Here is a 72,089-nt window from a genome sequence, read left to right on the forward strand (position 1 = left end):
GTGGCCGGTGCACTCAACCGCCAGGCGGTTACAGATCTGATCAGATATATATGTATGAGGATGAAAGTGATTACTCCAATCTTGGAGTAGATTCAAGAGGCTCAGGCCGAGGCTATGAAGGAAGAGCACTTGAAGAGTGACTGCATAGTGGGTCAGGTGGCTTCCTTCGATTATGATACTCAGGGGTTATTGACTCTTCATTGGAGGGTGTGGGTTCCATACTGGGGTGGTGCGCGGCAGGTTTTGATGGAAGAGGCACACAAATCGATATTCTTCATTCATACTTGGGCAACAAAGGTGTATAGATATCTCTGTCTTGATTATTGATGGCCCTGTAGGTAGTGGGATGTAGCTTGACATGTAGAGAGGTGCCTGACTTGCAGGAAATTCAAGGTCGAGCATCAACGGCCTCATAGAAAAATGCAGCCGTTTGACATTCCCGTTTGGAAATGGAAAGAGATTACCATGGATTTCATTACGAAGTTGCCTCAGACAACACACAGAGTGGATTCGATTTGGGTCATCAGCCAAGACGTAGGGTTTCGGTTTTAGTGGTTTCAGATAGGGATGTCCGGTTTACTTCTAGCTTTTGGAAGAGGTTTCATGAAGAGTTGGGTACTCATATGCACTTCGTCACAACTTTCCACCCATAGACTGACAGACAGAGTGAGCGGACTATCCAGACCTTGGACGATATATTGCGGGCGTGTGCATTGGATTTTGGTAGGAGTTAGGATACATATCTCGCTTTGGCAGAGTTTTTTTATAACAATAGTTATCATGTCAACATCGATCGACCTCCTTGTAACATCCCAAAATTCAAGCCCAAAAATTTCATTTTTAATTAAGTATTTCACAACTCAGTTTACCAAACGTTTCCCATGCCATGTCATTGTAAAAAGAAACATAACAAAGTGTCTGAAAAACATATCGTCAAAAGTAAAATAAATCAGAGTACATTCCTAGAAAACTCTATGCGGAACCCATGTGTGTGTGTGTGATGCACTGCTACACCGTCGGCTCCTTCCCCTTGGACGAAGAGGTACCTGAAACCAAAACTGAAACTGTAAGCACAAAGCTTAGTGAGTTCCCCCATCATACCACATACCATACAATCACATAGCATACATACTACCGGGCAATTCTGGGGCGCCCATCCTACCCATGTCAAGCCATTCTGGGGTGCTGACCTACCCATGTCAAGCCATTCAGGGGTGCTGACCTACCCATGTCAATACATTCAGGGGTGCTGACCTACCCATGTCAAGCCATTCATGGGTGCTGACCTACCAATGTCAAGCTATTCTGGGGCACTAACCTACCCTCCGGTCTATCTCAACCGAACACGGGGACTATTTCACCCCTACTACTAACACATAATATCATATCATAATCATGCTGTCAGACATATCTAGGGTGTCCGACCTACCCATTGGTCCTAGCGACCAAATCGGGGACTAGTCCCTTACTAATGATACTATCTCACATAACATAGTAACTAGCAAACTAGCATACCCCCATAGCTAGCAATCTAGCAAACTAGCATACTCACATATCTAGCAATCTAGCATACTCGCATATCCAACAATAACAGACCAGACAATTATCACAAAGATAATCATCCCAACTAACAATTACTAGTAGGCCGGCCTTGGTGCCTTAGACCCACTTCTACTGGAAGGTAACTCACCTTGTAAGGCTGACTGCTGAAAAGCTGATCGATAGATGTCTGACTACTGCTCCGGTGATCCTCCGGCTATAAATCCATCAAAACACTTAATCAGACACCGATAACTACTCTTAGGGTAAAATGACTATTTTACCCCTAACCAAGTCAAAGTCAAAGTCAACTTCCTATTGACCCGACTCGCCGAGTTGGGCCGCCAACTCGTCGAGTCCCTATCCTCTCATCTGTCCTTCTTCACGCCTCTACTCGTCGAGTTTGGCAATGACTCTTTCTGCCTTGTAACCCTTTAAAGACCTTGGATCTGAAGTCTTAGCCCCCAACCATGCTTGCACTCATGATTGGTCACCAAGAATGGCTCCTAAAAGCCTTAAATCACCCCCAAAAGGGATCTAAAACATGAAGGAGCAAGGTATCAGCTTTATACCTCTAAAGAACTGCAGAGGGTGCACAAACTCAAACTCCTCTGGCCTCCTCTTGATTCCTCAAGCCTTTCTCTTCCTTCTTATGTCCAAAATCACCAAAAACCACCACAAAGGCCTTAGATCTTTACACAAATGATTAGGGTTTGATATGAAGAGTTCTGAGAGCAATAGGGACGAAGGGAGGCTGAATGAGATGCTTAAATAGGGTGCAATCTCTTAGATTAGGGTTTTGTCCAAACAACGGCTTCTCATCGAGTCGGTTTGCCGACTCGTCGAGTAGGTTACTAAACTCCCGTGTCCAAAGTCGATTCTACTCGATGAGTTGGACCTTCAACTCGCCGAGTCCTAGGCCAAAATGTTATAAATTCTTGAATGAAAATACGTACCAGGAACCAGGTGCTACACTCCTTTTGAGATGCTCTATGGGAGGAAATGCAGGACCCCGCTGTGCTGAGGTGAAGTCGGTCAGCGAGTCATGGGGAGTACTGAAGTGGTATTCAAGACTATCGAGTTGATTCAATAGGTTTGGAGTAGACTCTAGACATCATAGAGTCGGTAGAAGATCTATACCGACAATCGGACCTAGAGTTCCAGGTTGGGAATATGGTGCTCTTGAATGTGTCACCTTAGAAAGGTGTCATCCGATTCAGGAAGAGGGGAAAGTTGGTCCCCATGTACATCGAACTTTTTAGGGTATTGGCCCGGGTGGGCCGGGTTGCTTAACGCTTGGATCTACCAGAGGAGCTTAGTAAGATCCATAGCATGTTTAATGTCTCTTAGCTGCGGAAATGTTTGGCTGATGATTCCATAGTGATTCCATTAGAGGATATTCAGGTGGAAGATCGCCTGAATTATATCGAGAGACCGGTGACGAGTCTTGATCCAAAGATGAAAACCTTGAGGAACAAGGTTGTTCAGTTGGTGAAAGTTCAGTGGCAGCACCGCAAGGGTTCATAATGGATATGGTAACTGGAAGACGAGATGAGGGAGCATTACCCTGAATTGTTTGATGCGGCGGACTTCAAGGATAAAGTCTGATTCAAGTGGGGGAGAATTGTAACATCTTGAACCCCGAGGTACTAAATTTATTCATTTATTTCATTTTGGGGGTCCTCACAACGTCAGACACAAGGTCTCATGATGTGAACACGAATTAATGAACCCAAACACTAATTTTCGGGTATTTATATAAGGGAATGAGAGGCTACGGTTACCCATCCTTGGCCTCTCTCACCCTTTAAGCCTCTGGAAACCCTAGATTTCGATTCACCTTGAAATATTTGGTCTTTTTGCTTGTGGAAAGGAAGGAAAAGGAGAGAATAAGAATCATCTTGGGAAGAAAGTTGCTTGGGATAATCATCTTCATTAGTTCTCATCTAGTTGGGACCTTTGTAAATATCAAGACTCAAGCATTACTTCATTTCATGGCTAGATCTAGGCTTTGGTCCCATTTTTCTTATGTTTTGGCTTGATTGGAGTGAAGTAGATCCATAAAGTTAGCAACTTTATGGAATTAAATGGCCGGTTGAGTCTTATATCTTTCAGTTCTGGATGTTGGTTTAGTATTAGAGGCTTGCATGTGAGTTTGAGACCAATTTGCTACTTTTAACCCACAAGGATGGAGAGACATGCATGATGCATGCATGCCCATAAAGCAAGCATTTTACGGACAATTAGGGTCCCCTTTAGCTTCTGGAAGGGTTGGAATTGACGACTGAATGAATTAAGAACATTGAAAAGGTGGTTTTGGCTTCAGACCGTTCTCATGATGTGAGACATAAGGTCTCACAATGTGAGCATGAGTCACCATCCCCGCTGAGTCGTCTCAGTCAGGATTGAGTCCCGGAATCAAAACGGACACCTCTCATGCATGACCAAGGATTGGTCGCGACGTGAGACACTGCTTTGGGCTTTTTGGGACTTAATGGGCCACTAGTTTTTTTGACTTTTAGCCTTTTTTTGCTGAGGCACATTTAGAGCTTTAGGTGTCATTTAGGAATTTGAGCCTTCTTAGATTAGGCCTATGTCGGGTTTTGGACCCAATTAGGAAGTTGGGCCATTTTAGGCTTTAGTGTTATTGGTTTGGTCCTTACATTTTGGGCCAGGGGAGGAAAGGGTAAAATGGACTTTTACCCTGAGGGATGTACATCGGACTAGGATTTCAGTTATGGGTTGTGGACCAATTATCAATTGGATATTATTTGATGGTGTCAGCGCGGAGATTTTTCTGGATCAACAGTCTGAGATTTTTTGAGAGATTTAGTAGCTTGAGGTGAGTTTTCTCACTGTGTTTGGAGGGTCGAAGGCACCAATGCTGGCCCATGGTTTGTTATGAGTAGGATACTCGTTGTCTGCGTGACTCTGCATGTATGATATCTGATATGTATACCGGGTGGGGCCTGATGAATATATTGCATGTTATTTATTTTTGTGATTCTTGCACGTATTATGAGTTTATATGTATACAGGTGAGGCCCGATGCCAAGCAGGGCCTGATGACTGACTTGTATGCTATTTATCTTTGTGATTCTTGCATGTGTTTATATGTTTGTATGTATACTGAGTGGGGCCCGATGCCAGGTGAGGCCTGATGAATGTGATGTGGCGGAGCCCATCTCATATTATTGATAGATGTGTTCCGAGCGAGGCTTGATGTCAGGCAGGGCCCAATGACGGGCGGGACCTATTATATGTTTGATATGTATGGTATGTGGTATTTGAACGAACTCACTAAGTTTTGTGCTTACGGTTTTCAATTAATGTTTCAGGGACCTTTAGATCCAAAGGGAAGAGCTCGGGGTGATCGCATCGCACACACCACATTGTTCCCCATTTTATTTGACTCTAATGTATCTGCATATCTTGGCTACACTTTGATCCTATCATGGTTTTATAAATCATGTTTGGGTTGATGCTTTTATCATAATTAAAATGAAAAATTTGGTCTTAATTTGGGACGTTACAACCAACCTTGCCTTGTATCATTTTGTGCCATCAATCTCATCTTTAACCTGAAACACCCATTTGTTTTAGCGTGCTTTCTTTCATGTTGGGATCTTTTTGAAGGACTAAGTATGGTTCTTGTCAAGTGAGCTCAACTCTTCTTCCATAGCCTTTTTTCCACTGTATGTAATCATTCATCCTTAAGGCCTATAGATAAGACTCAAGTTCATCATTCTCGGTCAACAACAAGTAATTAACTGAAGGGGAATACCTAACAGCAGGTCTACATACTCTAGTAGATCTACAGATAATTATAGTAATGGTCACTATTTCATCTGCAACCTCATCCTCTAAACTACTATCCTCTGATACATTTGAGCTCCCACTACTTCCTGAACATTCACATATCTCTAGAGTATTGATAGGTTTTACAACGTTATCATCTAAGATTTCTTCTATTTCAACATGATCTTTCTTTTTTGGTTGTTTTTCATTGCTAGAGCTCTTGTCAAGTTCATCCTTGTATAAATCACTCTCATTGAACACTACGTCCCGACTTCTTATATTCTTCTTATTCTCGTTATCCCAAAAGCGGTACCCCATATCATCCAACATGTAACCTATAAAAATGCATTTTCTTGCCTTCGCCTCTAGCTTGTCTCTCTCCGAGTCATTAACTTTGACATAAGAGACACAAGAGAATACCTTCAATTGTTTAAGCAAAATCTCCCGACCATGCCATTCCTCTTCTAGAATCTTGAACCTTATGACGACTAAGGGTCCTCTGTTGATTATATATGCAACTGTGTTGACCGAATCTTCCAAGAACATTTTTGGTAAACATGCATGTAGTCTCATGCTTTTATCCCTCTCATTTGATGTTCAGTTCATCCTATCAACTACTCCATTCTGCTTAGATGTCTTCAAAACAGTCTTCTATATTCTGATTCCCTAGTCAGCACAATAATCAACAAATTGTTTACTACTGTATTCGCCCCCATTGTCAGATCTGTAACACCTGATTTTCAAGATTGATTCATTTTCTATAATAGCTTTCCATTTCTTGAATGTAATGAAAACTTCAGACTTATGCTTCAAGAAATAAACCAAAATTTCCTTGTGTAGTCGTCAATGAATGTAACGTAATATCGAGATCCTCTCACTAAAGAAACTAAAGTGGCACCATAAACATCTGAATGAACTAACTCTAACTTCCTGGACTTGGGCGGATGGCCTATCTTTGTGAAAGTAACCTTCTTTTGTTTACTCGGAACACATGGCTCACAGAAATTTGTTGTCACAGTCTTCAAATATGGTATTCTTCCTCTCGAGGCTAGCATCTTCATTCCCTTCTCACTCATATGTCCAAGTCTTTGGTGCCATATAGTGGATGCCCCAACTTCTTCAACAACATGTGCTTCAGCATTAGAAAATTCCACTATATAATGTGAGCCCTGCTTCTGACCTCTAGCAACAACTAATTTTCCCTTTGTCACTTTCCCCTATTGATCACTAAATGTAACATGGTGACCTTCATCATCAAGCTGCCCCACTGATATTAAAATCGTCTTAAATTCTAGAATGAACTTGACGTTCTTCAAGGTCCACTTCATACCTAAGGTGTCTTGAGGACCACATCCCCAACTCCAGTAATGTCCATGCCCTTATTATCTTCTAATTTGATGTTCCCTTTGTACTGCTTGAAATTATGCATTACTTCTTCTGAATGACTAGCATGAAACGACAAACCAGAATCCATGATCTAGGATTTTGTTGAGTTTTCGACACAACAAATGAGCGCATCATCTTTAGAATCTGCTGTCATAGTCACTTCCTTGTTGCCTTTATCCGAGGAAGGCTGTGGGCACTGATTTCATAAATAAACCTTCTCTTTGCAGTTCTAACATGAAATATCCTTTCTGTTCTTCAACCGACCTCTCTTTCTTGACTTCGATATTCCTCTACCCCTGCCTCCTCTGTTAGGCCCTCTTCATCTGTCTTCAATACTTAGACGACTACTAGAAGCTTCTTCGGCACTTCGTCTGTGCACATCTTCACCAAGGATTAAGGCATAAATACCTTTGAATGCTAGCTTAGCACCACCAACTGAACTACTAACTGATGTCACTATTCCATACCAACTTTCAGGTAGTGAAGATAATAATAGCAGTGTCATGACTTCATGTTTAAATCAAATATCAACCGAAATCAACCTTGAGATGATTGAATTGAATTCTTAACATGATCAGTCACCGAGCTACCCGCCTTCATTTTTAGATTCACCAACTGTCAGATCAAGAAAACTTTATTTGACATCGAGGGTTTTTCATACATGTTAGACAATGCCTTGAGCAGACCAAACATTGTTCATTCATTGACAATGTTGTAAGCAACATTCTTTACCTATGACAACCTAAATACACCAAGAGCATGCCGATCTAATAAATCCCATTCCTCCTGTTCCAATATTTCCGATTTCCTTTCGAACAATGGTAGGTGTAACTTCTTCTAGTAGAGATAATATTCAATTTTTATTTTCTAGAAACCGAAATCTTGACCAACGGATTTATGGATATTAACTTTCCCATCTTCAACCAAAGCTTTGATACCAGTTTGTTGGGTATTAAACAAAACAAGTTAAACAACTTTAGAAAAATGATAAATGATTTCTTTAACACTCGCGGAATGAAAACTACTGCAAATTTTAATCGAAAAATGAACACAATATTTAAAGTGGTTCGGTCTAATATGACATGCATCTACTGGAAAACGATATATATATATATATATATATATATATATATATATATATATATATATATATATATATATATATATATATGTGTGTGTGTGTGTGTGTATGTGTGTGTGTGTAGAGAGAGAGAGGGGATTTTATTATCACCAAGAAAATTACAATCATACAAGGCTAAACTGCACTTGTAATTTGATAACTCCCTGTGACATCCCCAAATTCAGGACCATTTTAAAAATTATATTTATGCTTATTTTAAAACAGAGTATTTCTTTTGTTGCGGAATTGGTCCCAAAAATATTATTTCAATGTGTGATAATCTTAACATTATACATTTCCTAAGAAACGTTTGATATTGATATTTTTTCAAAACTTGGGATATCATAAGTGATACAAAACATAAGCATAAACAGATCGTACATTAATTTACACTAATGATCTACATCTCCTTTAGTCTCTCAATGTAATGTATATTCACATCGATAACTGTAATACAAATTAACTAAGTGGGTCAGGTGGGGAAACCTGATGAGTATATGTAAAGCCCGTAGATTTGGGCTAGTCAATTTAAAGACAATAAGCGTCAAAAATGAATTTTTGATGAAAGATTAATTATAATGAATAATCTTAAGAAAGTTATAGTATATGTCTCAAGGGTTTCGTACATATAAATAACGTTGAATTCCGAGTTATAACGAAGAAGTTATGACCTGCCGAAGTTTCGCGACAAAACTGGCACGACGATGTCTGACGTAAAAAGTGAATTTGCGATAAAATACTTTTTAGCCTCAGAAATCTAACCAAAAGTCGTAGTATACATTAAACCTAGAGAGTGCATAAAAAGAATATCCTAATCTGACTTCGTATGAGGAAGTTATGATTTTTCTAAGATTTAGCATAGAACTGCACAACTTGGAATTCAAATTTTTGATCGACCGATTTTCAGCCTACACAATCCTAACGAGAATTGAAGATCTCGTTAATAAGAACTCAATGATATAAAGACAGACTAAAACAGACGTCAGATGACAAAGTTATGAATTTTTAACGGACTTTAACTGTTTAGGCCTGTTAAAATATAACTTTAAAAATAAAGTCAAATTAGCCAACGAAGTTATTGAGTACATCGCCACGTACGCGTGGATAAAATGAACATAAAAAACAGAGCTCGTATGCGAAATTTAGGGAATTTAGAAGTCGGAAGTAGGCTGATGCGAAGAGGGTGACGTGGAAAAATCTGGACCCTTGCTTGCTCTCCACAATCTCGCATTCATAGGTGACACTTGCCCGTCGTACGTGTAGCGTAGCCCTCATACACACAATGTACTAGGTACGCGCAATGTAGCTTCAAGGAACCCCCATCGTACTGCGCATGCCAGCTCCTATAAATAGCATGCGAGGTCCTCCCATATTGCTTACACCTTAGCCTTTCTTTCTCTCTCTCTCTCTCTCAAACATCTCTCTAAACCCCTCCTAATCCCTAGTAATTCCTAAGTGCTAAGAGGCGGGTCCTGAAGCGCCAGAAGGCTCCGAGAAGAATACCTTTTGGCTCGGAAGTTTTGCCCCCGCAGAGCCTGGTTCCTAACCAAACCTCCTAGTTACTGAGTTATGGTTACCCTACTTTAATTATAGCTTATGTTTAAGTTCAATATCGTTATTATGAACTTATAAACAATATATATATATATATATATATATATATATATATATATATATATATATATAGTATACAAAGTTTTATTATAATATCTTTTAACTATTAGCGGTACGGAGAATCTGGTTTGAAGAGCCGCATGGGGTTGTTGGATTTCAGAAATGCTATAATGCCAAAATGGTCCTACCCTCCGGTGTTTCATGTCCGACCTTGTTTGTACACAGTAGTTAAAAAGTATTGTTTAACACTTATAAAACAATGTCGCTCGTAAACAGTCACTATAAATGTTAGACTAAAATCTAGAGGTAATGATACTAGGTTTCATCGACGGAAAATAGAGTTGTTAGAAGCGAAGTGCTGCCCAAATTACGAATCGTCACTTTAACAAGTGAGTGCATAGTCCCTTTCATGAACATGATTTTAATATAAGTATTGATTAAAGTATTAAATATATGTGTGTGTGCGAAATATTTGATATTGACTAAAATACATGTTAACAGGATATCTGACGATATATGATCATTTAGGATACATAGCAAACCTAAATTAACTAAGAGAAATATTGGGTAGTATCTTCATACGAGTACGAGTAATTGTTATTAATCCAGAAGCATGGATTAGACATAGTCAATTGTCCGTAGTCCGAGAGTATTGAATGGGCATAGTTATTGATCCGAGAGTATGGATTAGACATACCTAATCCAGGAGTATGGATTAGGCAAAGAGGTTAATTTTAGATCCAAGAGTATAGATCATGTCATTGTGAGGATCGACGGGGTGGGGTAAAAATTGCTTATATGAGGTGAAATTATATATATTGTGAGTCCTAAAACATATATATATATATATATATATATATATATATATATATATATATATATATATAACATTGTGAGATTGAAATCCCTATGTACTCACCACGTTTCCCAACCTGACCCACTCAGTTTATTTGTATCGCAAGTATCGCTACGAAGCTACATTACACTGAGAGATTAAAGGAGATGTAAATCACTAGTGTAAATGAGTTTAAGGTCTGTTTATGCTTATGCTTCTGTATTGACGATGACATCCCAAAGTTTTAATATAAACAAAAATGCATTTCTTCGGAAATTCTTTGATAAAATATTTATCATGTTTTCTAGGAACAAATTCCACAACATTATTCTTTAAAATGAATACTCTGATTTTCAAATAAGCATAAATATAATTATTAAAATTACCATGAATTTGGGGATATCACAGTTGGTATCAGAGCATTTGTTTAAGCGAACTAAGAATAAAGATTTATTTCTTGACTTAAACTAAGAATGCTAAGTGATGATCGTGAGGAGTGTGTCTAATATATTTTAGGTAGTACCCTGAATAAACACAAGCACTAGCTTATTTAGGGAAAATGCCTAAAATGCTTTTATGTGCTAAACGATTTGTGATGCTTTATGATGCTATCGTTTAATCAGATCTATTGTCGACCATATCTAGAAACTTGATATGTTCATATTTCTAAACATTTGATTACGGTATTAGAACTGGTATGTAACTTTTTGAAATGATAAGGAGATTTATAGGTCAATCGTAAATAAAGCATTTCCTATCTTAATTCTCGTCACTACATACCGAACGTCTGATTTGGTTTATAGATCGACATGGTGAGGACTCAAAGTGGATTCAGATATGCTAATGAAAATGCTAATGTTAATCAGTGACCTATGATTGAGCGTGCACCAAAGGTAGCAGCTGCACTCGAGCCAATCACGATGGCAGGAGTCCAAACAATGATTTGGGCTATGATAGTTGAACAAAGGGAGGAAATGAGGCTAATGTTTCTTAATAGGGATGATCCTATTGTGCCTATTGTACAACCCAAACTAAATGAAGAACTGTCAGAGGAGGGAAATTACAACCATTTTGTGAGTCAATTTGGACCCCGAGTGGTCAGGGGGAACGACCCGGACAGAAGGATTGACATAGATGGGCACATGTATAAGAAATTCTTGGGTACCAAACCACCAAGTCTTTCTGGAAGCCCAAAGCCACTGGAAATTATGGATTGGATCTCCGAGATGGAAATGGTATTTGAAAGATGCAACTGCAACGATAAGTAAAAGACCGTGTTTACAGTCAGACAACTAAAGACTAGAGTTTTAAGTTGGTGGAAGTTGTTGGTAGATACAATGCCATGGAGAGAAGCCATGTGGATGTCTTGGGAAGTATTCAGGGAGCAATTGAAAATGCAATACTGCTCAGAGATATATCTGATCGACCTAAACAATGAGTTTCAGAACCTGAAGAAAAGGAAAATGAGTCTTGACACTACAAATAAAATGTCATTTAGTGTCACACAAAAAGTGCCACTAAATACCTAAAAAAGTGCCACTAAAGATCTTTCAAAGAATTAGCGACATAATTACAAAGTGCCACTAGAAGCGCTCCCACTAAATCCCTTTAGTGTCACTTTTCGGTTTTGCCGCTGCATTTTTTTAGGTCTTTAGTGGCAATCTTTTATTTGTCACAGTAGACAAAACGTGTTTTGTGGGACATATTTTGTGCCGGTAATTACTTATGTGGTTCTAGAGTTTATGCCACTTTTAGTGGCACTTATTATGTGCCACAGTACATGAAATTATTTTATAACATTTTGTGTCATAAATATCCATACAATTCTAGAATTAATGTTTCCTTATACAGACATATTTTCTGATATAATATAAAATATAAAAACTAATTATATTGTATTCCATGGAAAATAAGAAAAGCTCCATTGAATCAAATGTCTACTTACAAATACATCAAAATGTAGAACAAAGTACACATTAAATATAAAAAAAACCTTGAAACTTCATTATAGTGGAACTTATTCCCCAAACTTCATGCTAGTTTGTATCACCTCATGTTAGCTTTTTTCTGGAATCAATACTTCTAACTTCCTGTACAAAAAAAAAAAAAAATAAAGACAATTCAAAAGACATTTAAATAAGTAACTACTCACATGGAGGGGCTGATGTACGAACTTGTGATTGAAAGGACATCCCATTATTTTTTACAACAATCAGGTTATGAAACAAGTTTCTACTTTTTCTTCTTTGGCAATTGCTTCCTGGAAAACGCCTATCTCTTCTTTGAACTCTTCCTATATAGAATTTACATTCAAGATTTAATTTTTATTTTTCACTTTATGTCAACTACAAAAAAAAACTAACCTTTCATCTGGCTTATTTTCTACATCCTCTTCTAGCACCGATTCTTGTAGTCAAACCAAGTAATTTGGTCAATAAAACCAATCAGTCTTCACAGTGAAATTCAAATCAAGATGAAGCAGATGTATTAGGTACCCTCTTTAGTCACGTTAGTTTAGATAGAGGTACTTTGGGAAATCAACAAATAAAGAGCTTGTTATTACTACATGAGAGTTAGGGGCATTTTAGGCATTTTATATTATTTAATTTGTTAGGACAGATAGTTTAACTAGTCTTCACAATGAAATTCAAATCAAGGTGAACTAGATGATACATACATCTTCATCAATGTCACTGTCGAAAACTTTTGCAGCCACTTTTTCTTCTACATAGTTTGTATCATCTTATGCATGAAAAGAAAGAAACAAAATCATGTAAACAATTTGTATAACCTAAAGGACACTTACAAGTTTCTTGTGGTGTTAATTACATCTTTAAGAGGATATTGGTTCCAGATCTCATCATCCTCTTCAATATCCTCATCAAACACCTTGTTCATCCTACAAAAAGAAGGAATTAACATCCACAAGCATCTATATAAAAAACAACATCAATGTTCTAAAATATACACAGATACAAAATACCTTTTAGTGCATTCTATCTTTTGGTTATCAACTTTCTAGTTTGATTCAAGTTCTAAATTCCTTTAAAGATCATAAACAATTCAAGTGATAATCAACTGTAAAGATTATGTAACAATCTAAGATAAGATTCAATATTCATTAACATTTGATGTCACTAGTGGCAGAAACTACTAAAAAAGTTAGTGAAATTAGTAAAAAAAACCCTAATTTAATATAGAAAACCCTCCAAGAGACCAAGACTCGCCATGACTAATAGGAAATTGATGCTATGATACAATTTAGGCAAGAGTGTTTCGCAATGGTTAAAAAAAACTTTGTTTATCTGAAGCTATCGATCCAATCAAAGTTAGCCTAAAGGACATGAATAATCAAATACAAACATCAACATAAGTGAGGAGAGAAAATATCTTGTATACCTGAGATAGAGATTGAGAACAGAGAATTTAGGGTTCAAAATTTTCTTTATATTGTTGATATAGAGATTGAAGCAATTTAGTCGAATTTGTATTCACGTATGTGCCAATCGGTCATTAAATGGCAAAAATAGGAGTCGTCGTCGACAAGAGCGCACTGGAAAGGGAATTGGTCGCCGGGAAGAGCACCTGAAATCAAAGTCAATTACAAACAATGAATGAAATAATCTACAACCTTATGAACCTTAGGGAGGTTTGGGTACCTGGAATTTATGCCGATTTAGTCGAGAAAACGAGATGATGAAGTCGGGATAGGTGAATTCGTCATTGTGAAGAGAGGGAAGGTGAGCGCTAATGATTCTCGTCGTCGGGAAGATTACACGATTGTGCATTAGTCGAGTGAGGTTTTTAGCCTTTTAGGGTACGTGCTGGTCCACTGAAGGGGGTAAATAAGATTTAAGGATTTACCAGCCAAGTGAAAGAGTCATCATATAACCGAGATTAATTTTATTTTTGCCCTTTTATAAACCTTTGGGTAGGAAAATTCAATAGTGGCATAAAGGACTACTTAATTCACTATAAAACATTTAGTGGCACATAATTGGCATATAACAATTTATATGTCAAAAAATCTATAACTTTTAGTGGCACTTCAAATCATTATGTCACTAATAAATATGAATATTAGTGGTATAAAATGTTAAGTGTCATTAAATCTTTTATTATTTATAATGGCATATATAATATGCCACTAAATACATAATATAGTGGCACAAATAAGATATGTCATTAAAAATATATGCCAAACACCCTCTAAATGTCATTTAATTTGTAGTGTGATGAGTATGCCACCGCATTCTCCAAGAGGATGAAGCTATTCCCCTAATTGGTGTCTGCTGAACTCTCCAAGAAAGATAGGTTTGCTGACGGATTGCCAACAGACTTTGGCCCAACGGTCAAAATGCCAACTACTTTGAAGACAACCGTTAGAGCAACTAAGAATGTCGACACCCGGATAAGGGAAAAGGTTCTGTAGAGAGCCAGAGTTGGCGAGAAGAGGATGTTTTAGGGGTCTTCAAGATCTGACAAGAAAAATAGGTTCCTGAAGTCTGACCCCAACAACAAAAGGTATGGGGATAGTAATGAAGAAAAGTGGTGTGACAAGTGCAAAAGGAAGCACATTGGGAGATGCTCTAAAGAGGTTACCTGCTTCAAATACGGGAAGACTGATTAACGAATGCATGACCAAGAGAGAAGTCTGCTTTAAGTGTGGTGAAGGACACTTCAAGCAAGATTGCCCAAATAGAGAAGGAGCTACAAGGCCAAAGGTACCATCAAAGCCAAAGGCGAGAGCATTCCAGATGATCATTGATGAAGCAAGTGACAGCGCAAGGGATTAGAAGCAAGGATCAACAAAGTAGCTATATAGTATCATGTGATGTAGTCTAATATAAGAGACATAATACCTATGTAATCGTTTCAAGAAATAATATAAACCTTAGTACGAAACTTATATTATATCTTAAATGCCTAACCCGAATTTGCGGGTGTTACACTCAGCGTAAGGTATAACTCGTATTTTTGTTAGTCAAATGAAAAAATCTGCACAAAAATAATCTTTTTTTAAATGGAAAACTATCCTAATCCTAATCTAATCCTAAACACCACCTATGTCTCCTAATGAGACTTGAACCCATGACCACTCATTTGAGAGAGTCACTCTTTACCGCTAGGCACAAAAATAATCTACCTCACTATCTTTTCTATATGGTGTGTCTTTTTCTATATCTTTTTGTTTGGTTCACGTAACTCTATATATAGAGTTCTAGCCATCAATTAATTCCATGCATTAATGTCCGACAATCCACCAAAGTGAATTTGCACGTAGAGTGCGGTGAACCTCTACCACCATTAATGCAATCTCTTTTCGTGTTCGTTACCCTATTCAACTGAATTGTTAAGTTAACTTTATGCACCTTCAAATATAAACTCATTGTCACAATTGGAAAGGTTTGACTTCCATTAACCCAAGATGTTAGGAAAAAAGTTCATTACTTCATTACATTAGTTTTTTGTTTTTTTTGTTATTTTTTTTAATTATGTTTTTTCATCAAAATTGGCAGTTAACATTATGAAACATGTAAGGCTTATAATCAAAATTTTGTTGCCTTTTACCTGTCACTATGATCGAAAATCCTTTGAAACGGACTTGTTTAGGCATTTTCAATGAAACATTCCACGGTGTTCTTTTGTCTTACAGTGCTTCTACTAAAAATGAGTTGCCAAAGATTTTTCCAGGATTGAATCCCTTCTTTGGTGTAACTCTACCACCATGTCAGGAGGGTTAAAGCCCAATAGGCATGTCTCCTCTGCTAAAATTAACCATTTCAGGATCATTGAAGCTTCTTGCACAGTTGCACCAATATACAAATTGGAACGTTAATGTCTAACATTTCAAATGAACAATGCTCTTTACAACCTTACAGTAATAACAATGCCACATTTAATGCACAAATTGGTAATTATAACTCACAAATACCAAGAAAAAATGTCGTTGTAATTTTTATAGAACAGGGGTAAGTGAAGTTAAAATAGAAAAGAAAAACTCATCATTCATCAAGTTTTAAGAAGTCTGGAATTACCTTTTTGACTGAAAAAAACTCAATATGTAGAGGTCTAAAAGTCAGAAGCTGGTGAAGAGAAAGGGGCACGGATGTGTTATTCTTGTTCGTATCGTGGAGTTGGAAACTTCTATGTTGGAGTCTGAATATGATTATAGGGAAATGGATTAAGGAAGTGTAGGGAGTGAGAGAAAGAGATATGGAGGTGTGGTGGTTGCTGGTGGTGATAGTGGTGGAGTAAAATCTCAAGATGAAGTATCTGCACGTCTGATCGAATTCATGTATTTCAATGGAAAAAAAAAACGATTAATAGAAAAGAGAGAGGTGGTTTCGAATTTTGAATTCAAATGAGATGGGTGTGATAGGGATTCAATTGATTAATCGGCAATACATAATTATGGAACCAAGATTTTCTGCGAGTTAGTTGCTGATTTTATTATTTTCTATGATTTAGTTGTTGATTTTATGGGATGTGTGTTATCTAAATGAATGGAATAAGAATTGACAGAGTTGATGACCATATACTTAAGCGGGAAATTTTTTTGAGAAAGGCTAATAGAGTGACACGTGGCACAAAAAATACTTATTTATTAGCATATTAGTTTATAACCCGTGGAAACCTGTTAGTCAATGTTGACCATGTAATCTGGAGAATAATAGGGACACGTGGGAGTGTTGCCAAGTAAAAGAACGTTGCTGATTTATCTGCTTTCAGTTTCATTTTTAGTGTATTTAAAGTTCAGTTGTTAGCTATTTTGAATGTAACTTTTCCAGCTTTAATCATTCAATAAACAAGCATTTGGCTACTCTGTCTCCCTTCTTTTCCTCTCGTTTTGATTTGCTAATTTGCCAACAATTGGTATCAGAGCTTCAAGGTTCTGATTAAGGTGTATGCCAAAGTATATCAGATACACTACCATGACAGGATCATCATCATCCAATCCACCCAAAGACAATCCGTTCCCTTTTCAATGCCCAATGCTAACCTCGCAGAATTATAATACCTGGTCAATTAAGATGGAAGCCATCATGGATGCCCATGGATTGTGGGATGCCATTGAGCCACCAACCGGAGTGGAGGTGGACGATAAAAGGAGCAAGCAGGCTCGAGCCTTCATCTTCCAATCAATTCCAGAAGAGATGCTTGCACAGGCTGCAAAGAAGAAGACAGCTAGAGAAGTGTGGGACTCTCTAAAGTCACGGTATGTGGGTGCAGAAAGAGTCCAGAAAGCAAGGCTAAGGGTATTGAAAAGCGAGTTTGAAGGTCTCCAAATGAAGGATACGGAAACCATTGATGATTATGCAGGAAGAATATCAGCCATGATCTCAAAATACAGCAGTGCAGGAGCAACATTAGATGATGAAGAACTTGTGAGAAAATTGTTTGATACGGTCCCTGAAAGGTTCATAAACCTAGTGGCATCGATTGAACAAAGCTCAGACATGGAATCCATGCCATTTGAAGAGGCGATTGGGCATCTAAAGGCATATGAAGATCGACTTCGACTCTGGAAGACAAGCACACAAGCAGATAATGCCTTGTTACTTGCCAAAACGGAAGGCTCTTCTACTCATCGAAGTCCAAGCAAGTCAAACACGACAGGTGGTCGTGGAAGAGGAAGAAATAGTGACAGGGGAGGAAGAGGCAATTCACGTGGTCGGGGTTTGACGCGTGGCAGAGGTGGACGCTGGGGTGGTGGTTCACGACAAGAAGCTGGGAATTTCAACCGGAAGCCTCGTGACAAAAGTCATATACAATGCTTTGAGTGCCAAGAATTTGGCCATTTTGCTTCTGAGTGCAAAGCAAAGAAGCAACAGGAACAAGAGGCGAATTTAGTTGAAGACGAAGATGGACCTGCACTCCTGTTAACCGTACATGGGGAAGAAACTACAAGCATGGTTCTCTTAAATGAGGAAAAGGTGTACCCGAACCAACTAAGTGACAACAATGATAATGATATGTGGTATCTGGATAATGGGGCTAGTAACCACATGACTGGTTCTAAGGCCTTATTTGCAGAGCTTGATGAAAAGGTGACCGGACAGGTACGATTTGGAGATGGTTCTAAGGTTCAAATAAAAGGAAAAGGCACACTACTGTTTGATTGTAAAAGTGGTGATCAGTTCATCATCCCAGATGTCTATTATATCCCAGCTCTACATAGCAATATAATAAGTTTGGGACAGATGACTGAGGAAGGATATGACATAGGAATGAAGAAAGATTTATTAAAGATGTATGACGCAGATGGTTGCTTGATTATGAAGGTCCAAAGGTCAAAGAATAGACTTTATAGAATAAGGCTCACACCTGGGAAACCTGTATGCCTAGCTATGAGTATTGATGACGACTCATGGCTATGGCATGCACGTATGGGTCACACAAATTTCAAAACGCTTGGGGAGATGACACGAAAAGGAATGGTAACAGGTATGCCTCGATTATCCCATCCATCACAGGTGTGTGAAGGATGTATGTTGGCTAAACAGGCAAGGATAAGTTTCCCAAAAGTGGCCCAGTGGAGAGCCAAAGAACCACTCCAGTTGCTACACGCAGACCTGTGTGGTCCCATTACACTAGCAACTAAGGGAGGCAACCAATATTTCCTACTAATAGTCGATGACTATTCACGATACATGTGGGTGTATATGATTAAAACAAAGGATGAGGCCTTTAATATGTTCCAGAAATTCAAGTCACAAGTGGAGAAAGAAAGTGATTTTAGAATCAAGATGTTAAGGACTGATCGTGGGGGCGAATTCAATTCCAATCAGTTCCTGGAATTTTGTGAACGTACAGGGATAAAACGCCAATTGACGACGCCACACACGCCACAGCAAAACGGCGTTGTGGAACGCCGTAACAGAACGATATTGGAGATGACCAGATCTTTGCTCAAGGCCATGGCAATACCAGACCAGTTGTGGGGTGAGGCGGTGCGACACTCTGTTTATGTGTTGAACAGAACTAGTACAAAGGCCTTGAAAGATGTAACACCGTACGAAGCGTGGAAGGGTTCGAAACCCTCGATTGCACATCTGAAGATTTTTGGGTGTGTGGGATTTGTCAGGAAGCTGCGAGGCCTAACCAAGCTAAGCGATCGAAGTGAATCGATGGTCTACCTGGGAACAGAAGAGGGAACGAAGGGATATAGACTATATAATCCCAGAAATCAGAGAATAGTGGTCGCAAGAGATGTAATCTTTGACGAGGCAAAATGTTGGGTCTGGACTGAAGAAACAAAGGGGGAGCCACTTACCACACCCTATTGGACTAATGTTGAAATAGCCCAACAACATGAACCAGCCCAACAACATGAAGATGGCGTAAATGAAGAACCCTACACGCCATTAACTAATAACTCTCAATTTGAACTTGTAACAGGTGATCCAACGAATGAAGACTCGCCATGGTCAAACTCGTCTAGAGTTGACTCACGAACAACTCTCCCAGGTCAGACCTCAGAAGAATACGAAAGAAGCGGGTCAATAGCCTCGTTCGATGATACTCCAGCAAAAGGGTTCCGATCAATTAATGAGATCTACCATAACACATCAAGAATGAATGATGCAGAAGTACAGGAGATGTATGAAAGAAATCAGGAATTGTTGTTAATTGATGATGAACCCACGACATATCAAGAAGCATCGACTGAAAGGGAATGGAAGCAAGCAATGGAGTCTGAGTTGAGGTCAATTGAAAGGAATAACACTTGGACTTTAACCAAGTTGCCATCAAACCGTAAGGCAATAGGGCTAAAGTGGGTGTTCAAGCTAAAAAGAGATGCAGCTGGAAACGTGATCAAACACAAGGCCCGCCTAGTCGCCAAAGGGTATGTCCAAGAAAAGGGTATTGACTTTGAAGAAGCTTTTGCACCAGTCGCACGATTGGAAACTATCAGGCTGATTCTTGCTCTAGCAACAAAAGAAAATTGGCTTGTACATCACTTGGATGTCAAGTCTGCATTTCTACATGGAGACCTTAAGGAGGAGGTATATGTCTCTCAGCCAATCGGATTCTCAGTTAAAGGAAAGGAGAATATGGTATATCGTCTACATAAGGCACTGTACGGATTAAGACAGGCTCCAAGAGCCTGGAATGTAAAGTTGGACCAATCACTCAAAAGGCTGGGATTCACCAGATGTGCACAGGAACAAGCTGTCTATAAGGTACATAAACCCAACCTAGTCCTCATTGTAGGAGTTTATGTGGATGACCTTATAATTACTGGTTCAAGTGAAAGAGGAATCCTAGAGTTCAAGAAAAAAATGCAACAGGTGTTTGATATGAGTGATTTGGGTTTGTTATCTTATTATTTGGGGATAGAAGTGTCTCAAAAGAAAGATGGGATAATGCTCACACAGAAAGGGTATGCAGAAAAAATTTTAAAGGTAGCAGGGATGGAAGATTGCAATAAATCCCTGTATCCAATGGAGGCCAAGCTAAAGCTAACAAAAGATGAATATGGGGAACCTGTAGATGCAACAAATTACAGGAAAATTGTTGGAAGTCTAAGGTATTTAGTTCACACAAGACCCGATTTAAATTACAGCATTGGAGTAGTGAGCAAGTATATGCAAGATCCTAAACAAAGCCACTATGCAGCCATAAAACATATCCTCAGATATGTGAAAGGAACAACCGAGTATGGGTTGATTTATCGCAGGGGCGGTGATGGTAAGCTTGTGGGCTATAGTGATAGCAGCTATAGCAATGATCGAGAAGATGGGCGAGGAACCACAGGTGTAGCTTACTACTATTCAGGAAATTTGATAACCTGGACATCACAGAAACAACAAACGGTGGCCCTTAGCTCGTGTGAAGCTGAGTATATGGCTGCTACTGCAGCTGCATGTCAAGGATTGTGGCTTAGGAACCTGTTTGGTGACTTGGTTGGACAGAAAGCACAAAAGGTGAAGTTGTTTATAGACAATCAATCAGCTATTGCCCTTATTAAGAATCCGGTTTTCCATGGGAGAAGCAAACACATAGATACTAAATACCACTTTATCCGGATGTGTGTTGAAAAGAAACAGATTGAGGTGGAGCATGTAAGTGGAGACCAACAAAAGGCTGATGTATTAACAAAAGCAATGCCAAGGATAAAATTTGCAGAAATGAGGGCACTCATTGGTGTTGCAGACTTGGAGAAGAAAGTCAACATTAAGGGGGAGAAATGTTAGTCAATGTTGACCATGTAATCTGGAGAATAATAGGGACACGTGGGAGTGTTGCCAAGTAAAAGAACGTTGCTGATTTATCTGCTTTCAGTTTCATTTTTAGTGTATTTAAAGTTCAGTTGTTAGCTATTTTGAATGTAACTTTTCCAGCTTTAATCATTCAATAAACAAGCATTTGGTTACTCTGTCTCCCTTCTTTTCCTCGCGTTTTGATTTGCTAATTTGCCAACAAAACCATGGTTACAAAATTAATTAAATTTTCTTAGTGAGAGTTCAAAAATTATTAATTAATTATTTTAAATAAATTACTAATTAACAAATATTTTTTTTAGTTATATAAAATTATAATCGTTAATTTAAATAAATATATGAAATATTATATCAACTATAACTTGTATTAATTTTATTTTAATTTTATTCTAATGTTATTAATTTAATTTAATTAGAGTGAGAAATTTAAAATTTGAAATTTGAAATGGAGAACTAATACGTTGACAAGTAGTATGCATTAATTAGTGGCCTAATATGGTGACACATGACAAAAGATGAATAAAATATGTATTAATTAAAAGGCCTAATATGATGACACATGTCAAAAGGATATTAAAACGAAAGAAAAGAAAAGAAAAGATTTGGTCCCTAAAACTGACACCCGATAGATTTGTCTTTCGTATTAATTTTTCTTATTTTTTTTTATTATCAGGTAGGACCCACCTATACCCCCACTGGAACCATTGCTAACAGCACCGTGCTCACACCATCTTCACTGTGAACATAATAACCACCACCATCAACCATTAACAATTTAACACATCACCCACTCAGACACTCACCCCCTCTGAAGGCAAATTTCTTGTACAACCAACCAAGATTTGATGAAATGTATCAAACAATTTTTTTCAAAAAGACTGTTTCAAAATCCTTAAAATGAAATATAAACATCTCATTTATAGTAGTATAAAGAACTTGACTTTGATACTAATGCTTACTCTAGTACATGTCAACATTTTTCAGAATTTTTTACTATTGGGATACAGGCTGGCTGTTTGAGCTGGAAGCTGTTGCCTCAATAGAAATCACTGTTTGAACAGACTCATGGGGTTTCATCTCTTTAAACTTCTCTCCAATTTCTCCAATCACAAGCTGCTCTTCAGACATAGTTACTTTCATGTTTGGTTCCTTGATTTTGATACGACCCTCAAGCATATTAACTACTTCCGACATGGTAGGCCTAAGAGCCGGGGACTTATTAGTGCATAATAGAGCAATTTTGATCATCCTCACTGCCTCTTTTTTGTTGAATCCAGAGCCCAATCTTGGATCCACCAAGTCTATCAAACTCCCCTTTTGTTTCAGAACAACGGCCTTAGAAAGGAGAAACAGATAAGTCAATAAGTTGGGATTTGTGGGGAAAAATCGAACTATAGTTCTTTTATAAACAGGTTTACCCAATCAAGAAGACAAAAATAATCTTCAGTTGGCCGATATTTAATATTATTCTCTCCTGCAACAATTTCTAGAGCAAGAACCCCAAAACTGTATACATCTGCTTTGTAGCTTAAGTAGCCCCATAATGCATATTCTGGTGCCATATATCCTCTGTGAGTACCAAAAGCAAATCGAGCAAATGAATAATTAAAAGTAAAATAAGCGTTACAATATAAGAAAAGGAACAACAAGACAACTACTCACATAGTTCCAGCAACTCTAGTGGTAATGTGAGTGTTTTTTTCTTCATCGAGTTTGGCCAAACCAAAATCTGAGATCTTTGGTGTAAGGTCAGCATCCAAGAGTACATTTGAAGCCTTGATGTCCCTATGAACCATTTTGAGCACCGAATCCTCGTGCAGGAATGTCAAGCCTTTTGCAATGCCAACACAAATTCTTTGTCTTGTAGGCCAATCACTTTCCAACTTAGAGTTATTGTGCTCTGGTATTTTATAAATTCATTTTAAATCTTAAATTTAGAAATTTGTTGTAAATGGAAGAGAGACTCTCTTTGTGGAAATAAAGATGACATAGTTTACACTTTGGGATGTCCAATTTAATTTGTAACATTTCGTTCTTTTGCAAATGTTCAAACCTATAGCTACCTATCGTTATTATAATATTCATGTTCTTGGTTTTGGTTAAACCGGAAATGGGTCATGTTGGGTGGGTGCAGGTTGACCTGTTTATATTCAATTAAACAGGTTGAGATTTTCATCCGATGCACCCCAAGTTGTTTAATTAAACTGTTAAGATTTCCAGCTCAACTAGAACCCTAGATAAAAGGTCAAATAAAAGGATTGACCTGATCAAGTAGACCCATTTTTTTTCTCAACCCAATATGTTAGATAAATGGATTGCTCTAGATTGACACATTTAAGTTTCAAAGTTTAGAAATAAAATGTTAGATTGACTCATTTAGTTAAAATAGTAACAAACCCAAATAATTATTCAAAGTTGCAGATAAATATAAGTATACAACTACAACTTGATTATCGACATAACATTCGAAATTTCTAAGACTTTGGAGTTTTGCTTTTGTATTTTATAATTTATAAGATAAAAATAGTATATAAAATGACAATAAATATGTATTTGAATGCATTGGCAGGCTGGAAACAATTCACAAGTTTTAAACCAAACACAACCTATTTGATTAAATGGGTTGAGTGGGTCGACCTATTGGGTCTATGCTTGAGAGCTCTAACTTTGGTCCATTACTAAACAATATTTTACTATTTTACAAATTTGACTAATGATTACATATTTAATTTACAAAGTGAAATATAAACTTCAAAATTCTTATAGGGTGAGAGAGTTATTACTTAAGAAGAAGATGGAAAGGAGAATACCGAATAGAGCATGTGCTAGAGAATTATTCTCCATGTACTCATAAACAAGTAGTAGGTGGTTGCCTTCCACACAACAGCCATATAGCCTTACAACATTTGGGTGTTGTATACCAGCTATCATGCCTATTTCATTCACAAATTCACGATTTCCTTGCTTTGATTTCGAAGAGAGTTTCTTCACAGCAATTGGAGTTCCATCTAATAGGGTACCCTGTAATTGATGAATTAGATGATGAAGTAGATGTATTTTCAATATGATTCTTATTTTCTTTCATATTTTATATTTTTACATCAGAAAACGTTCCAAGTGAAGTTCTGTAGATTTTTCACAATGTGAATTGTCAAAAAGAAAATTTAATGCATGTTACAATGTTACCATGTAAACCGACCCAAAACCACCCTCGCCAAGTTTATTTGAATCAGCAAACTTGTCAGTGGCAGCCTTGATTTGTCTATATGTAAATGCACCAGTCTGCAGATCCAATCCTCTTAGGTCTACAAGCAAACAATATTTTACCAATGAAATAAATGTACTTCACAAACTACAAACAAGTACATGGCAAAAATTTAATTAATTAGTAATCAAACACCTTTTTCTCTTGAATTTTGGTCCCCTATATAACCCCCCTTCCATGCAATGCCAAGAACTATGAGACTGAGGCACAACAATGCAGCCACCGCTCCAATGATGACAAATGTATATTTTTTGCCTTTAGCTGGAGGCTTGAACTCTAATGAAAGCAATATATATTAGTAACAGTAAGTCACTTGAAGAGATTATCAGTAGATTATGATTATAATAGAAATGACAATCATAAACCACACATAGTAACTGCTTGTGAAAAAAAAGAGTAAATTACACGAATGGTACCTATGGTTTGGGGTAATCTACGCACTTGGCCCCAAACTATTTTTTTTAACTCAGATCATCTCTACTACATGTTTTGTTGCATCGTTGGTCTCAGACATAAAAAAAAATATATTACCCTTCTTTATTTATTTTTAAATTTTCTTATTGTTTATGTATGTCCTTTATAATCTAATGTTATTTGTTTAGAGAAATTGACAAATATAATCACTTCCCTAGTAAATCCCTACCCCTCATACCAAAAAAATAACAAAAAAAAAAGTTTCTGAAAATGACCACCCGATCCGAAGAGAGTCCTCTGTAGCCCAAATACAGTGGCGGACGCAGAACATTTTCGTAGGGGTGGCACTAAAAAAAATTGTCAAATAAATTTATATTAGTAGTGTCAAATGTGTTTTAAGCCGGTGCACCCAATAGAAAAAACATTAAAAAAAAAAATTTACACTACGTGCCGGCGTCGGAGCAGTTGCCCGGGACCCCTGGGGCACCACTAAGGTCCGCCACTGCCCACATAGAGGCTTCTGCAGAGATACATGTCATTATCTAATAGGCCGCCGGCTTCCAACCCACCTTTTTTTATCATAACTTTTATTTTTCTTTATAAAAAATTTTGAGAAAACCAAAATTCTTAAAATTTAATTATCTATAAAATGGGCATGGTCATAAAACTTTGATAAAAGATTTTTTTTTAAATTTTTATTTTTATAAAAACCAATATATATATATATATATATATATATATATATATATATATATATATATATATATATATATAATGATATAATGTAGACTTTATTTATAACAAATTTTGGATCAAATGATTTTGAATTATAATATGTTTAATCAAAACTTAAGAATCATAAATATTTTAAATCATAATATTTTGGATCAAATAATTTTTACACCAAATAAAGTCTTTTACTATATATTTTAGTTTCTAACAAATTTTGGTTCATAATATTTTGGATTATAACATTTTGAATCATATAACTTTGGATCTTACAATCTTGGATCATTTAATATTTTTGAATAATATAAAATTAAGGGTATAAACATGTTGAATCATAACCTTTTCTCTTTAAGAAATTGCTAATATACTGATAAAAAAAATCCCTTAAAATTTTATTTATTTGAAGATACATTTTTTTGAATTTATAAAAGTAAAATAATAATCTTTTTTTTTTTCAAATTTTCATGTCTATACTCATTTTATAGAGACTTAAATTTTAAGAACTTTAGTTTTTTCAGATTTGTTTTACAAAGGAAAAAAATTATGACAAAAAAACAAAGTGTATAAAGAGAGACCATTGGTTGATGACACATGGCTCCACAAAAGCCTCTAGTAGCGGGCTGCTTGGTCATTTTCGGAGACTAGGTTTTTTGTTTTTTGGTTTTTTTTGGCATGAGGAGTAAGGAAGTGGTTATCTTTGTCAACTTCTCATATAATTATGATTAACCTTGTAATTTGTACATCCAAAACCTCAATCCCTTCCATATTCCACCCATCTGGTTCCTCTATTTCCAAAGTAAACTACCAACGCCTATGCCACCAAAGTAAATCACCATCACCTTTGCCACCAAAATAAATCATCATTGCATATTCCATCGGAAAAAATACCACATCAAACCTTTCAAACCAAAATTTGACACCACCGGTCTCTTGGCTACTTGACCTACCATTACTTCCACCACCCTATATATGAAATGCGTATGCAAAGAACAAACTTCATACCTAATGTAAATCACACCCATATGCTAAAAATGAAAATCAAACGTACAAAAAAGGTCAAATTCAACTTGTAACAAACTTATGGGGACAAAGTAGAGTTGTACAAACTTAAAAAACCAACTTCTCAAAAATTTCAACAAGAAACCCAAACCAAAGATAAGCTTTCCCACCTTGTTATCGAGTTCAACTTAAGAAGAAAAGAGAACTAGAAAGAAAAGAGACATTATCTTGTTCCTGATATTATTTTCTAAAACGAATTGGATAGAAGAGAGTTCAACTTAAGAAGAGAAGAGAACCAGAAAGAAAAGAGACATTATCCTGTTCGTGATATTATTTTTTAAAAGGAATTGGATAGAAGAGAAGAGACGATAAAGGATGATCTTCTCTCCTAATATTCCTACCAAATTGGAAGGATTTGGAAGTAGGATTAACAAGGGTTATTTGTTTGCTAATCTTCCTTTACTTTCTTTCTAACTCAGGAACTCCAACATACAATTTACTTTCTTTTGCCTCCATCTATCTATATCCCAGATTAAAGAGAAGTTTTTCAAAAATTTATACTCCGCCTCTTTTTGAAACATGACTTGGAGAAAAAAAATGCATATCGGATTTTTGGTCCCTCTCTACCCCGTCGGAGACAAGGTCTGTGTGTATGTGTGTGTGAGAGAGAGAAAGAGAGCGAAAGAGAAGGGAAGAAAGAAATAAGTAGATTTATGTTCGATGCCAACTTCACGACAACAGTCAAGATCAAGTTTTCGGTGTTTTGGTGCTAGGCTCGGCGGTTGGATCTGGATATTGGTGGCTAGAAGAGCGCCGTACAGGGTTCAAGACTTCCAATTTCAATGGGTGGCTACCATTGTTTTTGGTCGTCAGTGGTTCAACGGCTATGTGGTCATGTGATTTATGGTTCGAGACATTCAATTTTAGAGAAAAGAGAGGAAGATATAATCTAATTTACCAGCTTTAGAAGGGGGTGGGTAGGATGTATTTTAATTTTTTTTTAAATTATAAATAATAAATAAAATAATACTCCCTTCGTCTCAAAATTATTGTCTACAGACAAAAAACATGTAGATTAATTAAGGAACCATTAATTACCACTAACTTTATTAAATGAAATGATAGTTGTACCCTTTTGATGCATTTAATTTCATGGTAGTTTAACTAATAATGAGGGGTCTTTTGGTAAAAGGGATAATCATTTTAAGAAGTAGGCTATTATTTTTGGATAAACCAAAAAGAAAACATAGACTATTAATATGGGACGGAGGGAGTAAATAAAGAAGGGAAAATCTCTTTTTATATATGTAGGGACCAAAGACACAACAAAAACATATACTAGAGATGGTCCGGGTTAAGAAAATAGGTAGGTACTAAACATATTGTAAACAATAATAGATTGATGGTGAAAATACCTTGTTAATTATATTTTACAAGGAAGCGATACAAGACTATAAATAGAGGCTTTGACAGACAATAATACTTGTGAACTGGTTTCATGGCCTAATAATACTCTATAACATCCCGACTCCCAAGTAAAATATTTAAATATTTAATTATGAGTTAAGTGGACAACTCGATGAGTGGGTGCTCCAACTCGTCGAGTAGAGACGAATTGACCACATGGGTTTTTAAACAAACTTGACGAGTTAGAGAGACCAACTCAGTGAGTTGGCGCTGCGAGTGGAAACCCTAATATATCGGGTTTATGTCCTATTTAAAGGGCCTTAAGCCCTCATTTCCGCCTCACCAACCACCCAACTTCCCTGTGTGAAACCCTAATCGAGCAGACTGGTTTGGGAGAGAGAGAGAGAGAGAGAGAAAGAGACTAATTTGAGTGGTTTTGTGCATCCTTTGAAAGAGATTTGGAGTGCTTGGTGTGTTTGATCAAGGAGGGGCTGTAGATCTAGAGTTCTTCAGTGGTTAGCTTTAGTGCAAAGGTAAAAAGCTCCCGGCTTGACCTTTCCTTTGTGAGATCTTAGTTTAGGGAGGTTTTGAGGATTTTCTCCCATCCATCCTTGACAATGAGTTATTTAAGCATATCATGAGGTTGACACCTCAGATCTGGACTGTAGAAGGACTTGAGAGCCCAAAGATCCGAGCTTTATTGAGCTAGAGTCTAGCTTTTGTGCATCTAACCATTGTTGGAGTTTGTATTGGCATTTTGAGTCTAATATGCCATGTATGAATGTAAAGCTTGCGGCTTTACGTGTCATTCGAGCCTTGGGAGGCTAGATCTAGAGTTTGGGGTTGTAGATCTAACTTAAAATGTCTGAATGCGGAAATAAACTGAATGGACTCGACGATTCAATGAGCTGACTCGACGAGCCAGCTAGGGTTTTCCTCGATGAGTCTAGACATGGGTAACTCGACGAGTTAAGTTGGATTTTCGCGAAATTTTAGAGGAATCGAGGGGACTCGATGAGTCACATAGATGCACTTGGCGATTTGGGTCAACATGGAGTATTGACTCGAGTGTTGACTTCTGTTGACTTTAGGGTTTGGTCAAGACAAGGGTTTATGGGGACCATGGAGGGGTAAAATGGTCTTTTACATATTCCAAGAGTTGAGAGAGAAAATAACTTAGTTTATTTAGAGTCGTGATTTAAGTGTTGGTTAGAGATAATTATCCTATGTGTTAAGCGGAGGCTAGTTCGAGATTCGTGTACACTGTTATTTATTTGCTTGCTTGCGAGGCGAGTCTTCTCACTATACTTACCTAGAGTGGTAACCTTTGTGTGACCGGAGGGTCTTATGTGCTTATATTGAGTATATTGATATCCTGCATTATGTCTTTGTGATTTATGTTGTGTATTATTCTGAGCTTACTGAGATAGGACCAGAGGGTCCACCCGAGTTGTGGGACCAGAGGGTCCCACTGAGACACATTGACCGGATGGTCTTATTACAGCATAGCCATGAGAGGCTAATGAGATTTGAGTGGTATTTTGGGGAGCTCACTAAGCTTCGTGCTTACCGTGTTATGTGTTATGTGGTATGTGTTATGCGTTATGTGTTATGTGTTTCAGGTACTTCTCACGATCACAGGAAGACACCGACTTGATTGTACATCCACACAAGTTCGAGATATATTTTGGAGGATCCTGGATTTTGTTTTAAACAATTTATGAACATGTGTTTGTATAACTCAATATTTTTGGGGGTTTTGTGATTTTGTTAATGAGATTAAAGTGAATTTTAAATGAAAAATTTTGTTTGAAAATTTACGGTGTTACATACTCACATCATTAACTGCATGTGGCTGTACAAACATAAGTTCCATCCAAATGGTTTCTTTCAAAGACATAAGGTATGATTAGTTTTTAATGGGAAATATCAACATATTGGCTTAGATTACGACGAGACATTCGGCCACATTGTAAAACCTATCACCATTCGCACTGTACCTAGTTTAGTTGTGTCCAGAAATTGGCCAATCAACCAGTTGGATGCTAAAAACGTCTTTCTTCATGGGCACCTGAACGAGACTATCTACTTGTACCAAATATCAGGCTTCACAAATCGGCCCAATCCATCATTCATTTTCCGCCTACGCAAATCTTTATATGGACTAAAGCAGGCCCCTCGTGTCTAGTATTAAATATTTGAAAATTTATTCAATATTTTGGCTTCCACAGTTCCTCATGTAACACGTCTCTCTTTATATATAAAGAAGGCAACTGGATGGCCTATTTGTTACATTACGTTGATGACATTATTCTCACCGCCACCAATCACCAACTCCTTTGCTACATAATTTCGTCTCTTTCTAAGGATTTTTCCATGACAAATTTAGTGGAATTGCATCATTTTCTAGGCATCAAGGTGAAACATAAATCGAGAAGCTTGTTTATTTTCCAGGAAGCATATTACATATGATATCAATGCCCGGGCTAAGATGCAAAATTGTAAACTAAGCTACACTCCATGTGACATTGATTCTAAGCTAAGTACAATGGACATAACCATTCTCACTAATGGCACCTTCACGAGATCCAACATTGCTTACGTTGTTCAACAGGCCAGCCTATGTATGCATGCTCCGCGCGAACCTCATTTCTAGCTCCTCAAACGTATGTTGTGATATTTGAAAGGAACATCCTCTCATGTTCTCCTAATCTCTCCCTCCAAGTCCTCAAATTTAACTGCTTATTTTCATGTTGACTGGGGGTGTCCAAATTCAAGACGCTCAACATCGGGTTATTGTGTTTTTGTCGAACATAACCTTATCACTTGGTCTTTAAAACGTCAACACATGGTATCCTATTCTATCGCAGAAGCTGAAGGCCGAGGTGTTGCAAACACCACAACAGAGATCACATGGCTCCGTAACCTTCTTCTTGAGCTATATGTTTGAACACGTGATGGCAACATCATATTTTGTGACAACGTTTCTGCGGTATATCTATCAGGCAATCCTATCCAACATCAACGCACTAAACACATTGAAATTGATATTCATTTTGTGTGGAACAAGGTTGCTATTGGTGTCATCCGGGTTCTACACATCTTCACCGACTACCAATATGTAAACATTTTCACGGAAGGTCTAGCTTGTTAGCCTAATAATATTTTGGGCTTTATTTTGTATTGGGTTTTATGATTGGGAATTTTCGCTAGGGAACTCTAATTAGCTTGTCTATATATTATGTCTTTCCTCTTCATTGTATTTGTACTTCTCTTTGATAATAATATGAAACCCTAGCCGTTATATGTATTTCACTTGTTAGTTTACATGGTATCAGAGCTCGGATGATTATCTGTAGTTTTTCGTTTTTCTTTTGTTTTGGGGGCGTGTACTGTTCATCGGCGATTAATGTTCATCGAGTCACTGTTCATCGGCGGTTACTGTGCATCGCACTATTCATCGGTACTGTTCATGTGCACTGTTCATTGTCACCATTTGCAATTTTGGGGTACGCTGTTTTTGCTCGTTTCTGTATTTGGTTTGGTTTGATTTGTTCGTTTGTCGGTTTTGAGGGTTTCGTTTTCGTCTAGCTTTGTTGATTTCGAGATCTTGATCATTTTTTGCTGCTACTCGTATTTACTATTTGACTGATATTGAAATATGGCCCCAAGAGATGATTCTCTTCAGTCCATTAGTATTCAACTTGATGGCAAAAACTATGCCTATTGGAGTTATGTTATGAAAAATTTCTTGCGGGGCAAGACTATGTGGGGGATTGTTACAGGTGACAAGAAGAAACCAACAGACGAGAAGGCCGCTAATTATGAAACCTTACTGGATTCATGGGAGACTGATAACTCAAAGATCATTACATGGATTAATAATTCTGTCATCCAGTCTGTTGGTACTCAGTTGGCGAAGTATGACACGACAAAGGAGGTTTGGGATCACTTGGCTAGGTTGTATACTCAGTCTAACTTTGCAACGCAATATCAGTTAGAGTTTGATATTCGAGCCCTCCAACAGAACAATCTCAGTGTTCAGGAATTTTATGCAACTATGTCGGATTTGTGGGACCAGTTAGCTCTTACAGAACCTGATGTGTTGAAGGCTTTTAAGCCTTATATTGATAGAACGGAAGAGCAACGTTTGGTTCAGTTCTTGATGGCATTACGTTCAGATTTTGAAGGTCTGCGTGGATCAATCTTGCATCATACACCTCTTCCCACTGTTGATTCGGTTGTGTAGGAGTTGATTGCTGAAGAAACTCGTATCAAGTCTCATGCTTACAAAGCTCCCAAGACAGCCACTCCTGCTGTCTTTTATGTTTCACAACGACCCCAATCTTCAAACCAAAATCGTCCCAGAGTTGCATTTAATGACTGTTCTTTTTGTAAGAAGAAAAACCATTGGAAGGCAAATTGTCCTTTACTGACAAGTAAGGGAAATCAGCAGCAACAACAAACAAGATCACTAGCACACTCTCAGTCTTCACAGCAGAACAAGTCTTCTGGACAGTCACGTCCCTCTTTTTCATCTTTTAGGCCACCATAGTACGCTGCTGCTACACCTTCAGTTGAGAATGAAACAGATTTCACACCACCATCAGCCTTGGATCCACATATTTTTGAGCAGTTCAGACAGTTCTTAGCTACCAATCCAACTGCCATGTCAGCTTCCATGTCTCATTCAGGTCTGTCTTCATCCAACATGTCAGGTATTCCTTCATCCTTGTGGATATTGGATTCTGGTGCATCTCATCACATGTCACCACATTTTTCATCTTTTGCTTCATTATCTTCTCGTACACCCGTCTCTGTTATGCCTGCTAGTGCTACACCCATGTCAGTAGAGGGTGTTGGTTCTATTTTCACTCCTTATATATCTTTAACAGATGTGTATTACATTCCTACACTTTCTTTGAATCTTGCATCGGTCAGTCAGTTGTGTAAATCTGGTTGTTGGGTCTTCTTTTCTGATTCATTCTGCTGTGTACAGGACATTCGGTCTCGGAGGGTGATTGGGATAGGCCGTAGACTTGAGGAGCTTTATGTCTTGGAGCAGCTACATGTTGCTGATGTTGTTGCATCTAGTGTCGATTTGTCGTCTTTTCGTTTAAACCCTTCATTGTCTCCTTTTTATCTTTGGCATTCTCGTTTGGGACATGTTTTAGCGTCTCGTTTACATTTTTTGGTTTCCACTGGTGTGTTAGGCTCTTTGAAATTTGATGATATTTCTGATTGTTGTGGTTGTAAATTGGGAAAATTTTCTACTTTACCTTTTAATAAAAGTGTCACTCGTTCTGTTGATCCCTTTGATATTGTGCATTCTGATGTGTGGGGTCCCTCTCCGATAACCTCAAAGTCAGGAGCTAACTAGTATGTTTCATTCATTGATGATTACACTCGTTATACGTGGGTTTATTTTATGAAGTGCAGGTCTGACTTTTTCACCATATATAGTGAATTCAGAGCTATTGTCAAGACTCAAACACTCTGCTATCATAAAATGTTTTCGGTGTGATCTGGGAGGAGAATTTACCTCCAATGATTTTAAACAATTATTGGCATCTGATGGCACTATACATCAATCATCTTGTATAGACACTCCTCAGCAGAATGGTGTTGCAGAAAGAAAACATCGACATCTCCTAGAAACTACTAGATCCTTACTACTCTCTGCTCAAGTTCCCAGTATGTTTTGGGGAGAAGCTGTTCATACCGCTACTTATGTTATTAATCGCATTCCTATTGCGTACACTTCGGGGAAGTCTCCTTATGAAATGTTGTTTGGACAACTCCCAAATTATTCTTCATTACGAGTGTTTGGGTGTACATGTTTTGTCTTGAAGCCTCATGTAGAGAGAGATAAGTTGTCTTCAAAATCAATTCTTTGTCTTTTTCTGGGATATGGTATTGGTCAGAAAGGTTATTAGTGCTATGATCCTTCAAATCAGAAACTGTATGTATCTCGCAATGTCACCTTTTTGGAGCATATTCCATTCTATAGCATTCATGTTCAGTCACATGATGCAACCCGAGAGGAGCTCCGTACTATTGATTCGTTTAGAATTGACATTGATGATCCACCACATGTCACTGATCCACCACTTGCTGCTGATCCACCACATGTGGCTGATCCAACACCTATCGTTGATCCTCTGCCTGGAAATCATCAAGACCCCCCTCCATCGAGACCTTATCGTAATAAGAAGTCCACAAAGCTTCCTGAATTTGTCTATTCCTCTTACTCACCGGGTTTTGCCTCTTTTATTGCTAATGTACATTGTCTATTTGAGCCAACATCCTATAAAGAGGCCATTTCTGATCCCCTTTGGCAGACTGCTATGGCTGAGGAACTTGCATCTCTTTATCAGACTCATACATGAGATCTGGTTCCGCTTCCACCTGGAAAACACACGATTGGTTGTCATTGGGTTTATAAAATCAAAACAAAGTCTGATGGATCCGTTGAGCGTTATAAAGCCAGACTTGTTGCGAAAGGGTACGCGCAAAAGTATGGTATGGATTATGAGGAGATGTTTGCTCCTGTTGCAAAAATGACGACTGTTCACACCTTGATTGTAGTTTCTTCCATTCGCCAATGGAAGATTTGTCAAATGGATGTCAAGAATGCTTTCTTGAATGGTGATCTTCATGGAGAAGTATACATGTCTCCTCCCCCTGGTATTGCTCACTGACCAGGTGAAGTTTGTCGACTTCGGAAGGCTCTATATGGCCTCAAACAAGCCCCTCGTGCTTGGTTTGAGAAATTTTCTACGGTGATTAGTTCTCTTGGTTTTCAACCAAGTAACCATGATTCGGCTCTATTTATTCGATGTACGAATGCAGGTCGGATTATTCTTTCCTTATATGTCGATGACATGATTATTACTGGTGATGATCATGATGGTATAGAGTCTTTAAAGAGTCATTTGGCTCACCATTTTGCTATGAAAGACTTGGGATTACTTCGTTATTTCTTGGGGATTGAAGTTGCTCAATCTCCAAAGGGTTATCTTTTATCTCAAACGAAGTATATTTCAGATTTGTTTGAGCGTGCACGACTCATGGATAATCGAACAGTTGATATGCCTATAGAGAGTAATGCAAAGTACTCTCCAACCGATGGTGTCCCATTATCAGATCCAAGTCTTTATCGTACCATTGTTGGGAGTTTGGTTTACCTGACTGTCACTAGACCGGATATTGCTCATGCAGTTCATGTGGTTTGCCAGTTTGTCACTGCTCCTACTACTGTTCATTGGGGAGCTGTTCTTCGTATTTTGAGATATTTGCGTGGTACTCAGTTCCGCACTCTTATGTTTCCTTCTTCATCCTCTCTTGAGTTGTGTGCCTATATTGATGCAAATTGGGATAGTGATATTTATGATCGTAAGTCCACTACTGGGTATTGTGTTTTTCTTGGAGATTCATTGATATCATGGAAAAGCAAGAAACAAGATGTTGTTTCTCGATCTTCTACAGAATCTGAGTATCGAGACATGGCTATCGCCGCTTGTGAGATTGTTTGGTTGAGATAGCTTCTGGCATATATGGGCGTTCACATCTCTCAACCTACCCCTTTGTATTGTGATAACGAGAGTGCGATAATGATTGCCATGAATTCAGTGTTTCATGAGCGCACAAAGCACATTGAGATTGACTGTCATTTCACACGTCATCATCTACAGAAGGGCACTATCTCCCTTCCTTATGTTCCTTCCTCTTTGCAGATTGCTGATATTCTTACGAAGCCGTTGACTGCTCCTCAATTCCATTTTCTGTCTGACAAACTCTCAATGCTTATTTCTGTTGCATTGTGAGTTTGAAGGGGGATGTTAGCCTAATAATATTTTGGGCTTTATTTTGAATTGGGTTTTACGATTGGGCCTTTTCGCTAGGAAACCCTAATTAGCTTGTCTATATATTATGTCTTTCCTTTTTATTGTATTTTTGCTTCTCTTTGATAATAATATGAAACCCTAGCCATTATATGTATTTCACTTGTTAGGTCACATAGCTATAGCTTTGTTTCAGATATTCAAGACCAGTCTGCGCATTCTTCCCCATTCTCAGACTCAGGGGGCGTATTAGTTAAAAATATTATTTATGTAGTTTATTATGTATGTAATTGTGATTCCTGTAAATTCGATTTGTATCCTTAAATAGCTCTAGGGTTAGATACTTTGCATCTCTATTTATTGTGTATCATTTCTTAGTGTTAGACAGGAAAACTTTTGATGATTCGCACGACCGATGCTTAACACAAAAAACACTCCAACCCTAAACCTCGCTCTGATACCATGTAAACAAGAATAGATTGAGCGTGAAAATACCTTATTGATTATATTATTTACAAGGAAACGGTACAAGACTATAAATAAAGGCATGATCCCTAGGCAAAGGAAACCCTACGGGCCAATTAATGAGCTAATTAAGCCAAAACTAATATATGTAATATTTACAATCTAACACATATAATTTACCCCATACCACAAAGACCATTCGTGTAACTTACTGTAAATTTAACATAAAATATGTGGAGAATATACATACCAGCCTCCATAGAAATGGCAGATATCAAAGGGCCATACACTCCTCTAAATGGAACAGCTGTTGTACCTTTTCCAGCATACTGGAACCGGATTTCTAATGTCTTATTAGTAACACGTATGCCTTTTAAGGTTTTACGTACTTCCTTATCAACCCCGCCTGCTTCAATCTTGATATCAAAATTCTTCAATATGTTTACACCCTGCAAAAAGGAGAAAAGAACAAATAAAAATACAACAGTATAAAAACTAAAGGAACTGCATCATTCATTCTTGTAGATTATTAAGTAAAAATGTCATTGAATTTGGAGGAAGCCTTCACGAACAGGATTTATACAAATATATCATTGATCTATTTTAAGTATGAAAATAGTCCACTTGTGAAAGTTTAGGAAAAAAAGAATATTCAACCTGAACATAAACATCAAAAACACGTCTTCCAAGACTCTGGTAAGATTGTTTATCTCTGAAAACTATCTCAGCAAAATGCAGAGTCACAGTATACTTTCCATTTGCTAAGCAACGACCATAGTAAGTGAGAGACAGGAGCGTGTGGCGAGCCTTCATATAAAGTTCATAGCCATTCATAGTGAGTACAGATGCATTAGTTTCAATATAATTTGCAACACTTTCATTCGCAGACCAGATGCTTCCTGTGTTACTATATCCCCAATGATCACTTGAAGGAACAAAATTTGCAGGTCCACCTGAATCTTCATCTGCTTCATAAGTCTTGTTTCCAATGGTAACTTGTGGCCCTCCACAATTTATATGAACTGAATAGTAGTCTAGAGAAATATAAAATAGATCAAACGAGTTCCATTCATTTTTTATGGAAATAAAACATTATAAGGACCCATGTTGCTCACCCTTTAAGCAAGGACGGGTGCTAAGGCATTTCCCAAGGTCTCTGCATCAAACCAAATATCACATACCTCTTATTATATAGAATTTATTTCCATTCATTTTAAAGAATAATATTAAGGTTATAATCTTACGAGTCATTCCCATTAGAGTAGCTTCTGAATAAGTTCCTAATAAAGGAAATAAAACCTTAAGTTTAATTTAGTTGTGCACATGAAAGGAACATAGAGTTTTGAAAACTTACAGTGATTCACCACAAACTCGTGGTACAGTGTTTTTACTGAAGTTGTTGTAGGAAAGATCTACTACACTGCATTACAGTAAATGCCTATGAACTATAACAAACACATCTTCTAAGAAAATTTATTATGAAAATGAGGGTCAAAAAAACATACAGATTACCGGTGATCCATGTAGGAAAACTGTTGTCTAGGGAGTTACCAGTCAGATACCTAGTCAAGTCATTTCACTAAATCAAAGATACTCAAGAGTAGAATACTACTGCAAACATATATGATTCTGCAATCTAGAGAAATAATAGTTTTGAAGAAAATCATACAGGGAAAAAGTAAATGCATATCTTTCTTACATTTTTTCAAGATTCAATTCACTTAGATCTGGTATACCACCATTCAGATTGTTGAAACTGAGATCTCTGTGTAAGTATATGAAAATAGATAGAGAGAATACTTCAGGAAATTTAAATAGAAATCAAAGAAGCTTATCATGTAGAAATATATAAGATACTGCAAACAGATATGGTCTAAAGAGAGAGGACTTACAGATGTCTCAAATTGAACATTTGCGATATATAACCAGGAATACTCCCAGTTATATTACAGCTTCTCAACATCCTGCAACATCCACCAAAGTTTATGAAGGTACCAGTTTTGAAATTAAAGTCTTGTTAGTAGATTTCTACACCCTATAACTTACAACTTATTCAAGCTTGTCAACCTACTCAGATTTGGAAAACGTGAGACCTCTCCACTTAAATCAAAAATTCGTCTGCACACAGATCACATAAAGATATGTTGATTAGTACTTACTGCATGAATAGAAAGAACTGAAGATCCTATGGAGGGAGTATATGTTTAACTTACAGTTCTGTTAAATTTCTCAAGAAGTAAAGACTTTCAGGTATTGGTCCTTCTAGACCACTACCTTGGATCTCTCTGAGGATAGAAGATAGAAATAATGGCAGTAAGCAAAAAAAGAATGATCAAATAACTAATCTAAGCACCGTCTCCAACCCCACACTAAAATTGGTGTTAAGTTGCTCTAACCCAACACTAAATATAGTGTTGGTGATGTGTGTTTAATCTTTAATGTAATTTTTTCATTTCATAAAAGGATTATTTCAATAATAGGATAACTAGTTATACACGAATAATATGTTTTGGTTATAAATTTTTGATAAAAACCTAATAAATATAAGGGTTGTTTCTGTAAAATTAGAAACGTTGGATAAAAAGAATATGTCTAGAATGTTATTTTTAGTGTTCAATATAATGTAATGGGTTGGAGAGGATTTAGTGTTTACACTACTGTTAATAAGTACAGTGTAAGAGATTAGGGATGAGCATAGGCGGGTACCCGCCATCATTTGGCGAGAACCGGAACCGGAACCGGAACCGCTCTAGGCAGTTCTTAAATTTTTGGAACCAGTCCCGGAACTGGCGGTTCCGGTTCCAGGAGCGGGTAATCCGGTTACATTAACTTTGTTAACTTTTGTCGTTAAAACCGCAGCTTAGTTTGATTTAAATCATATCAATTCGGACCAAAGAGGGACAGAATCGAACCAATATATTGTAAACCGGTCTAAGTAACACACACACACACACACACATATATATATATATATATATATATATATATATATATATATATAAACCGGTTTCGGTGGGTACACAGCGGGTAGCGGTTCCGAAAAAATGAGAATTGGAACCGGAACCGCCTAAGGCGGTTCCATAACTTTAGGAACCGGAACCGGAACCGCTTAAGGCAGTTCAAGTTCCAGAACCACCAGTTCCGAGGCAGTTCCGGTTCCAAAAGCGGGTACCCGGTTCCGATGCTCATCCCTATAAGAGATAGTGTTAAGGGTTATTCTAAAGGTCAAAATAGTAATGTGGTGAGTATATCATGTACTTGCTAAAAGATCCTGAAAAATGCATACCAAGTACAAAGTGATACATACTTAATGAAAAAAAAAATCCCTCTTTTATTCATGTAAGGCAACATCTAATTTTGCAAATTCTCAGAGGAAAACATTGCGAAACCTTATCAGTAATTCAAAGATAATTAAAAGTTCAAGAAGCAGTGGGAACTCGGATGAACCTAAAAATAGTGGGAACATAAGATATGATGAGAGTTTAGAAGATGAGGATGTACATAAGGCAAAGACTCAAACTCCTAATTTCCAGACGTACTCTAGAAAAAGATGACCTCCATTTGGGTATTCTCCTTCACCTAACTACTTGTTGCTGATTGAGAATGATGAACCTGAATCATACCAGAGGAGATTAAAAAGTCCATACAACGGAAGAACGCAATGGAAGACAAGTTCACCTCACTTGACAAGAACCAAAATTGGTTCTTCGTCAAGTTACCAACAACGAAGAAAGCCTGGTAGAACAAATGAGTGTTTTGGGTAAAAAAAATGAGACAGATGGTAGGAACAGGTACATGGAAGGATTTATTGTTAAGTGGTTCCAAGGGAGGATCAACTACAATGAGATCTTCTCTCCAATGATGAATATGATGACTATCAGACTTGTAACATCTATATTATAGGCATAAGTCTTTTTATTTTCAAATTAAGGAATTGAAGTTCTCCCGACACCATGATGCGGTAAAGCCTATACCACGGCGCCAACCACGTCATTAAATGGAAATGCGACTAGGTCTTCACCACAGTGCGGTGGCAGCTGAGGCTCAAAACCCTACGCCTCGGGCCTTGGGCCCTATTTAAGGGATGTAACTTCTAGGGTTGCCTCATTTGGTAGTCCCCATTCTCTAAGAATTTCGCTCTTCCAAAACCTAGCCATCATACTTGATTCTTGAGCTCTTGTTCTTGGTGAAGATTGAAGAAAAAGAAACTCAATTTTGGTGCAACGGAGTATTGTTCCAAGCTTGATCTTGATTCTACATCAGATTTATGGTCCTTTATAGATATAAAGTTGTAACCTTGATATTTATTTTTCTAGATCTAGGTTTATGCATCTTTTGGGTGGTTTTGAGTTCCTCTTCTAAATATATTTGTAGTTGAGCAACTCCAGGACCTTTTAAGTAGCCCAAATGATCTCTAGAATGGAGTGTTGAAAGAAAGGTGTGTTTGCATGCTTCATATTAAGGGCAAGCATGTGTCTTGGTTCATTTTAGAATGAGGTTTAGAGTTTGGTTGCATTTGATGTTGGTGATTTTAGTGTCACCATGTCATTTTAAGTAACTGAAACTAACATGTGAGCTAAGGGGCTTCATAATGTTTACTCTAATATATGTATGGAGTTGTGCGGAGTGCACGCATGTATAAGATCGAATTAGAAGCCGGTTTGATGACTAGTCGGGGGTCTGGGGTTTCCAAAGGGGCAGCGCCCCTTTGGCGGGGTCCAGGGACAGCGCCCCTAGTGGGGTCCAAGGGGAAGAGCCCTAATCTTGTTTAATATATAAACAGCTCTTCCTCTACAGAAGAGGGTTACGATCTTAAGCTCTCGTTTTATCACACTTTCACAGAATCCTCTAGCATATTGGCTTATGATTTCTGTGCCTAGAATCGTAAGTGTCCACTTGGATTATCCTAGACTGAATTTTTTGTAACCCAAGCATAGGGTAGAAATATCAGTTCGGAAAGTGATATCACGGTCCAAGTTGGTATCCAGATCTCTACCATAAACCCTACTTTTCCCAACATTTGACACATGAAAATGGATAAAGTTAGAAAATTTGTCCATTAAGACCTTTAGAGCTATCAAATCTGAGCTTTTGAACTCTAGAGATTAAAGGTTAACTACTTAATCCATTATGTTGTTTTGGACGTTCACCATGGCGCGGCAAGTAGGAGATCACGATGTGGGGTTGCGGTTTGGCCGCATTTGTTTTGTTATCTAGTTACCACAGTACAACTATAGGGTTGGCCACAGCGTGGTAAGTCAACCGTTGACTTTTGAGCGGTTAGACTTTCGGGTTTTAGGTCATAGACTAAGATTTGGCCCTTTATATAATGTTTATCTTGTTCGTAGTAGCAGCCTTTACGTTTCTTGTGAGATGTGGTGTTTAGCTGCTTTGACTGTGAGGTGAGTCTTCTTACTATATTATTATTAGACATGAGGTGTCATTTTATGTTTGTTGTTTTTGTGGCCTTATTAGTATGTTTACATGATTGCTGGGCAACGCCCGTTGTTATGTTATGCTAGGCAGGGCCTATTATTCCCATACTCTAGGTGGGGCACATTATTCAGGATGGGGTCCATTATTCAGGGAAGGGCCCATTAATTGTTTTGTATGTGATATCTTGGGGAACTTATTAAACTTTTTTCATACGTTTTAAGTCTTTAATGTTTCAGATGCTTCTAGTAGCAAGGGGAAGTGGCCGGTCGAATAGCATCGTATCTACCGGAGATTCCACACTATCTTTTTTTATGATTTACTCTGATAACTACTGGAACTTGTTACTCATGTTTTGGATATTGTTGTTTTCGGAATGATATCAAATGGTTTTACTTTATTTTAAAAATGAAAAATTTACTCTATATTTTAAGACGTTACAAGGCTGGTATTGGGTATTGCTGATGCAGAAGATCCATCTAAAGACGCTAGATGTGAATACAATCTTTTTACACAGGGACCTAGAAAAAGATGTCTACATGAAAAACTAAGGGGCTTTCCAAAACCTAGCAAGGAAAATCGGGTGTGCAAGGTGAAGAAAATATGTATGCTCTAAAGCAAGCTCCAAGGAAGCGAGTACTTAAATTTTGATAGTTCATACAAACGAGCTGGTACGAGAGATGTGAGATGGATCATTGTTGCTACTTGAAAAACTTTGGCTACTCATACATCATCTTGCAACTATATGTTTATAACATGTTGATAGTTGTATCAGACATATAAGAAGTCAACATGTTGAATAAGCAGTTGTCAAAAGAGTTCGAGATGAAGGATCTAAGGGCTGCTAAGCAGATACTGGGCATAAGAATAGCAAGAAACAAAGTTGCTGGTACTCTAAACTTTCTTATGCAAAGTATATGAGGAAGGTTCTTGAGAAGTTCAACATGGAAGATGCTAAAGCCAATGGTACACTTTTGAAAAGTTAGTTGAGGATCTTAAAGAAACAATCCCCAAAAATGGAAGAAGACGGAGAAGAGATGGCTAGAGTTCCCCATCCCTCAAAATTTGGTAGCTAGATGTACATATGTTGTGCACCAGACCAGATATTGCTCATGTAGTGCGATTTATGTGTACTTCGGGGAAAGATCATTGGAAAAAAAATTGGGTGGGTGTTACGTACACTACTTGAAAGGGACTTCTAAAATTGTCCAATGTTTCAGAAAAAGAGGGGTAGTTTTGGAAGGTTTTGCTCATGTTGATTTAGGGGGCTTTATGGATTAAGGGAAAGACACAACAAGTTAACAAGTTATATGTTCAAAATTTGAGGTACAATAATAAGTTGGATGCCCATGTTAAAGAAGAGTGTTTCTCTTTCTACCGTAGAAGCAAAGTAGATGGTTATTGCAGAACCAAGCAAGCAACTCATATACTTGAAGAACAAAACATTTTCAAACTGGGTATGCATCATAAAGATTATGTATTATATCTTGATAAGTAGAGTGCAGTCCACTTGGCAAAAAAATTTGGTGTTTCACTACAGAACAAAACATTTTCAGATAAGATACCACTTTATCAAAGAATTGATAAGTGATGAGAATCTGCACTTGAAGAATATCCTTGGTACGAAGAATCCAGCAAGTATGTTTACCAAGGTGGTAACTTCAAAGAAGTTGAAATTCTGTATGGCTTCAACCGGTCCTCTAGATACTTGAAGAAAAGACTTGGGAGAGAGAGAGAGAGAGAGAGAGAGAGAGAGAGAGTGTGTGTGTGTGTGTGTGAAGAAGTTGTACATAGTTCTATGGCACAGAAGTACAAGTTGATCGAGCCTCCTAGTAGGAGATTGTTGAGTTGTAGCGTTAGATCAACCCGACATCATGGTTGTGTTTCCTTGGTAGCATGGTTGTGGTGCCAACTAAGGCTACGATGACCAAACAAGACCGCAAAGTCCAAAACTGGTGAAAATCATATTTTCCTAATTAAGTAAAACCATTCCTTTTACAATAGATATGTGTTTGAATATATGCCGAAGCTTCCTATTCTACCTCGAGATTTTTTTGAGCATGCTTCTAGCCATTTATTTTGGGGGCAACTTGTTTTCAAAGTGTATCTTAGAAGTGAAATTATAGTGTCAAGAATATGGAGGCTAGTTGTGGTGCAGGAAACTACTGCAAATAGAATATTGTTGTTGGAATATAGATTCAAATCTATATAGTTTTTTACTTATATCGTGGATTAGGTTCATGTATTGGTTATCAAGGTTGAGATACATATGTTGGGTTGTTATATGCATCATAATTAGTTATTTTGTTGGACAAAATTTTGTTTTATATGTTCTGGAATTATGCATGTACTTTTTACTTTAGAGTTTAATGTTTTGAATTTTGGCGTATGCTATCTTTTTATTTTTGAGGAGTGTAACATGTGCAGTACCTTTTTTATGTTACATGCTCATCTTGCGAAAGAGAGAAAGTATACCTTGTTCATGTAGAGACGTGGACTAGGAAAAAAGCGTCCATCGACAATCACCAAAAAAAGAAACATCATATACATTTTTCAAGAATGGTAATTGAGATGGGACATTGTTTAGCTCAGATAAGACACCTAAAATAGGAGGGTGTAGAGACTTAAAATTGGGGTAGTAGAATAGCAGAGGTCCTTGTTTTCCTCTCTTTTTGATTTTGCAATTTGTATGGTATATACTTGCTTACCCCTGGGTCCACTCCACCTTTATTACATGTATATGTTTTTTATATTTATTGTGTGTATCTACTCTCTATTGTATATAATGTGTAGTTGATATTTTTCATGGATGTATGTTTCCAATATTTGTTTTACTGAACACATGACCTAAAAATGTTTTACCACCTAATAAATGAGAACAAATACTATTATTGCTAATATCCCCTATTAGTCATTGTCTTAAGGGTTATTCATTGCAATGACCAAAATTGCAGAAGTCATATCACGAGATGATAATTTTTTGAAGGAAAAAGAATATCACAAAGTTAGCAATTATTTTGTAAAATGAACTTGGCAAAAATATTTTAACTTGTGAAATTGCTTTGCGGTGAATCGCAACTACTTTTTGTTAATTTGGTGGAAATATATTATACAAAATGGGTGAGTATTTTGTGATAGTTTCCGAAAATGATCATTTTGTGAAACAACACCTCCATTTTGGTTATTTTAGTGAGTATCTATTGTCTTAATCATGGAGGACATGCATGAGTATTTTATTTTCTTTTTTCATTCTATTTTTTTGGAGGGCGTTGAAAACTTGTTAGTTGGAGATATACAAATAGCAATACTGAATAAAAAAACTTACAATTTCTGAAGTTTTGTGCAGTTTCCAAGGTTTGGAATTTTCCCACTGAAGTTGTTGCTACTTATCCGGCTGCACAAAGGTGAGAACTGAGAAGCAGTTATGAGTCTACGAAATGGGCAAGATAAATTTCTAGCTAGTGTACAGCATGAAAATTTATACTATAATGTTTTTTAGGAAGGGTGCATTGTGCATACAGTTCTATCAAATTGGTCAGAGAATTAAGCTCCTCCGGCAATTTACCAGTGAGATTATTAGCACTCAAGACCCTACAATTTAAGAATAAACACGTATCAGTTAGTCAGTAGTTACCATAGCAGCTACAATCAAAAAAGTTTGTAGTAAAGCTACAATACAAAGAAGGTCTTACAGAGATGTTAAATTTTTTAATTTTCCAAGCTCAGCAGGAACAGCTCCAAAGAACATGTTGTTCTCCAGTCCCCTGTTATCCATTTAATTATCCGTTAAACAGAAACAAACATGAAGAATGTAATAACATTACTTATAAAGTATCATCACAAAAATTTGAGAATGTATACAGATATAAAAGTGAGGTTATGTTGCCCAAAAATGTTGGAATACTCCCTGTCAAGCGATTAGCCGTAGCAGATCTGGATTACAGTAACTTTTAATTGTTAGGAAGTTGGAACTCTTATAGATATCAATAAACTTAGAGATCGAAAAATGAGATTCATGTATAATTAACTCACATGAATTTCAGCTTTGTTGATTCCCATTGAGGAGGTATGGTGCCATTTAGGTAATTAAACGATAAATCACTGCAACAAGCAACCCATGTTGTAATGAATCATGATATATTTAAGCATGGTATCTTTTTATACATAAAACTTTGTTTTACATTATCTTGATATTTGGTAAATTGGCTAGGGATGGAGGAAGAACTCCTGCAAGATCCTGCCCCTTCACAGATCTGTTCAAAAGGATAAGTTAGGCCTCTAATTTTTGTTTACACAAATTCCACATTCATACCAGTGAGAGGCAATTATGTTTGGATAAAAGTGGAGTGATCTATAAATGTAACCATAATAGATGATTCGTTTAAAGTAAGCAAAAATGAAACAAAACTGCATATATACATCTCAACAACGTGACAAACATTGGCAGGATACGAGCAATCACAAACAACACTGTTGTTATACTGAGAACTTGGGTCTTGTACATTTGTGTTCCAACTGGGATCTCCATCACATGGGTTCAGGTCAAAATTCCAATCTTCTTTTCCCAATTCTTTAGCTATTTCACGAAGCGCATTCACTGCAAAATAACATCAAATACTTTCGGGTATCTGTTGCTTATATCTTATCCATTTTGAAATAATAGTCAAGGTTCACATATTATCTTATATTTGAGGTGTTATTCACACATAAACAAGGATTAATTCACCTGTTTATTTTGACAGAATGAAGAATCAAACTTAATTAAAAACTTGCCTTCATCTCGAGGAAGAATTTTGGCTTGTGCCTGAATACCAGTTACTAAAAAGAAAAGAATTGTAGATAAGAAGGTGAGAATACATGAAAGTATTGAACTTGGATCGAACATTATCAACATTTAAACTGATACAGTCACACGATTAATTCTTGTAATGTCTGTAAATACTTAAGCGTATTGCAAGTCAACTTTGCCTATGGTCTTCACTGTGATATAAGATCAAACACGTTGCTAGCTTGCAATATTGAATGCACTTTGTCTTTAAAGATAATTACAATCCTCGCACTATTAACTATGAAGAAAGGAGCCATCCAAGACCACAAATGTTGATTTTCAGTATTGCTGGAATTGAAAGTTGTCATGAATCATTGTCGGTTTGTATAGTAATCGGTCTCCAAAATTATAGCACCTCCAAGTTGACTATCTTGATTTAGTTTTAAAAGGTTTTCTTTTGGTATTTATATCACAAAATTTTGTATATCTCATTTTTAAACATCAAAATGTTATATTTATATGAGTATAATATTTAATCTTTACAAATTTTAAAATATCATATTTTCTAAAAAAAATAATAAATAAATCGTTTGTAAACTGCCAATTTGGTCCCTCTTGATTGTAAAAAAAAAAAAAAAAAAAAAAAAAAAAAAAAAAAAAAAAAAAAAACTAGACAGATCCAAAAAAAAATCAACTTGCACTCAAAATAAGATTTTTTTTTTCTTTTTTGGATTTAATACCTCCAAAACATGAAATGAATTTTTTTTATCATTTTTGTTTTTTTTAATATTTAATTTAATACATTAGTATATGAACATGATTTTATCTCTATCATTGGGAAGAAGCCATAGGAAAACCGACTTAGGGTAGTGCATAATCGAATAAATGCAAGTGAATCGATTATTCTAATCCTGAATTCTGGTTATATTTAAGTCTTTAATTAAACATTTTTTAATGATTCTTTACATGCTATATTTCCATGCCAGTGTGAAACATCTCTCGCGTGAGTTTCTTTAAATTCTAGTTTAAAAATATTTTAACAAACCAAAAACAACACCTTTTAAATATAAAGTTCTCAAAACATCTTTAAAAGCTTAGCTTGAGGAATAAACGGTCCCAAAAGTCTTTCAGATGCATTTTCGTGTAAAATTTTAGGAATCATCAACATAATATCAAAGACATACACTACAAGAAGATTGGGCAACAACGGCGACACGTGTCACCGCTAAAGGTTAGGCGTGTCGCCGCTAATACCTTTAGCGGCGACCTGTCGCTGCAAGTGCGTCGCCGGTATTGTTTCGTCGCTAATACGTTTAATGTCGCCGCTAATACTCATAGTCGCCGCTAATACTACGCGTCGTCGCTAATGCTACCCGTCGCCGCTAATACCTTCGTGTCGCCCCAAAAGATGTCGCCGCTAATACTCTTTTGATTTTTTTTTTGTGTTTATTTATTTAACATTAAATTTATAATCAATCCAAATATTAATCCATATAGCATTTGAAAAATCTGATAAGTTTTTATAGAAATATTAATACATATTATACAATCAATCCAAAATATTAATCCATACCACATTAAGTATTCTTCCAAATTACAAAACGTTTCATAAAATCCTAAAATAACTACTCGTCCTCATCATCATCTCCTTCATTATTTGGTGGCGGCAATGAGCGAAACCACTCTTCCAATGCTGCAGAACATGCCGAGTCATGTAGTATTGTTTGCAGCATTTGCAACTATAAAGAAAACAAAATATATTAACAACATATCAGAATAACATTATAATTAATTATACCATTCTACAAAATATCAACATATCAACATATCAAATACACTTAAACATACATCTACTTTTCATTATAGCATTTACTTTCCAAAATATTACCAAACTACAAAATATCAACATATCAAACCATAACCAACATATCATTATACCATTCTACTTTCCATTATAGCATTGTACTTTCCAAAAATTACCAAACTACAAAATATCAACATATCAAACCATAACCAACATATCATTATACCATTCTATTTTCCATTATAGCATTACTTTCCAAAAATTACCAAACTACAAAATATCAACATATCAAATCATAACCAACATATCATTATAGCATTCTACTTTCCATTATAACATTTACTAACAATTACTTGTGATTGTGGTTGTTCTTGTGTCATTGGTTGTTGCTGATCGTACATAGACACAACGGTAGGGGGTTTAGGCCCAATGCCTCTGATATGTCCGCGTCGAACACCCAATATTCTTTCAAAACAATCTTTTATATCAGTTGGTGCTAGACCACTTGCCTCGGAAGTAGCTTGGGTTCGTTGGTTTATCTCTTCGAGTAAAGCATTCTGTATTTTTTAAAAATAATAAAAATCATAAAAATTAGATTACTAAATACCTTTGACGATATAAACACTTATATGAAAAATACAAATTAACCACTTACGTATTGTTGCTCGACTGCAGGACTATAAAATACCCCTTGGAGATTGGAATTAGCCTTATGAAAAGCTTCGATTCGACTGATATCCTATTTAACATTAAAATTTAGATTAGTTATACTTTAGATAAATATTTAAATATATCATAACTTACTTCTTTGAAACATGCATTGTTGTATGAGCTCGACCCCCCTCTATTTACAACTACTTGTTTTGCACGACATTCCGTGTTTGACGCCGAACGCCTTAAAAAATTTGGCGTTTGAAAATGTTCAACTGCCTTCGCCCAGTTTTCATGTGACATTCCGTTAGGGGGGTTGTTTAATGCAGCTTGGATATCTGCAGGCCCCCCGATTTCCTTAAAATAAGAATGAGCTTTACTTTTTCGGCCTCTATAAACTTTTGCAAGACTCGAATCAATGCTCCGCAACAATTGAGCACACTCTGGATCCATGTTAACCTTATCCAAATCAAAATTATTTTGCAAAACACAAAAAATTTAGTTAATTAAATAACAATCACAACTAAACTTAAAATTGTATCCAAGTTACCTTTAGATGTACAACTGTTGTGTTCCTTAAGGCGGGGGAAACATTGTCCCAACCAGATACATTGAAAGGGACATTGTTCCACAAATACCTCCCAATTTCATGTGTGAACCAATTACCACGCTTCCCGACAGGAGAATATGTGATCTCCCTGTCGAAATCCAAATCTACGGGCTTTCCCTTATTTGCCCTTATCAACTTTCCCAACTCGATATTTTTTGACATGCCCCTTCTTTTTTTTGGAAGCTCGGCTGAAAAAATACAATTAAAAATATTAGTCACGATAACTTATTATAAAATAATAAAAATAGTTAATAAATATATCATAATAAAACTCACCATCATGTTCGTGCTGACCACGACCAAAGCCTCCTGGAGGTGGTGGATCCCCGACTCCATCACCTCCAGGTCCAAGCCCCATAACATCGTCCATCATGGCCAAGAGTATCGCCCAAGTAAACCTCATATGCAGCCTGTAAATTACAAGATGTACAATATAGAAATACAATATGAATAAAAGTTAGTTACCCTGCGAAATTGTAAGATATACAATATAGACAAACAACATAAATAAAAGTTAGACAAACAATATGAATTAAACGTACATTTCAAATAAAGTTTCTATTACAAAAAAAAATGATTTTTTAATCAGAATCTTCATCATATACTTCAATGTCTTCTTCATCTGTATCATAATCAGAATCGCCATCATCATAATCAGTCTCTTCATCGGAAACATTATCGATTCTACTCGTTGGCGGAGGTACTTCAGTCTCGTCTTCATCGTCATAATCAACATTGTTTTGAGCTACGTCAACATTGTTTTGAAAGTATTGTGAGAAGTCGATAAAAATTCTAGCTCCAGATGAAGAGTTGTTTTGAACTATGTCAACATTTTCGGCCTCCACATTGTCGACATCTTGGACAGAGTCATTGTAAGCATTTTGGACACGAGGATTGTCAGATGGTAGATCCCAAATATTTCGATGATTAACATGCTCGACGACACAACGAGGGTTGTTGATTTGGTTTCTTCAATGATTAATAGGCTCGCGGATGTAGAACACTTGTTTGGCTTGCGAAGCATATATGAGTTGATCATCTTGGTATGCTTCTTTTTCTGTGTCGATACTGATGAAATTGTCATCAGGAATATCTCCCGTATCGAACCACTTGCACCGAAATATTACAGTCGAATAATCATATGGATATTGCACCTCCATAATCTCTTCTAACTGGCCATAATATTTCTCTCCATTCTCACCAACTGCTAGAACCCCGGAGTTTTGCGTTTTGCGTTGTGCATCACGACTAAGTACCATAAACCTAACACCGTTGACTATGCACGCAGTGTAAGTATAAACATCCATTTATGAACCCATTGAAAGGGCTGACAACTCTTTGTGGAATTCAGGAGAGTTTTCTTTTTCCATCTGATAAACCTATTAAACATATGTTGATATGTTATGTATTCATTATTCATTAAATTTATGAAAGATATCTGTTTGTTAATTATGATTACCTTTTCAAGAAACTAGTTGGGAAATTCGGTCTTTCGTCACTTTCAGGATGTTCAGATTTGAATTTTCTATATCGATGAATATATACATATATATATATATATATATATATATCTACGTATTGTCTGACTTCTTGACAACTATTCTATATAAACCATTCAATATTACGTTTCTGCGTTATATCAAGACGTTTATTTGCGTTGCGCTCATCGGTCGACACTTGGACTCAAACATCCAAAACTTTGTTTTTTCAATGACAACGTCTTCGTTTCTTTCAAGGCGATTGACATCTCGAAGGTACATCGAACAAAATGTCAAAGCTTCTTCAGCAATATAACCTTCAGCGATACAACCTTCCGACCTCGCCTTATTTCTGACATAGTTTTTTAGTTTTTTCATATACCTTTCGAACGGATACATCCATCTCATACATACCGGGCCTCCGGCAATCGCTTCATCAGGTAAATGCAAAACTAAATGAATCATAATGTCGAAAAACGTTGGCGGATAAATCAACTCTAACTTGCACAAGATTCTAATAATGTCTTCTTTTGCTTTCCTCATATCCTCCACCTTTAGTGTTCTGGAGCAAATTTGCTTGAAAAACATACAAAGATCTACAATTGGTGTAGAAGTTTCTTTGTCCAATAACGCTCTAACTCCAATTGGTATCAAACGTTGCATAAGAATGTGATAGTCATGAGATTTCAACCCAATAATGTTAGCATCATTATCTACCACTTTCTTACTAATGTTAGATCCAAACCCATCAGGAAATTTAACATCTCTTATAAATTGACAAAAGATTTTGCGGTCAGGTTTCTTGAATGAGTAGCTTGCATGTGGTCTAGTGAACTTGTTACCCTTTTTTTGCAACCATTGATTACGCCGGATATTCATATTTTTCAAGTCCTCACGTGCATTTGATGTGTCTTTACTCTTATCATTCATCATAGAGGTACCCAAAAGACTCTCACCCACATTTTTCTCGACATGCATCAAATCTATGTTGTGTTTCAGCTACAGAGAAGACCGATACTCGAGCTCGAAAAATATGCTACGTTTCGACCAGTTCAACTCGAATCCTTGCCGATCCATGTTTTCTTTGAGAGTGTTAGGATGTTTACCCGGTTTACGAAGTATTAGACGACCTAGTTGCTCTTGTATGTCTTTATTAGTAAAGTGTCTCGGAGCGGGTCTTATCTTGGTTGCCCATTAAATTTCAAACTCATCCTTAATGGATCATCGGCATCTAAGAACTGACGATGATCGATATAAACGACTTTATTTACTGCACGGTATGAAGGAGTGTCTTCATTGCAAGTCGGGCATGCTCTATACCCTTGTCCGCTCCAGCCCGATAAACTACTACGAGCTGGAAAATCGTTTATTGTCCATAACAACATAGCTTTCATCATGAAGAATGTGTTTGTCGCTGCGTCTTTAATGCGTATGCCTGATTTCCATAAAAACTTAAGCTCTTCCACTAACGGCCTAAGGAAAACATCTATGTCCTTTCCAGGCGCTTTAGGGCTGGGAATCAACAAGGCCAACATGAATGATGCCTTTTTCATACAAAGCCATGGTGGCAGATTGTAAGTGGTGAGTACAACTGGCCACGTACTATGCGGATTACACATGTTACCAAATAGATTAAAGCCATCAGCTGCCAGCCCTAGTCGTACGTTGCGAGGTTCACTCGAGAAGTCAGGTTAATCTACATCAAATTTTTGCCAAGACTCTCCATCAACGGGATGACGCATCACACCATCTTCTGATCTCCCAGTACTATGTCATATCATATTTTTGGAAGTGTACCGTGAACAATACAAACGGCGTAGTCTAGGGGCCAATGGAAAGTACCGTAACACCTTATGAGCCACTTTCTTACCCTTGGTGTTTTTATCAATCCACCGACTCACTTTACAAACGGGACAAACTTGCAATGACTTGTGTTCCTTCCAGAAGAGAAAACAATCGCTTTTGCACACATGAATTGACTCGTACCCCAAACCTAACTTCTGCAGTTTCTTTTTGCTAAATAATATGAACGGGGAACCTTGTTGTCTGGTATAAATGTTGAATGCAGCAACTCAAGGAGTTGATCAAATGAACTATCAGTCCGTTTGTTGTTGACCTTCATATGCATCAGCTTTGCTAAAAAATCAAGGAATGAAAACATACAACCAGGATATAACTTGGTTTCGACTGCCTCTAACAACTCTTCAAAATCATCATCGACACCACTACCCCCTGTATTCGAGGTTCCTTCATTGAGGTTTATATCATTTTCTCTCGACTCCCACATAACATCGTCAATAACATCAGCCATCTCGTTGCTTGGCGATATGGCATCTACAACTGGAGGGATTAAAGGTTCACCTTGATATATCCATGTTTTGTATTATTGACTGAAACCATATATACGAACATGACGTCTCATTGCTTTTGGATTCATGAAGTAACGATTATCACATTTCTCACACGGACATCTGGTTTCACCTTTACAATCTAGGTGTAACATGGATCTCTCGACAAAAGTGTCAAGTCCTAGCTGGAACTCGGGAGATTGACGATGTGGATTAGTTGTCCAGCTTTTATCAATAGACATGATGCAACTGAAACATATTTTAGTGTTTAAGGTTTACTTTACGGGAAACAAAAATCAAGTAGAGTATTCATAAAGTTGACGATTCAAAAAGTATTCCAACACGGGATAACCTAATTAAAGCTAAAGTTGTAATGACCAACATTAAGTCACTAAAATTATGTTGCTATTAAGTTGGTTTTATAATTGATTTAATTTGATTTTGTAAAGGTAACTTAATTTGATTCTAAAGGTAAATTAATTAGATTTAATAATTAATTTAATATTTTCTTTTTTGTTATTAGTTTAATTTATTAAACTAGTTTTATTTTATTTTAATATTAACATTAACTTGATTTTAAAACTACTTTAAGTTGATTTTACAATTAATTTATTATTTTTAATGTTTTTTTTAAATTAATTTAATTTTATTCTATAATTAAATTAAAATTACTAGAAGTACGTTGCTATTAATAGCCTAATTAAAACTAAAGTTGTAATGACCAACATTAAGTCACTAAAAGTATGTTGCTATTAAATTGGTTTTATAATTGATTTAATTTGATTTTATAAAGGTAACTTTATTTGAATCTAAACGTAAATTAATTAGATTTTATAATTAATTTAATATTTTCTTTTTTTTATTAGTTTAATTTATTAAACTAATTTTATTTTATTTTAATATTAACATTAACTTGATTTTAAAACTACTTTAAGTTGATTTTACAACTAATTTATTATTTTTTTAAAGTTTTTTTTAAATTAATTTAATTTTATTCTATAATTAAATTAAAATTACTAGAAGTACGTTGCTATTAATAACCTAATTAAAGCTAAAGTTGTAATGACCAATATTAAGTCACTAAAAGTATGTTGCTATTAAGTTGGTTTTATAATTGATTTAATTTGATTTTATAAAGGTAACTTAATTTGATTCTAAAGGTAAATTAATTATATGTAATAATTAATTTAATATTTTCTTTTTTGTTATTAGTTTAATTTATTAAACTAATTTTATTTTATTTTAATATTAACATTAACTTGATTTTAAAACTACTTTAAGTTGATTTTACAATTAATTTATTATTTTTTTAATGTTTTTTTTAGATTAATTTAATTTTATTCTATAATTAATTTAAAATTACTAGAAGTACGTTGTTATTAATAACCTAATTAAAGCTAAAGTTGTAATGACCAACATTAAGTCACTAAAAGTATGTTGCTATTAAGTTGGTTTTATAATTAATATAATTTGATTTTATAAAGGTAACTTAATTTTATTCTAAAGGTAAATTAATTAGATTTTATAATTAATTTAATATTTTCTTTTTTGTTATTAGTTTAATTTATTAAACTAACTTTATTTTACTTTAATTTTAACATTAACTTGATTTTAAAACTACTTTAAGTTGATTTTACAACTAATTTATTATTATTCTAATGTTTTTTTTAAATTAATTTAATTTTATTCTATAATTAAATTAAAATTACTAAAAGTACGTTGCTATTAATAACCTAATTAAAGTTAAAGTTGTAATGACCAACATTAAGTCACTAAAAGTATGTTGCTATTAAGTTGGCCAAACATTAAGTCACTAACATAATTAAGCACTTTGAAACCATATACAATACATTACTAGAAGTAAATTGCTATTAATAACCTAATTAAGCCAAATGTATACATCCAATTTGCATATTCCAATTTCATACAATTAAGCCAAATGTATACATCCAATTTCATACAATTTGCATCTTCCAATTTAATCCAATTTGCATATTCCGATTTCATCCAATTTCATACAATTAAGTCAAATGTATACATCCAATTTGCATGTTCCAATTGCATTCAATTTCATACAAATATATACATATAAATTTCATTTTAAGGCAATGTGGTATAAACATATATTACAATCCAACAAATGTATATATTCATGTCAAATTTTATTTTTAAGCCAATGTAATCTAAACATAAATTTCAAAGCATACACAAAATGCATAATAAAATTCCCACAAATCTGAAAAAACACACAATCCAACAAAATGCATAACCACTTCATATCTCAAAATACAAACATCATCACTCAACAAAATTGAAAAATACTCACAATTTATCATCTAAATTAACACCAAAACAGAAAAATCATAAAAAAGAGGAGGAATTCGACCTTGATTAGGGCAATTTTGGAATTTGGCTAAATGTCGCCGGTTTTTGGGGCTGTGGCGATATTGTGGCTGTCTTGGGGGAAGGATGGGCTAGCACCGGTCGAACAAGCAATTCCTAGTCCACCAAGATCGAAAAAATTCACGATATTGAAGAAACAAAGAGAGAAAAACGAGAGAAAGGTAAGAAAAAATTGGCAGAAAGGTAATCTGTGAAGGATATCTGCGTTTAGCATTAGCGGCGACGGGTAATAGCGGCGACGCTAGGGCAATAGCGGCGACACAGGGGCATTAGCGGCGACAAGTGGAGGGAAAAGTTAACGTGCCTTTCCGCTTTCCTCAACAGCCGTTAGATTGAAAACAAATCAGACGGATGGGGTGAGAATGACGCGGATCGCTAAAACAAAGCATTAGCGGCGACGCCTTTAGCGGCGACACCTAGCAATAGCGGTGACATGTAACGCGTCATTTACATGTCGCCACTATTGTTAGGTGTCGCCGCTAATGATTTGTTTTCTTGTAGTGATAAGATATGTATCAGCATCCCAAGTTGATGTCTTCTAAATGCCCAAAAGTCTACTTCTTTATAACTACTTCCTCTAACTTGAGTATATATCAAAATAGAATGCAGATAAGATTTGCTAAGCATCGTGACATTAACCAAGGCTAACATATTTAGGGTAGAGGTTGAGTGCAATCAATCAATCCCAAGGTTAAACCCCCAAAACAACTTTAAAACATTCGGTTGATACTTGTTTCAAAATAACAACGGTACTATAAACTTCTTAAAAAGCAATTCGCAAATATAAAAACATACTTTATGATTTTTAGAAATCAACTATCAAATACATATAAGTATAATATAAATTATGGACATCATAATAAAAGAATAAATGCAATGCATATGCAACTACACACATCTAATGTCTATACCATAGTCTATTCTCACCTTTCAACTTTGCATTGTAACGTCCCAAAATATAGAGTAAATTTTTTCATTTAAAAAAAAGATAAAACCATTAATTTCCATTGCATCAAAAGATAATCATAGTATATAAAACGTAGTCTCAACAAACATCAGAGTAAAACATCAAATAGATAGTGCAGAATCTCCGGTGGATGCTATGCATTCAGGCTAGACTTTTCCCATTGCTACCAGAAGTATTTTGAAACATTATACTTAAAACCATAAGTAGAAAGCTTAGTGAGTTTCCTCAAGACATCACATACCATAACAGACCTAGCCTAACAAACATATAAAAGGGCCTCGCCTAAAATAACATATAAACGGGCCTCGGCCACAGGTCTCACCCAATAAAGATAATAGCGGGCCTTACCCAACATACATAAAAACAACCATGCAAGAGTCACAAAGACAATAAACATCTAGAAACTTACATAGTATAGTGAGAAAACTCACTTCATAGTCAAAGCAGACAAACACCATAGCTCGTAGGAAAAGTATATGCTGGTACTACAAAACACCTGAACATTAAATGAAAGGTCAAATCTTAGCCCATGACCTAAAACCCTAAAGTTTGAACCAAGGACAAACTTAGTCAAAAATTCAACAAGTCAACAACATGGTCAAATAGGCGCCCCACACCTTATAAGGACACCTCGCACCCACTAAATGACATAACAGTCTGCTTTCCCAACATAAACATGTGCACTACAGATAAATTAGAAAGGCATGTCGCGCGTGGGAAAGATGCAAGCTCATGCCTTATTCTTAAGGAAAAATGACTTATTCCATTAAGTCAATCCCCCAAACTTCTAGATTTAGTCCTTAGTAGTGTATTAATGGATAAAGTTTCTAACTTTATCCATTAAGACACTCCAATCCAACAAGATCGAAATTTAAAACATCAAAAAGACCTAAAATGCAAACACAACTTGCATGGCTCAAAGAACATGCACAAGATACCAACTTTCCAAGTCCAAATGCTCCATAAAACAATCCTAAGTGTTGAAAAGGAGTTGGATTGATCTCAAGTTCAAGCTCACCACCAAAATGGGACCAAAGTGCATTAAATGGACAACAAGCATGATCAAGCAAATAAAAAAGGAAATATTAAGCTTTACACTCACAAAGGTCCAAGAAAGGTGCAAACTTGTTGGATCTACACTTGCTCCTCAATTCAATGCTCTAAGTGAAACTAATCTCAAAATAGAAGGAAATGGGCTAGGGTTTCTAGAAACACTCTCTAGGGAGATGGAGGCCACAAATGATCCAACCTTAGAGGCTTTAGTTTATTTAGATAACCCCAAAAACCTTATAAATCATTCAACCCATGGGCTGGGGTGCGTCGCGCCCTATAATTAGGGGTGCCCCGCGTCCATTACGATTAATTCCAACTTTTCAGACTTCAGCAAATTATTCAAATTAAAATCAGATTAAATTACATACCAGGAAACGGATGATATAATTCTCCCCTCCTTGAATCAGATTTTGTCCTCGAAATCCGATGCGCCAAATAGCTCAGGATGGTGTTTGCGCATCTCTTCCCCAGGTTCCTTTGTCCATTTTGAACCCTTCTAGCGTCGCTACTGCACACTCACCAAGTTCACTACCTTGTTGCGTAAGCCCTTTGTCTTCCTATCCAAGATCACAGTTGGTCTTTCTATATAATTCAGATGCTCGTCCACCTGAATGTCGTCCAAAGGTACCACAACTGACTCATCGTCTAAACACTTCCAAAGCTGAAAAACGTAAAAAGTGTCATGGATCTGGCTGAGCTCCTCGGGCAGATCCAATCGGTAGTCAACCTTGCCCACCCGAGCAATCAATCAGAAAGGTCCAACAAGTCGGGGACCCAACTTGCCCCGCTTCTGAAACATTATGACACTCTTCCAAGGTGGCACTTCAGCAACACGAGATCCCCAACCTGAAACTCTGAATTGGATTTGCGCCGACCTGCATAGCTCTTATGTCGACTTTGCATGGTCTGAAGTCTCCTGTGCACTTGTTGAATCAATTTCATAGTCTTGAGTACTATCTTTATGCTCTTCATGACTCTTTACCGATATCACCCTAATATATCGTGGTCCGATACTTTCTCCCGTAAAGCAACTCAAAAGAAGGCATATCAATATTGGCATGATAAATGTTGTAGGAGAACTTGGCTAGAAGAATATACGAATCCCAACTCCTACCAAAATCAAGCAAACAAGCACTTAACATAGCCTCTAAGGTCTAGATAGTCTTCTCTCTCTGAATGTCAATCTGCGGATGATAGGCAGTGCAGAAATGCAACTGAGTACCCAACTCATCATGAAATCTCTTCCAAAACCTAGAAGTAAAATGAACGTCCCAATCTGTAACTACAAAGATCGACATCTTGAAGAGTAACCACCTCTCGAATGTAGATGTCGACTAATTTCTCAGCTGAAGAACTCTCTTGGATAATGATGAAGTGTGTACTCTTGGTTAACCGATCCACAATAACCTAAATCGTATCGAACCCTCTCGTAGTCTTTGGTATTTTGGTGATGAGATGCATGTTGATCTGCTCCCATTTCCATAATGAGATATCCAATGGTTGTAACTTTTTTGTGAGGTCGTTGATGTTCGACCTTGACTTTTCGATAAAGTCAGGCTCCACATACGAATCTATATCCATCTTCATACAAGGCCACCAATAGTTGTGTATCGAGTCTTGGTACATCTTTGTCACACCAAGATGAATCGAAAATTTGTATTTGTGAGCCTCCTCTATCAATACCATTTGGGGCCCACCCAAATACGAAACCCAAGCCCTACCATGAATAATCCCCAACTGTCGATGTCAAATACGAAAATCTATCGTGCGATCCTCTCTCACACTTGCGATTCTCCTCCTTGACCGCATAAGTCTGAGCCCCTTGATGAGATCCAAAAGTGGAGAAAGAACTGTCAAAGCCAAAAATACATTCCGAGTAGTTGCACTAATCATCCTCTGACTCAAAGTGTCGGCCACCATATTAGCCTTGCATGGGCGGTAAATAACCTCATAGTCATAATCCTTGAGAATATCTACCAATGACGCTGCCTCGTATTAAGGTTATGCTGATCCATAGATAATGCAAACTCTTATGATCCGTAAAAATAGTGCACTGAACTCCATATAAGTAATGACGGCAAATGTCGAGGTAAAAAACAACCGCTGTAACACTCCGATAATAATAATAATAATAATAATAATAATAATAATAAATAAATAAATAAATAAAAATGAATAAATCAATAATATTTAGCGGAGAGTTGGTTTCGGGGGTCAAAGTGTAATTTCAGGATGTATTTGGTAAGTATTGGACTTAAAATGAAAGAATTTATGGAAGCAGGGGCTGAATGGTAACATATGAACTTCATTTGAAAACAATTTGTAGAGGATGGGCTGTTTGGTAACTGTTGGACCTAATATGAGAGGAATTGTGGGATCTAGGGTTTAAACGGTAAATAATGGGGTGAATTCGAAATGATTTTTAGAAGGGAGGGATTGTTGTTGTTATTATGGAATAAAGTTTATAAGGGTGTAGGGTAGAAAAACGCTTCATAATCCTACCCTAGAAGTGGAATACATCCGCCACCTTCCCACCTTCTTCACTTCTGGTAGCCGCCACCACCATTGGAACCCTCCTCAGCCACCGTTTGCGTCACAAACTCCGATAGCCCGTTCCAGCTGTTGCCTCGTTGACAAACGCCACTATTCTGCCACCTCTCTGTCGTTCTCCTATTCTTCTTCTTCTACTTTTCTATTATCGTTCACAGCCGCAATCGGCTGTTATCGGTGCCATTTCAATCACCATTGCTACGCTTGCTGCCGTCGGAGACGAGAGCCACAGACCAGACTCGACGTCGTAGTCGTGGAGGATTGGGTGAACAAGGCTTGCGGGTGCCGCTGCTCTCCGACCATCTTTCACAGCGGAGCTCGACCGCCGCCTCCATGCTACTGCCTAACCCCCGGTGCTCCTCTCGCTGGTGAACTCGAAGTTGAAGTCGAAGATGCAATGTCAGGCAGTCGGAAGAGCGACCGTGGTGTCGTTGCTGTTGTGAAACGCCGTCAACCGCCGCCTACCGCCATAAGAATTCTTATGGGTGTGTGTTTTCCTGGTTCAGCTCATGTGTTTGCGTGTTTTGGTGTTGCTATACTAGTATGGGTGTTCCCTTTGGCCGGAAACCATGGGAAAAACAACCACGACCGCCAACCATGGTGGCTGCCACCATCTACCACCACCGGACACCACAAGGGTGGTTGTGTGTGTGTTTATTTAGTGTGTGTGTGTGTGTGTTTTAATTAGGAATTTCATTGTAAATTTTGTAACCATTTCGGAATAATGAAAAAAAACTCCTAACCACCACCTTGACGTGGTGGCTGCCGCCACCAGTCGCTATTTTGGGTGGCGGTGTGCCTTGTTTGTGTTTGGACTCGTTTGGGGATGCTTGGACAAAGTGGGCCCAATGAAATCCTAATGGACCCAATGTAACCCTAGTGGGCCCAATGAAACCCTAATTGACCTAAAAGCCTAACCATTTGATTAATGAGCTAGTATTTGAGTTGGAAACTCTAATTAGGGTTTGGACAACCCTAATGCCTTGAAACCCTACTTTTGGGATTCATCAGGACCGCACGAGAATTAATTATTAAACCTAAAATAATAATTAATAATCATTGACAAATTAACCTAAGGCAATATTGCACTTAATGGGTTAAGTAAGAAACACTTAACCCTAATCGTCATTTCATATGGGAACCCTAATTTCACCTAGGCCTTGAGTTGGGCCTTTCTATTGGGCTTTGGTGATTGGACTATTAATGGGCTTTCCACGAATAAGTAAATGGACTAAATAATTTTATGGGTTTTAGGATAAGGCCCATGTGAGAGTCTTGGGCCTACTTTGGAAAATTAGGCCATATGTTGGGTTTTGGCCCATTACTTGACTATTGGGCCTTTGGAGTGTGAGTTGGGCATTGGGCTTGGAACGCACTTATTAATTAGCTATTGTTTGATGTTGGCAGTTTGGGAATATATCAACCAGCAGCTGGAGTTTCATCCGCGGGACTTCAGCAGTACCAGGTGAGTTATCATCACTATACTCAAGGTTCTAAGGCACCAAAGTCGGCCCTTTTGGATTGCTATCCTGATATGTTGTATGCTCGAGTATTGTATGATCCGTTAGATCAGTATCCTGGTAGATGAGATGTTATATGTTGTTATGATCTGTTAGATCAATATCCTGGTAGATAGGATGTTATATGTTGTTATGATCCGTTAGATCGGTATCATGGTGGATAGGATGTGCTATGTTGTTATGATCTGTTAGATCGGTTTGTCTGTCTATAGATTGTTATGCGATTAGCTGATATATGTGCACATGTTTGATTAGTGGTTGAGGCTTATCTGCTTTGTGCGAGAGCCAATAGACCTGAGCATTCCAACCCGATGGTTGTGGGTCGAGGGTATTCCATCCCAAGGATGACTGGACCTGTTATATATATATATATATATATATATATATATATATATATATATATATATATATATATATTGGCATTCCAACCTGGGGTATTCCATCCGGATGGATGACTGGACCCGGAGGTTGATTGGGCCTGTGGTATTCCAACCCGATGGTTGATTGGACCCGACATATTTGTCATTGTATATGGTGAGACTGGGCTGCTTCGTGGGACAGTCAACAGGCCTGGGGTATTCCATCCCGATGGATGATTGGACCTATATTATGTTGGCATTCCAACCCGATGGTTGAGGGCCTGGGCTATTCCAACCCGATGGTTGATTGGACCCATAGTATGTTATTTATGATTATATGTGTATTATTGTGTGTATGAGTATTTTGGGGGAACCCACTAAGCGTTGTGCTTACGGTTTTAGTTTATTGTTTTAGGTGCTTCAGATGACTCAGCAAGGTGAAGGCGTAACCGTACACATCCTCGTGTTTTGGACTTATGATTTCTGGGATACTCTGATATTAAACTATTTTGAAAACATTTTGTAATAACTAATGGCTTTTGGGTGTTTGAAAAAGTTTTAAATCGGCTTGAATTTTTGGGATGTTACAACCACCCCAGGTCCAAATCATGAGTAGGATAATTTGCCTCATGAGGCTTCTGCTGCCCTGAAGCATACGTAATCACATGATCCCCCTTCATAAGCACAACACCCAAACCCAAAATCGATGCATTACAATAAACTACAAAAATCCTCAACACCCTCGAGAAATTAAGGTCAAAATCAGTGACTCACATAATTTTTGCCTTGATACCTCAAACATTGTTTGTTGCTCAGGCCTTCGCTTAAAAGTAACGTTTTTATTCTACAAACAGCTCAGATGAACATCAATCTTGGTGTAACGCCTTGCTCTGAATCGTTTCCTAATGCATGGTTGTGATCCGCATATCGGGTGTCATAAGGCTTAGGGCCTTTGGGTGTGGATAATGTAATTTAGGTGATCTGGGAGTTCGGTTTATGTTTTGGAGCCAAAGGGTATATCGGTAAAGTGTCAGCTCGGGCTTTTATGAATATTGGATTTTTTTTCGAGAACTTTTAAGGCATGGATGACTTGATAGCAGCGTAGAGCTTCTCGTTACCTTTTCTTTGAATATAAGGATCGTCGGAATCAGACTTATAATGGAGAAGATATGGCTTTCAGAAGTTTAGTGGTTATAGGATTAAACCTAGTACGTGGGACGTACATAAGTGTATGCTAGGCGTACTAGTGTTAAGTACAGTGTGCAAGGAATACGTAGGTGTACGTGGGGCATACTAAGCAGATGCATCATGGGTGCTCTTTGGAGTACGTTGGTGTGACAACCTGAAACTTTTTCCGTTATCCTTACCCAGTTTCCGTTAATAAAACTTGGGTTTTTATTGAATTTTGTCAAATTTCTTAGTTTGGGAACGTTTTAAATAAATCAATTCGGATTTATTTCCATTCACGTTAGTATTATTTTTGGTCTAACGGGATATTCTGAGCTTAGTACAATCAAAGTTTGGGTCCAAGAATGAGTTTTTCCAAGTCAAAGAGTAGTATCCGAGCCAAATACCCCTTCGAGAGGAGTTTACGGCCGTAAACCCCCCACCCCACCCTTTGGCCGTAAACTCACCCCTATATAAGGGATGAGTGGCCTTCATTTCACACTTTACACATCTCAGGAGCTTTCTCTCTCTCTCTCTCTCTCTCTCTCTCTTTCTCTCTACAATTTTCGAAATTGCTCAAGGACCCTCAAGAATGTAAGTGATTCTTCACTTTGATTGTGTTTCTATCTCACTTCTAGTGGTAAATCCATGTTTCTATCTCATGAATCTCATCTTTATCTAGATTTTCTCTCTCACTAAGAACGCACACTAGTTCTTGGTAGTTAAAAACCTCATTCCAAGCTTCTTAACAGTAAGTAACTACCATCTGTACTTGATATCTACTAGAAACCATCGATTTTCGCCTAAAAATCGACCTGAAACGCATGAACATAGAGGGTTTACGACCGTACTCCCTTCAATGGCCATAAACTCCATTTTTTTGTCGATTATTAGCCTTTAAACTCTTTCTCGAACTGGGCACGAGGCTTAGGACACTTCCAAAAGGCGAGAAAGGACCTTGAAACACCGAAAATCGCACCTTTCACCAAGTGTTTACGACCGTAAACCCATGGACCGCAAACACTTGGCCGTAAACATATGGGCCATAAACCCTGTTGGGCCGTAAACCCTTGACCGTATACTCCTTTTACGACCGCAAACTCCCCATTTTCAAATCACATGCGATTCTAACACTTAGTTTCAAGTGTTTCCTGGTCCCTAGGGTGATTTCCTTCCATAACAACTAGTGTTATGCCCTCACCTAATGCATATATGTACTTTTACATGCTAAATAGGATCCGTTTGTGCCCGAGGCTTTATTTGACACTCAACAATTCCTAACAACTTACACTCGAATCCCACGTCAAACAGTGAGTTCATACCCCTACGCTTTTCCGAGTTTTTCATGTTTTCAGGGGGGAATACAACAAAAAGTACAAGGAAGCTTGTGCTCAAAGTATATTATTTTGCATAAAATAATTGTATGTTCAGTATGCTTTTAACACAGAAAACAATTTTACCAAACGATTAAGAAATCAACACGTAGAAATACTTTTCAAAACTAAAGCAATGAGCTTGTGAATCTTGTCATAAAATGTGATATTTTATAAAGGATTCATACACATCATAAACAGGATTTTCGGTATTATTACAAGAAAATTTTTAGTCTAAAGTTGGAGATACGTCCTTGGTAACACTCCCACCGAATTCGAGAGTGTAGGACTAGCACTTGTAACCAGAATCTCTTGTAGGGAGAGCGTGACTGTTGTGTATAGATCTATACGGGACTAACTATCCCGCACCTCGCTGCTAGCTACAATGGGGCCGTCAGTTCTACGGATGACAAAGTCATAAAAAGATACTGGCCCTGTTACGTGCCATATCAAGTCTAAGTACGGTTATGACACTCGCAACCTAGATAACAGAATTTACTTTTGTAATAATGAAACAAGTGAGCTAACGTCAAAGTAATAACTGATTCGATTACTAGAGGATATTGTTAATACCCTTAGGATTTAGTTCACCACTTATTTATTAGTTTTATTTCTGAATTAAGGGTAATACACCTCACAAAGAGCAAACAGGGTTTTTCAAGGAAACTACATCTAACGATACAAGTATGGTAGATACTTGTACACCTCAGACAAGAACAAATAACCAACTGTTAACTTTTAGGGAAAATATAGGATTTTCCTGGGATAACTCAACCTTACATAAATAGGCTACTTAACAAATAACTAATGGATAATCAAACATATTTCATAAGAAAATATAGGATTTTCTTGGGAAACACTTTTCAAAGGATCAAAGAAACATTTCTTTCACCAGAACTAAATACTTATGAACTCACCAGCTTTATGTTGATATTTTAAAACTACTTGTATTCTCAGGGCAACCTTAGACAGGTACTCTTGCCAACTTTTGGAGAAGACGGAGCATCTTGGAGTCTCATCTTTATCTTTTACTTTTGTTATATACTGATATGAACAAACTGTGTTTTCAAAAAGATGTAAATATTCATATTATAATGTAACGGTTGTGTTTACTTTGATTGCTATGATACGATTGTTGTGATACTACGCATGACGTCACCCGCCCCCGGACGTTTCTGCCGTTCGTTCCGACGGTTCGGGGGTGTGACAGATTGGTATCAGAGCTATTGTTTATAGTGAACTAAGTATACCGAAACTTACATGGTATACAACTATAAACACTAAGGGGCCGAAGTGCTCTGAACTAAAAGTATACTTTTAAAATACAAGTATTTTTTGCAAAAACTATACAAGTATACCTACATACCAGAAACAATATCTGATGGGTTTTGGTCATAAGGCATCCTATGTGCTCATACAAACCCTAATGCTTGGATCTAGGTTTCTCTATTGTACATGCTTTGAATCCAAGACTATAAACCCTAATTCTAGCATATGGAAATCAATATTAACATATAATTAGGTTTATGATATTACCTTGATTGTTATGTAGCAATAACAATCCCAATTCCTCCTTGAATTGACTTTGGAAGGCTTAGAGTCACAAGTGTCACTCCTCTAATGGTTCACAAACACCATAAGCAAGAGGATGAAGAGGAGAGAGAATGGAGGCTGCCCAAAACGTGTGAAAACCCTAGAAGGTTGCCTTTTTTCACGTTTTTGAGGCATAAGGGGTCTTTATATAGTGAGGCTATTAGGGGTATCTAACAAGGAAACCCTAATTTGGTTGCTTAAGCCCTAAGCAACCCATTGAGCCCTTTTCTTCAAGCCTTGGACGATTTCATATGGGCTTCCCCCATAGAATTCGTCCACCTTATAATAAAAGGCAATCCATGGCCCTAATTGCAATTATCTTATAATTACAATTCAATCCCTTAAGTTTAATTAATCTCTTTTAGTCACAAAACTAATTACCAATTAATTATTGACTAATATTAATTAAACAATATGATTTCTCCTTTAATATATTATTCTCATAATATATTAATAATTCATATTTAATCCTTTCTCTCCATAATTCATCCTATCAAGTTGCTTTGGTGAAGGCAACCCAAAAGGACCATGCACCATCGGGTCAAGTACATACCAAAATAGTTATGGACTTAGACACTAATCCAACAGTCTCCCACTTGGATAAGTCTAATAACTATTATGCGTGTGACTTCGGATCCTGATCTGCAATCATAGCTTTCCAAAGCCGCTGTCAACTCTGATCATATCAGATATGTGTGTCCTTAGATAAGGGATCATATATTCCTCCATTCTAGATATCATATGAGATATGATTTCAAATCATTCTCTTTGTACTACTTCTCGATTTCTGATTTATAACAACAGACTAATTGAACAAATCAAATTAGCCCTAGCCCGGCCGAGCATTTACGTTTGTCATCACTAAACCATCGAGGGGCCCAAAGATATCGCCTTTATCCTACTTTGAATAAAAGGAATGGATAAACTTTGATATAATGCTCGCTTGCACTCACGCACCAAATCACACACAACAATATGTTTTATAACACCAAGTTACTAGTGCGTTTACATATTATCAATGTGCAACCGATTTGCAAGATACAACTCACACATCTCGGTTTCAAGAATATACGATGTTATCGTCTCACCAATCACTCGTGATACAATTCATGGAGTGATCCAAGTGAGCATGGGTTTAATCTAATGCTCAAATCATATTCATAAGCACTCATGAACGTTGCAGCAAACATTTGCTTATGTCTAATGCTCTTTAGACAATCCACACACCAATTCACGACAGTCTTCATTCATATCTACTTCCAACATATGAACAACTGTGGCCCGTTCGAATAATTCGATTATTCTTAATAAACTCAATTATTCTGGAAGTCAAAACATGCAAATGTGAAACACAAGAATAATACTAATCCCATATGGCCTCAAACCTTTGAGTATAAATAAAACGCCTTTTATTTATCACCATATTGATTACTCATTATTTGTTGTTTCGAGTAATCAACTTCTTACTTGAATTCCAACACTTGTCCCATGCTCCTAGCATGCACACAATGTTTACCTAGGGTTCTTACTTTGTGAAATAAATCTCATTGAATACATTTCCAATCCTTCTCATTTCACAACTCCAAATCCGTTTTTCATAAGTCAAAGAATATCAAATTCTTGCTACTTATAGAATATGCTAGATTCTAACATTCTATGCAACTATCCTTTCGTAATGTCACTGCACCAAAGTCACAAAGACTATTGCCAATGATATTACAAAGTCCTCTATCGGAGATTGTTACAAGACAATTCCATAAACGTGATGTCTCTCACTCAAAGTACATTCTTTGAACATCCTTTTGCATAGAAGTTTCTAATCTAGTCATAGATTTCTCAATATTAAATTCCCAATATGGACACACTTCCATATGTTCCATATGACAACTCATTCTTAATAGAATCTTATCTATTCATAATGATGTCAATACGGTCCATCCAATATGGAAACATTTCCATATTTTCTAATACTATACTTCCAACTACTCACAAGCGACCAATCCTCATCGAACTTTGGGTTGTCCTTTGATAGTTGTTTAATTGTTTTAGTCAAAACCAATTCTAGTCCCTTTTCCCTCTAAATGCGCTCGACATTTGGAAAATTTTAGAATGCTCAAACATTAAAGCATTTGCAATCGATCCTATACCCGAAGCGTATAGGACACGACGCATAATGTTTTATTTGCTATGTTCTCAAAATTCGAATTGTGAAGAGGGATGCCGTAATCATAATCGAAATTTTAAGAACACACTATGTACCTTTGACTAAATTTTATTAACATTCCACAACCTAAGCCTTTAGATTTGAAATGAAGCATAATATTCTCTCCCTTAATTATAGCAAAACAATTCATCAACTATTGCGACTTTGCAAAGTATGACTCTTGTTTTCTATAATTAATATTGCTAACCTTGCAATACTTTCCTTAATAATCATGCAATCATAATTTTTATGATCCCACTATCTTGATGATTATTATAAAACATAACACTTATGCTCCCACTAGCTTCGACATGTATTCTTAAACCTCTTAACTTCGAGAACGACAATACCTATTGAATTTCTTAAGTCCATGTTTCTAATACATAGTGCTTTGATAATCTTTTATCAAGGCTTCTTGAACTTATACACCTTTGCCTTCGATAGTTCATATGTGTGTCTAAACAATTAAGACTAATTGCCAAACCTCACAATTCAAATTATGGAAAGGGATACCGTAACCATAATTGAATTCGAGTATGCAATTTTACAATCACTATCTTCTTAAAATCTTTCTTAGTGAAAGCATTTCCTCACAATCATTTTCATGAAGGAGGAAATCTTATGACACTTAGATTTAAAGCGGTGTATTTGTTCCTATCCATGTGAATTTGTTAAAACCAAGGTTTACGACAAATTCAAACTCATATGGTCCGAACTTCCTTAATCTTGATTTCTTGCCTTATGGTAGCACAGCTGCCCACCATGTCTTCCAAGGAGTTAAGCAGCTCACCCTTTCCTATCAATGTACCTTTCATTGATTAAGGTGCTTTGCCTTTTATGCGTTCAAAATGAGAACTCATAGAACTCTCATGCATAATTAACTCGATTGGATTGGCACAGAAACAAAATAATGTCATTACGATAGGTTGTAAACCTCAACTCGTGTGCTAGTGATGATCGATAAGGTTTATTTGATTTGTTCTTGAAACCTTTCAAGACCATTAAGACTCCCACTGACTCCTTGACATATAAGATTCTCTTGTCAAAACATTTTTTTGACAAACAAATATTCAAGAGTTAGTGTAGCTTTTATCAAAACTCTTCATAAATTGGTCCTAATTGGTCTTTGTCTTATCTAAGACATCACAACTTACCACATTTAATGAATGTTTTAAACCTTCTTAATACTTTTCACTCATTGTCACAATCTTAACTCTAAGACTTGTTTTTGGAACGAAGTACGATAGACTTCTTGATTTGACCATTTCTTCAATCCTTGATTCCTCTTCTTAAACATATAATTGTACTAAGACTTACTTAGAGGATCAATTGAGACATGGTTCTTAATCATTAAGACCTATCATAAAGCATAAAAGGTACTCTCCCTTCTTCTTAGAATGGAGAAACTTTTATCTTTCTGCCTACTTGATTCTTCTTATTCGTTCTGCTATTGATTTAAACATTTTCAATCAATTCAGAATTACACTTAATCTTATAAGCATAATCATATTTACTAAACCTTTAGTAAATCATGACGAATGTCTTTGTTACTCTTATGGTGGACTTGATCAATACGCAACTTTGGGTATTCGATCTCCAAGTCCTTCACTTGACACTTTGTCAATGAATTAGTCTAATTTCCAAATATGAAGTTTCTCATTCATCGTGCAACCAAGATGCATGATTCCAAGTTTCTGTCCAATTGAAACTTGGGCGATGAGAAACTCTCCCTATTTGGTAAATTCTCGACTTTCCATAATATAATAAGAACCAAATCCATTATTGCTAATAATAGAAACATTTTAACATCAATTTTTCATACACGCCATTGTAAGGATAAATAAATAAAATTTAAAATCAAAATTTATTTTATTGCGGAAAAATTTGTCCTTACAATGCAATTCATTGAAAAACTCATGCTAATACATCTTTCTTAGCAATCCAATTGTAACTCTAAGTAGTAGCTCAAGAATCTAATCTTCGAGAAACGCGATCGAAATCCATTCCTTCACGGTTAGATTCTGCTCACTTCTTCCCTTAAGCTTCCTTTCTTTTCTTCGATTCATCAATTGTAATCTTATCACATTATGTATTCAGAATCTAGAATGAAGCTTAAAAGAGTTAGTCAATGGATTTTACCTAAATTAGAGCCATACATTTCGACTCTCCCATCTCTTAGATCTCTTAGGTAAATGGGGCAGCTTTGTCTCCAATGCCCCTTCTCTTGGCAATAAAAGCAAATCCACTCTTTTGGAACAGGACATGGAACTACTTCAGACATCGCCTTTCTCTTATGATCAAACTTTTCGATCATAGCATGTCTTTCGTTGCCATTGTCTATATCCATAGAGGTCTCGAAGGCAGATTCACCAATCAACTTTGCTTTTCTATTGCGCCAAATCATTGCTGATTCAGCAGCAATAAGCATATAGGTGAGATCTATAAGGGTCACGTCGTAGTTCATCATATAGTACTCTCTTACGAACTCACTATATGAGTTGGGAAGTGACTGAAGAACCCAATCAACAGCCATTTCCTCACAGACAACGGATCCCAACATTCTTAACCTATTAATGTGTGACTTCATCCCTAGGACGTGTGCACACACGGACTTTCCTTCTTTATGTTTACTTGCCAAAAGGGCTTGAGTGAGCTTGAACTTTTCAAGCCTTCGAACTTGTGGGTTAGGGAGAATAATAGGAGGAGGAGGAGGAAGTGAAGCATGATTTCTTGTTCCTTGATCGAATCGTGGAATATCATCTTCATGTGGAAAGCTTGTTCCACGGGATTTGGGAAAACCATAGTTGTCAATCTTTGACATCTACAAAACGGGAGAATACGAATTCAAGTTAGTTGATTGATTGAGTCCTTAGTAAATCACCCAAATGAAATACTAAGGCTAGGACCCAACACAATATTCTACAACTCGGGAGAAGGATGTCGTAACCCTAATTGCAGAATATTTGAAGGTAAGTGAATGACGATTCACTAATTTCCACCACGAAAAATGAAAAAGAAATTTAAGTTTTAAATCTATGAAAACTCCTAGATCCTTTGAGATTCATTGAACTTTCAATGGCATGTTTAAATCTCGATATGCCCCTCTAGTTTGTGACTGGGATGCCGAGGATCACAAAGCGGGTGTGAATAACCATGCAAACTTACA

General features: G+C 36.8%; 1 protein-coding gene across 3 annotated transcripts; it reads right to left on the reverse strand.

The window, feature by feature from the left end:
- Positions 1–22,361: 22,361 nt before the first annotated feature.
- On the reverse strand, positions 22,362–47,190 carry LOC145101668 (putative LRR receptor-like serine/threonine-protein kinase At1g07650). Of its 3 annotated transcripts, XM_079038920.1 has the most exons (24): positions 46,850–47,190; positions 46,496–46,673; positions 46,258–46,329; positions 46,109–46,177; positions 45,938–46,009; positions 45,769–45,840; positions 45,596–45,667; positions 45,402–45,470; positions 38,857–38,928; positions 38,690–38,761; positions 38,536–38,607; positions 38,343–38,408; positions 38,149–38,205; positions 37,998–38,063; positions 37,888–37,923; positions 37,759–37,799; positions 37,301–37,677; positions 36,894–37,092; positions 24,921–25,061; positions 24,707–24,825; positions 24,331–24,541; positions 23,183–23,420; positions 22,939–23,089; positions 22,362–22,855 (listed from the first exon to the last, which is right to left on the reverse strand). In XM_079038920.1, the coding sequence occupies exons 1-24, from the start codon at positions 46,968–46,970 to the stop codon at positions 22,514–22,516; spliced, it is 2,985 nt and encodes a 994-aa protein (XP_078895046.1). In that variant the 5' UTR covers positions 46,971–47,190; the 3' UTR covers positions 22,362–22,513. The 3 variants fall into 3 exon arrangements, with proteins under 3 accessions (XP_078895046.1, XP_078895047.1, XP_078895048.1); XM_079038921.1 differs by lacking the exon at positions 38,857–38,928; XM_079038922.1 differs by lacking the exons at positions 46,258–46,329; positions 46,496–46,673; positions 46,850–47,190 and having other exon boundaries at positions 45,938–46,023.
- Positions 47,191–72,089: the final 24,899 nt, after the last annotated feature.

Source organism: Lactuca serriola, chromosome 4, assembly GCF_051521515.1.
Source record: "Lactuca serriola cultivar US96UC23 chromosome 4, Lser_US96UC23_V15, whole genome shotgun sequence".
Classification (NCBI taxonomy): Eukaryota; Viridiplantae; Streptophyta; class Magnoliopsida; order Asterales; family Asteraceae; genus Lactuca; species Lactuca serriola.

Excerpts from the sequence above, each read along its gene's own strand:
- LOC145101668 (XM_079038920.1), bottom strand. The coding sequence starts at position 46,970 with ATGTTGATAATGTTCGATCCAAGTTCAATACTTTCATGTATTCTCACC. Across the intron at positions 38,409-38,535 it reads ATGTTCAATTTGAGACATCT|AGATCTCAGTTTCAACAATC; the intron begins GTAAGTCCTCTC and ends ATACTTACACAG. Across the intron at positions 25,062-36,893 it reads TGCCATTTCTATGGAGGCTG|AGTTCAAGCCTCCAGCTAAA; the intron begins GTATGTATATTC and ends TGCTTTCATTAG.